At 40.2% G+C, this 72089-nt stretch overlaps 1 protein-coding gene across 3 annotated transcripts; it reads right to left on the bottom strand.

Moving 5' to 3' along the window:
- Positions 1-64522: 64522 nt before the first annotated feature.
- On the bottom strand, positions 64523-71802 carry TENT5A (terminal nucleotidyltransferase 5A). Of its 3 annotated transcripts, none has more exons than XM_071444128.1 (3): positions 71671-71802; positions 70380-70887; positions 64523-69376 (listed from the first exon to the last, which is right to left on the bottom strand). In XM_071444128.1, the coding sequence occupies exons 2-3, from the start codon at positions 70800-70802 to the stop codon at positions 68597-68599; spliced, it is 1203 nt and encodes a 400-aa protein (XP_071300229.1). In that variant the 5' UTR covers positions 70803-70887; positions 71671-71802; the 3' UTR covers positions 64523-68596. The 3 variants fall into 3 exon arrangements, with proteins under 3 accessions (XP_071300229.1, XP_071300213.1, XP_071300221.1); XM_071444112.1 differs by lacking the exon at positions 71671-71802 and adding an exon at positions 71097-71336; XM_071444120.1 differs by lacking the exon at positions 71671-71802 and adding an exon at positions 70996-71130.
- Between the last annotated feature and the right edge of the window lie 287 nt (positions 71803-72089).

The raw sequence follows: 72089 nt of genomic DNA, 5'->3' as shown, positions 1-72089 counted from the left end.
TCAGAGTTTTACCGTTTATTTTAGTTCAAAGATGACATAAAGAGTTCTATGTTGTTTAAAGACAGCACCCATGGGCTTCAGAAAGGGAGAGTTGGGGTGATTAGCTTCTATAAATTTCTGTGAAAGGAGTAACAAGAGCTATTGCATTATATTAATTAATGAAGTCCATGGCACTTGGCTCAAGATATTAGTAACTGGGTTAAATATAAGGCATCCACAGATCAGGGAAGATGATCGAATGGCTCCTTTTGCTCTTTTTCTCTATGAATCTTAAATTTTATGGTGGTATCAAGATTATTCTGAGAATGTTAAACATAATACAGCCAGTAAATCTATATCAGAATATCAAGTAAATCTTCTGATACTTCTTTCATAATATTTGACCTGCAGAACAGAAAGCCAAATGAAATGGAAAAGAGAGGATCTCTTCCCCATAATAAAATAAAGGCTAAGGCATTAGCACTATGATCAAAACACTGAAGAGTATAATGTAATAAACAGCTTTTAAAAAAAGGAACTTTTGCCTTCATGTCAATATGCAGCTGTAGCTGTAGAAAAGGTGCTTTGTTGCATTAGGGAAGTAAAAATAATTTAGAAGATTCCTAGCCTGTTTATGTAATAAGGGTATCAATAAATCCCAGTGGTCAAGGAGATACCCACCCACATCAAAGTACAGAAAGCTCTTAATATATTAATTAATCCCTATTTGAACAACAGATCTCATTATGAGTTTTCAAAAAAAACCCATAATAAGTTGTTTTGTTAGCAATAGATAACTAAGTAGGTTTCTGTGGAGCAGTAACTCTCTCCTGCCTTAACACGTTGATAGCACTTGAGATCTTTCCTGGGACAACAATTAATAGTAACTAATTACTAGTAAAACAATCTTGGCAAATATCAATCCAAGTCAGAATAAAATATGTAAAGAAGTTTAACATTTCAGGTTTTTCCTGCTCTTTTCAAGTGACCTTGGATTTTCAAGGTGCTAATGAGATCTCAGAGGAGACTGATGCAAGCTCCCCAGAAACTGTCTGTAAAAGAAATAGTGACAAAGTGGTAGATAGCCAAAAATACTTTTTCCTTATACTAGACTGTGCTCAGCTGGCTAGACAGCTTATGTGGTTTCTGGATAGCATGCCAAACAGGGGACAAAAAGTGGAGAGGATTGTTTGAATGGGATTCCTGGGGAGAGGGGTGGAAAGAGTAATATAAAAAGGGCAGGAGAAGTAGGAGCTGAAGACATTGAGGTTAAATCAAAACATGTAAAGCTGTACGAAACACAATTTCCCTAACTTTGCTTTTCAAAGAACTCCTTGTTTTTCTGAAGAGTGGCTGTGCCCACTGTCACCCCAATGCCAGGTTAGTTTTTGAATCGTAAGTCTCAAATGGCCCCGTTCTTGCTTGGCAGAGCTGCCAGACAGGGATAAAGGGGGAAGACTTGAACAGAAGAACAGGCATGTCTCTGTCCCCTCACACACACAAAGAAATAGAGCAAGACTGTAGATAGAGAACATTGGTAGGGGCCAGGTTGTGTCCTGTTAGTCACAGGGGCTGTGGGAATGATGCAGGGTCAGTAAGACATCCATACATACAGAGCCTTTTAAAGCCCTCAAGATTCTTTTACACCACAGATCTCATTTACATATGCAGCACAGTCCCCATTCAGAGAGTGTGAGTGAAACTCGAGCCAAACTGCTTTGTTTTGCTGCTTGCCTTGTACCACTGAAATTTCCCTTGCAGTAAATTACCATAGATAAACAAGAAGTGTCTTAAAAATTAGCATCTGATTGCCCTCAAATTGAGCCCTGGTTTTTACCCCAGAGAGCTCAGTTGAAGGAACAAGAAAATACAATGACAGTTTTACTAGAATACTTTACAAGAAAGATGACATAATTGAGAATCCATTCCCTTATGTAACAAGGATTGATAGAAAATTTTATAATGGAATTCTTTGAAGAGGGTCAATAAATGCAACCCTCAATATTAATTTTCCTGGTGTATTATTTACGTAGCTTTAGCTAATATAACAACCACAAATCCAGGTGAGGAAAATCAGCATTGCATCACAACAAAATATTCTTTTGTTCCTTGTGACTTAAGCATGTAGTGAATTAGAAACAAACAAAAAACCCACAAACTTTAATACCATGGGGTGGTGCACAGATAACACTACTGTGGAGGGAAAGCCTTCCAGCAGATTTAACACAGCCATGACTGCACTAGAGGAAAGTTTGGGTAAGTGAAATGTGTTACTGGACTCTGTCAGCAAAACAGAGATGTCCAGTGCCTAAAGGATCCCCTGTGATGCCCAGATGGCAGCTGACAATCAAGAAGTAACCCAGTCTCCTGTAGGTTCCTCTCTCTTCCCTGCTATCCCTATGCAGATATCTCAGGTACCTGTGGCACCCAGTGCACCATGACATACCCAGAGTGCAGGGATCCTCCCTGAATAACCATATTGGTAAAGGAAGTTCTGGATTGTGACTATGACACAAAACAGAGAATCATGTGATTTCCTTAATTAAATAAGGAAAAATATTTTATCAGCAAAATACTTCACATTAATTTTCTTAATGTATTATTTGAATGAATTACCAAATGTGTTGCCAAATTGGATGGAAAATCCAAAACCAAAAGCAAATATTTTTTACAGAAAAAATTCAAAAGGTGTTAAAAAATATGTTCTAATGTCTCCAGACCAAAGAAGAGGGAACATAATTAAAAGGGGGGAAAAAACCAAAACAAGGTGAGAAGAAAACAAGGAAATATGTATAAATCTTTAGTAACTTAGAGAAGTGGTGGCTGTAAACATCTTGAAAGCAGAATAAAGGCAGCCAGTCTTGACACAAGGACTACAGCACCAAGAACCCAATGGGACAATGAACATCCTGCAGAAGACAGAAAGACATTTTTCCTTCATTAAAACTCCCAAGACTGCAAAAATTATCTAAATTTTTCTATTTAGGTAAAAAAAAAAAGGATCTGAATTGCCTGTCCCTGTCTTCTACTAACTCTCACTGTCCACTGTCCAAGAGTCTCTACATTCTATCTGTGCAAAACTTTTCTAAATTTAAATGTGCTTGTGTTTTTTATATGTCATCTTTTGCCATGCAATATCTGGTTTCTGAATACCCCTTAATTTATACTTTCATTATAATAATTAAATACACCCAATAGTGGGCTGGAATTGCTCCTCATTACAGGAAATGATCACTGTGAAACCATCACCCTTCTATCACTGCTTTACAGCTCACACCTAAGCTCACATTTAAGAGAAGCTTCACCCTAAAAAGCCTGTGATTTCCAACAATCTCTTCTCTCCTCCCCCTGGATTTCTTGCTCTCAGATAAAAAGTAGCCCCAGATCCTGCTTAAACTGATGTATTTTAGCTCAAACCCCAGTTTTTGGATTCAGGGACTGGACAGTGACCAGATCCTACGTTTGAAATTTCCTTTCATGCCTTCTCCTCTCTACACCTGAGAGCACTCTAACGTGCCCCTGGATCTTTCACTCATGAAATTGGCTTTGGCATTTACTCTGGTTGTACTATTCAAGGAGTTGTAAAATAATTTCAAATGTGTTTCTGAATAGATATTTGCACTTTTAGGCATTCATGATTTCAAATTTCAGGTAACACTACTGACAACACCACAGCGGAAGAGTTTCTATCCCCAGGATTTGAGGCCAGAGCTCAGTAAGGGATTTGCTCCCACACATTCTTCTAGGGCATTGTTGTCTTGACAAGTCCTGACAAGTAGCCTTAACACCTTCATCACTCATCAGTTATTTCAAGTACACTGCTATGGCAATAACAATTACGTGGGTTTGCTTTGTTTTGCTTTTGCCACTCAAATATTTTTGTCTTCCTAATTTATTCCCCTTTATTCCCCTTTGCACACAGAGCCTCAGTCATTTCCCTCATACAGGCTTGGGTAAATCTCTGATAACACTGCAGCATGTCCCACCTACACTATATTGAGTTGACACTGAAATTATTTTCATAATGTCTATTTATAGACAAATCTTTTATGAAGTTTATAATAAGACAGAGTACTGCATTACAAGTCTGAGTGATATATAAGATTTTTTTTAATGTCAGATACTTGCAGGCAACCTGAGCAAGTATTGCAGTAGGTTTGCATAGATATTGAAAAATGCTCTCTGTGAAAATATACAGAGAAAAATAAGCTAATTCACTCAAAATGCATGCACAGTTTGTTAAATTTATCCTTGGTTTTGAATCAGGTATAGAAAAAGATTTTTACCTTATAAAACAGGAATCACAAATCCTATTTAACAAATTTATCTTGCCCTTTCTTGCTTCAGCTCTTTTTTTCTTCTTCTAGTTACCTGCTTATTCTTTCTGCAGTTTATCTTTTCTGTCATCTGTTTATTGGAAGCATGCATTCAAATTAAATCAGGTGGCAATGAGAAATTTTTCCCTCTTTAGAGATACACAAAAGTGAGGGACAATTTTCTAAATTCTATTGATTACATATTAATTCAGAGTTCACAGAATTTCAGAGGAAACCTCATTATTTTTTGCACTAAACAAAGTCTTTTTACACTAAACAGAGTCCCTTTGACTTAAGCACCAAAAAACCAATAAAATCTCCCATAAGTTAGGATATGCAGCTTGAACAGATAGACTGGATTAGGACCCAAAACTTGCTCTTTTAGGCAAAATATTCCATATTTATGTATTTCTGAAGTTATTATTTAAAAATAAAAATAGCATTAAACTAGAATGTACAGAATATTTTCTGTATTTGCATAAGCCAGTTCCTCATTTTCTTGCACAAAATAAAAAAAAAGTATAATTTATTTCTTTTGAGAGATTAATTTTATGTTCTTTGTTGGCCTAATAATACACCTGTCTTTTGAGAAAGCCCTCTAAATGTAAACATTCAACATGTATTGAAAATTTGCAGCTTGGTTTTACCAGTGTTGCTCAGTTTAGCTACCAGTACTCTCTTCTTTCTCCAAATTCTCAAGCAAGAGAAAGCACTGGCACCCTTTTAATTTCTTATTAAGCAACTTTAGACTCTCCTAAAACTGTGGGCTTGAGGTTTGTTTTGCAGTTTTAAATAGCTGAGGACATGCCTGCTGGCAAAATGCAATACCAGTGTTCCTGTTATCAGTGAATGCTCTTGTATAAAATACCCACTGACTTCCCATGGATAGGCTTTGAAGCATCAGAACCTCCCCATTCTTCCAGAAGAGTTTAACATCATTAACCTACACAATTTTGTTGAAAATATGAGAAAATAGACAACATTTTGGAAAAGTGGAATGAAAAAATAGTTCTCTGAAGATATGGAATGCTAACAGTTGGCTGATTAAATGGACAAAATGTACTTTAAAAATGTGTCGGGGCTTAAGAAAAATAAACCATCAATTAGCTTTGTTTAGTCTTTATACTTAAATCCTTACTGCTTTAAAAATAGTCCTATTAAACAGGATGCAGAGTTATTTAAACTTAAATACTATTAGTTCTGGGATCCAAGAGGAGGAACAGGCTCAAAACCTGTCTGGTTATTGCATGTGCTTTGACCTAAAAACTATTTCTATTTTTACTCTCAGTACAAACCTTTGGTACCCAGTATAAAAGGATTCTCACTGTTTAACCATCGAAATCTCTGGATTTCAATTTCATAGATAAGTATAAAGGGTACGTTCTTTTTTTTTATTTAGAAATTTATTGTTTTGTGGCATACTTTTAAAGCAGTTTCAGGGATTTGTTTTTGATTATTTTATTTACTATACTATTATTACCTGGTATTCCTTACCAGCCTACTTAAACTCTTCATGTTATTTTCAGTCTTTGGTCTATGCATAAATTTAAAACATTTCATAGACGAGTTTCTTAAAATCTTTCAAGAAGTTGTTCTTTGAGTACTATTCCCCACAATTAAAGGATTTTATCACCATATTAACAAAACTTTACAAATGTATCCATTATCTGTCTATGGGCAACTGGCCCACAAGAAAAACATTAGTACAAATTGTGGAGTGATTCCTAAGAAGGAATCAAGATGCTTCATGCCTGATCCAGTTTGGACAACAACAAAAGCAGCAGTGTCAGCCAAAGACAGGAATAAACAATCTGTAAATGATAGATTAAATAGCCACCTGAAGCAATAATTGGCCTCCAGGTACCACAATAGGAGAGATTCAATTTCTCAAAGTTCCTTCTTATCTTTTGGCTCATACGCAGGAACATGATGTGCAGCTGAGAACTTGGCATTGACCAAAGGAGAAAAGAGGATTTCCAGCTGGTTCCCTAAAATTCTTCCTTTCATCAAGAAGCACAGTGTGGTTAATGTCAAAAGAAGAATTCAAATGGATTAGCAGAGATCCAACTTCCTCTTGCAACAAATACATGAAGAGCATTTAGTGAACAGCACTATCTTGTTGCCCAGTAACATCTCTAGATACTAAATTTTGGACATAAACCTGAACCTAAAGGGAATAGTTAAGAGTCATGACAATGAACAAGCTTTGTAGGTGGGGAAAAATTATATTGTCAAATGTTTGCAGACATAACCACCGATCAATCAGTTAAAGATTTCCCAAAATGCAACTAAAATGGGATGTCTTCAGCTGCCCAAAGGTAAAAAAGCATTTTGAAGAATGACCATTATCTACATGGGAAGTTTTGAAAATAGAAAAATCTTTGTAATTGAAAATAAATGGTTGAATGTCTAAGCTTCAGTCAAACACAATCTTTTTAATGGTAAAAGAGCTTCAGAGGAGGGATAGCCAGCCAAACTCTGCAAGTGGAGCAGGGATCAATACCCACTCCAGTGTACATGCTTCTGCTGAATTACCATTACAGTCTGAGTGCAGTCCAGAGGAAGGAAATCAAAGAGGTAGAGAGGAAACATGCCAAGCAGGTCACCCACCACATACTTGAAATCCCTCTTAGGACTCAGTTATCACATTGTATTGAAAAGATTATGCTTGCTCATGACATCAGTGGAGAGACTGGGCTGTAAAGATGTCTATAAAATCTTTTCTTCTCATAACCATGGAAAAAGTCAAGATCGGGTGAGGGCCTGGGAGATAAATGGTGCAAATAGCTAAGAGAGTTGGCTCACATCCTCCTGAACTCTTGCCATAAACAATGTCTGAGAATGGCCAGAGGCTCCTCCAAGAGAGGAGCTGTGCATGTTCCAATGGCAGAAAACTTCAATTTCCAGAACAAGCTCTGTGTGAATTACAACAAGATCAAGCCGTCCAAACTTGCACTTTTCTGAAGATCCCAAGAGAAACAATCAAAATGCCCACATCTAATTTCACCATTATTACTGTCTCAAATCCTCAGTGAACTTAGGAGGAAACTGACTTGGCAAATCTGACAGCTGCACTCAGAATCAGCTGGGAAAGTGCACTGGGTGGCAGAGAGATAACATCATTTTTAGGCTTTACCACACCAAGGCAACCCTTGGTTGTGGTAAACCCTGATTTTCTCCTTTGCTCAGCATAGCTCACTGCCTGTCCTGTCACCTTGCAGAATCAATCAGTGGTAGCACCTAAGTGACACATGAATCTACTCTTAAACATGGGATTTGAAAATAGGAGGAATACAAGAACAGCTTAAACACTGTGTTCTCAAAATGTCCCCAGTACTTACAATTCAGATGATGGGAGAATTGTTTTTAAAAACATTCTGCATTCTCTGTGTTTAAAAAACATCAAATTGATATAAATAAAGTCTTGTTCTCATTTTATGAAAATAAAGGATTTGTTTAAAACTCCAGATACTCACCAGGAGCACTGAGAATACTAATAGCATTTGGATTTTATAATGATGAATTAACAAGTAAACAGGAAACCATAATTTTTACAGTCTCATGGGGCAGCTAAGGAATGAGAGAGTTCTGGCCCAACATACATCTCTTGCACATCTCTATGCATACTAAGTAACTACACTTTACATAAACACATATATGTTTGAGCACACACATGTGCGAAAGGAGTCAGAGAAAAAATTCCATATTAGCTTAAATAACAAATAAAAATAATTTTAATTGAACTTTTACAGTACTAGGGTATACAGTAAAAATTTAAAAATCTAAGAATTTTCCACATGAGTTTGCACAGAAAACCTTACATTTATCTTCTCTCTGCTACATGCCAACACAAAGTTTCATTCAAATATCATGCATTTATTACTCCCCCAGAGAGTCTCTGACCATTTAGTGCACAGGATGGACTGTTCTCAAAGAAAAAAAAAAACACTTAATGAAAACAGATCAAAATATTTAAACATCTAAAAATATAATCTCATGGTTTATTTACATGGTGTTATCAAAAATCTGTTCTGAATGCAGAGTAAGTTTCATAATGTCTTAATTCCATGGAGTTCATCAACATAATATGTATTTTATGGTAAAAAGTTATTAGTTAAATAAGTTTAAAAAAAATAAAATTTTTAAATAAGTTAAAAAAAGTTATTAGTTAAATAAGTTTAAAAAAATAGCAAGGTAGATGTATAGGTTACAACTCAAAGCCAAGTCATAAAATCACAAAAGACATCTTCTCTTCTTCAGCAATCCTCTGTCCTTCAACACTATTGGCCACAAAGAAGGAAGGTATTCAGCAGGGAGTAGCTGCCTTTATGATACAGCCCAAATTCATCCTCCAAGCACTGGACACCCTTGGAAATAAATGGCAGAAACGATTGGCACTCCTGCAGCTCAGAACTGTGTACCGGTGCACACAAGTGTGTGTGTAACTCCTGTAAGAGCAGCTGTGTAATGGCACCAGTCAGCAGGAGGCTTTCATCCATCGTGTTTCCAACATCCTGTTTCTCCTCCTGCCCCAGTGCCTCCTTCTTCCTTCACAATGCCATCTGCACAAGGCCCCTTGTGCCATCTGCACAAGGCCCCTTCCCCAGCAGTCTGATCTTCACCTTCTCTTTCCTGCTTGCACCCTTGGATCCAGAGCCCCAGGTCCTGGGCCCAACGCCATGGGAGCTCCCGGCCATGCTGAGAGCCAATGTGTCCCATGCCACTCAGGAAGGGACAGGCTAAGAGCTGGCAGAACGTTGGTGCTGGCAAGGGGTAGGAGCACACACATCATTGTCATGGGAAAAAAGAACTGCCAGCTGTCCCACGTCTGACCATCAGCAAACAGGTTTCCAAATGCATAACCATGGGTGTATTTACAAAGGATCAGCCACAGGAACCACCTTCAGTGCCACAAACATTCTCTGCTGTCCTTGCTCCCAAACGGGCAGGTAAAAAACTGCACATATTTCTAGAAGAGAAAAATAGACAGGATCCTTCAGGGTTTTTAAGTCTATCCAATTATTCTCCTTACCCACTATCATTCCTTCCTCTCTTGCCCCTTCCTGCCCCTCCCCCCACAAGAATAAATCTTTTACTGTGCAAAATTAAAAACAAATTAAACTTTGGAGAAGCTATAAGTCATTGAAAACAGTATTTTATAATGGAAATTGCCAGGTAATTTTACCTAGAGCCATTTCTGCTTCAGCTGCCTTTAATAACTGTGATGAGCTGGAGTAGGCATTCAGACCCTGGGGTGACAGGAGCAGTTAGGATGGACTGCATAGCTTTTGGGAAAGGCATTAATCAGGAAGTTCCAGCCATGTGGTCTGTGGAGCACTTGCCTGTCATCCACAAATAGCTGCTTGATTATGTGATGCTGAATCTCCTCATTTCCCACTGCTGGAGTGCACGAAATGTTTCCTAATATTTGTCTCAACATACACCAACTACCACAGAAAGGCATATTAGTATAATGCTTTGGATGAAGGGAAAGCTGGAGTCTTCACCAGTGGAAGAGAAGCATGTCTGCAAGACAAGCCCTCTCAGAGGATCCTGTCTATGCTATGAAGTGGTGGGCAGCCTTGCTGGACCATGAAATTCCCTGGTATTTGTAGAATATTTATAGAAGAGAAAACCTTTCCCCCATCCTTCTGCTTCTCCCCAGCTTTGCAGCCAGTGGTTTACTGAATCAGTAGGGAAACAGCAGAGTCATTCTCTGTGATCCCTAAGCCTTACTTATTTCTGTGGGAGTCCTCCCCATCAGTGTGTTGTTAACGTTATTATCTTACTGAATCCAAAACACAGCTCTGAACCAATGAAGAAGAGAATAAATTATATCCCAGCCAAAACCAGGACAACATGCATTGAGAAACCTCCTTCTATCTTTTTCAATTGCAATTAAAAAAAAAATCCTTCAGGGTCTTGCTCAACTTTATCTGAAAAACTTCTCCAAGAAAAATAATTGCACTAAAAGAAGTTCCTCCTTCACTCTGCATATTCATTGCAGTTTCAATACAGGCACTTTATTGTAAACATAGACAAGAGAGAAAGGGAAACAGAAAAGCAGAACTAGCTATGATCTCATCCACATCCATGCACTGAAGGGAACTGTACAGGGTAGAGCTGAGACAAGGGGGGCAGAAAAACAAAGAAGCAGTAACTCGTCAGGCTATCTCAAGCAGACAGCTATGCACAGACTCACCACAAATTTAGGACTTCTCAAATCAGGATGAAATTATTTGCTCTCATTTACAGCATTGTCTGCCTTTGCAGGACACCCTGCAATTTCTACACAAATAATGTTCATTTATGGGCTGGTACTCCAAGTTACAGAGAGCCTCTCTGCATTCAGAAGATCATTTTGTTTCCAAACATGGAGGAGGAGAAGGAGAACCTTCTTCCTGCGATCTTCCTCTTTAAAACATATCTGCCAGGGATGGTCAGAAGAGGAAAACAGGAAGAGAAAACAGCCATCAGTGCAAAGCGGCTGAACAAATGCAACTACAGATACTTAGATACTTGACATTGCACAAGTCAAAAAAAATCCAGAAATATCTATATACACACATTCAGAGAAATTTAATATAAAATATATATATTAATGCATTAGTATTTTAAAAACACATTTATATCTACATGTTTATGCACAAATTTCTATGGATGCATGTACATAGTAAAAATTTAGTAACAATTGCAATTTTGGATATATTGTTTCTATCACATATCTTACATGGTATCAAAATATACATAAAAATTAAACTTAAAATCAAGCTTTTGCACCTGAACTAATTCCAACATTGCAGTATTTATCAAACATTGTTTTTGGAAATAATTACTAAAGAGAATGTAAGCAAATATTTTTATCAATACACTAAAAAGGAATTTCCTACTAAGAGGATAAAAAAATTTTTATACCAGGAAGAATTCTGGTTAAAATTTGTGAGCAAGCAATTGCTATTTTTTGTTTTTATTCAATAATTCCAGAATAATGTTTTCAATAGCCTGAAAATAGATAAGAAAATTATTAACACATCTTGAACTGCAGAAAAAAACCATTAGGAATGCAAAGTCAAACATCCAAAATATGGCAACATAAAAAAACCCAAACAGATGGTTAATCAGAAATCAAAGCCTTGACATTGATGTTTCAGAGACATTACCCATTAAATTCAGAGTGAGGATTCCTCAAGCTGCAAGAAGTTTCTTATTTTCAGCTGAGAGCCCTCTTAAGTGGCAAATGGAAATCAAAAAACAAAGACATGCTATTTTGTTTTGCTTCAATAAAATCAGCATCTGCTTGCCAACTACAAACCAGAAATCCTTCATTTACATGAGTTGCATAGGAGCAGGCTTGTTTTTCCTCTCTGCATGTCAGCGAAGAGGCAGAGTCTGGAAACCAGAGGCCTATGTCAGAAACTGTGGGTTTGGCTTTGTTTCCAAGTCTCTCTTGAAACCAAAGATAACTTAAGGCTAATTGGAGTGTTTATTGGATTGCTATTGGTTAAAATCTTTATATATAATTTTTAAATTATTGTTGTTATTATTTTTAGCCAACTCTTTTTTTTTTTCTGGTTGAAAACAATGATTGAAAGATTTCTTCTGAAATACCTTTTGATGTTTCAAGGTCTGGATTCATCATCTCTAATTTCAGACACTTGCCTAAAGGACTAAGTACTCTACTTTTAGTCAGTGGATACTATCTTCCTTTTGAATAATTCTGAAATATCTTCAGTCTATTGCAGATAAAACTTTGTGTGACTATATATATAATTCCATTGTCCCATTTTGGGTGGGATGAGACTAAAAGCAAGATTGTATGGCAAGATTTCTAGCTTTTTGTATTCCAAATAAATTCAAGTTCTAACTGAAGGATGAGAAGAATAGTAATGACTGTTGGATTTTGGTGTTTCTTTGTTTGGGTTTTTTTAAAGTTTTTTGGAGTATACCCCAGGCATATATTTCTCTCAACATCTCAAAAGAGTTAGGAATGTTCTCATGTACTTCCTTCTAACCAGATCCAGGGATGATTGCTCCACCCACATAGAGCAATGGTTGCTCTACAATGTAGGCTGATGATACCTAACTTAATGTTTTATTTCAATAAGACCACCTTCAATACAAGTAGGTAATTGCAGCATTTCAAAAGGTTGTCTTGGCCCAGCAGCTTAGAGCAAACCATGGTGCCATGAGTCATATTTTATTTCAGGTCTGCATACCTGTGATGGATCCTCTAGACATTACAAGGCATAACTGAGAAAAGATTTGATTAAATTTTAAGCCATAATACATCAGAGTAGAAAAGGCTGATGGGACCCAGCTGGAGCAGCATCCAAACCAAAGGGTTCACATCTGCTCCAATGGTGTGAATGACTGCTCCAAAGAAGGATAACAAACTCAATGCTCAGTTACTGGAGCTGAGTGAAAAAGGGTGTCTGCAAACAACACCAGAAGAACAAAAAAATCTGCAAGGAAATCAAGTCATTCACTGGACCTCGCAAAAACATTTCATAAAGAAATTGGTATTTATGCCAATTTTTGCTTAAAAGTGTTTTTTAGTTTGACTGCATCCACTTTTTCAACCACTGCATGAACAAGTTTGCATTCACTCATCACATAAAACATAATTCCTAGTCCCAAAGGCAAATTCAGGAGAAACACACTGTGTATTCCTCCATATGCAGTCATTCCCTGTAAGCCTGATCTGGCAGTCTCCAAGGCTACAGCTCACTGGTGGTCCTTTTGCCCATTCCACAGGTCTGGACCATAGAACCATAAAGATTGCAAAACACCTCTAAGATCACCAAGTCCAATTGTCAACCCAGCACCGCCACCACCATGTTCACCACTAAACATGTCCTCAAGTGCCCTAGCCACATGTGTTTTGAACACTTCTATGAATGGTGAGTCCACCATTTCCCTGGGCAGTCTGTTCCAATGCTTTAGATTTCTTTTGGTGAAGACATTAATTTAGTTTCCCTAAAATCTAATCTAAGCCTCCCTTGGTGCAAGTTGAGGCCATTTAATCTCATTCTGTCACTTGTTACCTGGAAGCAGAGGCTCACCTCCCCCTTGTAACAACCTCCTTTCAGGCAGCTGTAGTGATAAGGTCTTCCCTGAGCCTCCTTTTCTCCAGCATAAACAACACAGTCTCCTCAGCTGCTCCTCATAAGGCTCGTGCTCCAAGAACAGATGGCACTGTGCTGTCCATACCTCTCATGGAAAGGTAGAAGCATAATGACAAGGAGCAGCTCTGTGGAAGGAGCCGGGGAAGAGATGCAACAAGGAGATGTGGGTGCAGAAGCAACGTGAGAGTGTGGGTGGGCAGCCCAGCCAGGGCTCCCCAACACACCAATACACTCTGGAGAGAGGGAAGACCCCCAGATGAACTCTCATAGCACAGACTGAGCACTTAGGGCTGCTCTCTGGTGCCCTCACTGTCATGACCTTCTCACATGTTTTTCTCCAGAGTCCTTGGGATCTTACAGAGCATTTGCAATTTTTCTTTTTCTTTTTCCCTGTCTCCTTGCAGCACCTCATCCTAACCTCCTGCCCTTACTTCCTCCCTTAGGTCTGTCACTCTAGCTATACCCGCAGAGGGATCTTTCCCCTCTTCTTATGAGCCTATATGCATCCTCTTGGGATTTCCATTTTCTTCTCAACAAGACAGACCATATGCAAAACAATCTATTAAGTGCTGTCACCAGACCAGCTGTTTCCAAGTTTTCTTCCTATGCTGTAAACTTACAACAGTGTCCCACATGCAATACATTTAGGCTCTGTGCATCCCTACTTCAGAAGGGGACCGTTCTCAGACAAATGTTCCTTTAAGATGATCCCATAAGTTAACAGTAACAATTAAAAAGCCAACCAAATTAAAAAAAAATCCACTCAGATTTCTTTCCATATGCTAGTTAAAAGAAGTATTTATTTGCTGTGTGTGCCTATACCGGATTTTGTAGTCATTGCATGCATGTTTTGTATATCATCTCAGCTTTCTGCTATAGATTTGTAACAGCTTGTCCTGGGAGATGACTTACTCAATGGCTCCAGCCATGAGTTATACATGCCTACCCAATCACCAGGATTAGAATTGTCTGGGGACATTGCAGAACCCACATCACAGGTTAGACGTGTCTGCCTACAAGACTTGGGCACAGCAATACACTGGCCTCAGCGTGGCAGAATGATCTGTATCAAATCTCAGCACTCTTTGCCTACTCCTTCCCCTTACAGAATTTTTCATGCTTCTCTGTACGGGAATATCCAAATTCCATACAAAGCCATCACTGCCTACTTGAGTTTTCAAAAGGACCCATCAGTAGGTGTTGCAAGCAAATACAAAGCAAGATGGATGCTTGACATCCTCAGATTTATAGCTATACCATTTTTGCATAGAAGCAATGGCAGAAGCAAAAGGAGAAATTATTCCAACCTTAATTCCAGTACAGCCCTCCTATAGCAAGCTTAATCAACTATAGCTAATTAAAAACACTAATCTACTCCACTCAACTAACCTAACTGGCTAAAATAAAAAAGGCATGTGGTGGCAATGTTCATTAAAAAGGAAACCTTTTAAATTTAAAAAAATGAAATATTAGAACAAATTACTGATACAAACAGCAGTGTTTGAAACTACCCATTTCCAGATCTGTTTCAGTGGTTCTATGGAAACAAGTAGAAAACATGGACCTGGTTAGTCATTATGATCGTAAAACATTTCCAGTTGTTTGTTATTGTTAATGTCATGTCTAGAAGTTTAAAAAGGTTCAACCAGTGGCTGAAATTGGAGTGAAACTTTAAAACAATTTGACTTTTTAAATCAGAATGTTAAGACTGGGTTTGCTCTTCGTGAGAGAGAGACAGAGACTCTGAGAAGTAGTAACTGAAGAAATAAAACAAAGTATAAAACCATACCACTTTCTATGTGAGAAGACATAAGGGAGCTTCCCTATTTTGGTCACTTCCCCTTCCCTCTTTCTCACCAACAGACACACATATGCACAGTATACATACACCCCCAGACAGCTCCTGAGCCTGTAATCCTTTGCTGAAAATCTTTCTTGCTGCTTTAATGAGCTGAATTCTCTTTGGAATGAAAGAGATTAAATAACAATTCCAGCACAACAGAACAGTCAAGCCTGAGGCAGAAATGAATGGCCAGTGCGGGATTATGGTAAATAAATAAATAAACAGGGATGTAGAAGCAGTGTCAAATCAAAAGTTTCATCAAAATATAGTTCTTGCATGTCCCTGTTTCCAGCTGGCCATTAAATTAGTTGGGTCCTGCTTGGGCTCAGAGATCTCTTAGAGACTGCCCCGTGAGGTCCGGAATAAAAGGCTAACAAAAGAGGAAATTTCACAAGAAAAAGCCTGATCACAGAAGTCTTTGCTTTATTCACACACAAAAGAAGACAACAGAAAATGATCAAAGACCAAAGTATTTAGGGAACAGATTGAAATAGAAGAGTACTAAAATTGAATTAACACTATAGCTTATTTAAATTTTTAGTGTTTGGGAAGCACTATATTGCCTAGCACTATACAGCACAGAGGAATTAAGGAACAGTTGGTCTGTTTAATCAGGATTACATGAACTTTTCATTTCTATGTTTTATAATTCTTTAGTTCATGACTGGGACCATTTGTTTCTTTTGCAGTGCCATTAGGGAAGGTGCTGCAGCATTACAAATAACAATAATGAGATCATGACTCCCACTAATCTGATCAGGGCTATCAAATCTAGTTCCCCAGCACAGAATGTAACCATACTGCAGAATTTGGACCATACCACAACTCCACCAAAAACAAACACCATCCACCCTATAATAAGCTTAAAGCCTTTCACATACAAAATAAGAAACCTCAAGAAAAGCAATTATGTCACAGAAAGGGGAAAGATTCCTACAATAGCAGGCAATTACTTTGGTGAAAATGTCTAGAGATTGAGAGGGTGCCTAGAGCTGCATCATTACAGCTGCAGCACTTAGGCTGATGTTTTCAGACTGCTTCTACCAGAAAAAGATGATGGGCTGGCTGGGAGACCACCAGCAGAACCAGAGACCCCAGCAATTGCAAGCACCAGAAAGCGCTCAAAACCAGAACAAAACAAAACTAAACAAAATAAAGCAAAAAAAACCCAAGCAATAACTTTTGTCAATTTGATAGAAAAAATTTTAACCATTAGTTTAACATTGAGTACATGAGAAAGACATATTACTGATTCATCTGAGACTAAAAATGAAGCAAACAAAGAAAATATCCAGAAGTCAACATAAGGAATAAGCAAAACAGAGCAGGAAGGATGGCCCTTGTAGATGGCTACTGGATAACAAGTGTCAGTGTTTGCCAGCAAATAACATGAGCTAATGCAAAATCTACATACATGCCTCCCCTGAGGGTGTGAATAAATCCAAACACCTGAAGTCTTAAATGCATTATGGAGTTGGTTGTGGAAAATTGCATTAAATGTTCATAGAATTCCCTCCATGTTGAGGACAACCACCTAATGTTACTGGTCCTATATGACTATTATTCATACTTTAAAGGCCATATAAATCATTTGGTGGGGCCATATAAATGGTTTGGTGGGGCAGAAATTCAATTAATCTTACACTTCCCTAGATTCAGTGAATCTGAATCCCTTCTGAATCTAAATAACTCCTGAGAAGTGAGAAACACTGCTTTAATCTGTAATTTAGGAAAAAACAAAAAAAAAATCAAGAATTTCCACTTACAATTTCCAGAAGTTTCATTTTGATTCAAACAAACAAACAAACAAACAAAAAACCAAAGCCAAGCAAACAAAAAAGCCCACAACCTTGAAGAGCATATAAACATATTCAAGAGTCCAGGCCTCACAATGTCCTTGGTCTAACCAAAAAATAAAAATCAGGATACATATCCTTTTATCTGCAATGAACTCATAAGAGATGAACAGTATGATTTGAAACTTTTAGTTATTTGCAAGAAGTCTGTATCCAGATCCTTCAGATGCATCTGAAAACAGTTTAAAATTTCTGGTATGTACCACCAAGAATGCTGCCCATGAAAATATATTTCTTCTTTATCAGTACTGATAATGATTCAGCCTAACAAGTGATGCAGTTTGGGAAGTCACAGTTAAAAAAAAAAAAAAAAAACAAACCAAAATGAAGCAAAACCCCACAAAATAAAACCAAAGTTAACTGGCAAGTTCCTGGAGGAGAAAAAGAGAAAAAAATATTCAGAGAAAAAAATATTCATTTGAATATTCTGAATATTTGAATATTCAGAATATTCAAAACTCCTCTGATTCCAAAATGCAGGCTGCTAAATCTATGGAGGAAGACCAAAGAGTAAAAGCAAAGTGGGAAAAACAGCATGACGCCAAGTAAATGAAAGCCCTACTACGAAAATGCTTATGGTGGACAGAATAAAAGTTGCATGAATGACACACAATTGTATCATGGAGTTATACATGTTGCAGTTACATTTAGGGAAAAGTTTTCTAATTAAAAGCACAGTGAAGTAATGGAATAGAATGCACAGTCTAGATGTTAAAAGGTTACATCTATAAGTGTAAACATCTGTTAACTTGTTTAAAAGCCAACTTAATTAAATTAGCACAAATCCCTCTGTGGCATTTCACTGAGTTTTAAACTAAAATCATAGATTCCTTGGACTGGAAGAGCTCTCAAGAGGTCTAGTCCATTCCCTGTCCACAGGCAGGATCAGCTCATCTCACATCATCCCTGACAGATGTTTATCTATCCTGTTTTTAAAAGACCACCAAGGATGGAGAGTTTATAAAATCTTTAGACAAACCCTTTACTATGAGACTTTTGTTAATCTACACAGCACAATATTACACAGCCATAGCAAACTAGGGGCATTCACAGTCAGACACCAAAGTGATAAAAAGCAATATATTAAACCATGATGATTACTTTCAATCATGTGAACATATATCATCTCTTAACAAATTATTGTGCATCAGCTGACAGATGGTAATGAGTCAAGTACACTACACCACCTATCATAAATGTGAAATGAAATAAAATGTGAAGTTAAGCTTTTTACTTCTATTTGCCAGGGCCTAGAACCATGCATGTGATTAATTACTCTTCCTCAATTGGCAGAGAGTTTAGTCAGGATAAATCTATATTTCCTCTATGTTCATATGTTATTTACATAAGTTAATTTAAATATTGTTGTTTGAGAAGAACATTATTCTAGTTAGAGTGTTACACTTTCCTTTTCCTGCCTATTTACATGATTAAGTCTGGGGAATCTAACTAGGCTTTGATAAAGATACAGAAGAAATACACCCAACCAAAAATAGCAAATAACACTCCTTGACTTTTCCAAAAATACTTCCTACATTTTTGACACAATCACCAGTACCAGCAAATTAACATCTGCTCTTTCCTCTGCATATAGCAGAGAAAAAGTTGTGCTGGAGAATTATGGAACCTTAGAATAGCCCAGGTGGAAAAGGAACTTAAAAGATTCCTTCATCAACCTTCTATGGAAAAGTGTGCCTAGATGAAATTATCTAGTACTGCTCAACAGAATACTGAAAATCTCTGGCAAAGGGGGCCCTACCACATCTCTGGGGAAGTTGTTCCAGAGGCTGCTCTCACTGTAAAAAATTCCTGTTGTACATGAAAGCACTCTCCCCTGCAGGCATCTTTCTCTGGAATTTGAATGCAGGTCACTTTGCAGCTGCATTAGTGCAGCACAACAGGAGTGCTGCTACCATGCATTGTTTTGGCTACAGAATAACATAAAAAGCATTTTAAATATTTGTTGTGTTGAGCTAAGGCTCTTGCCCCCTCTTGCCTCTTCAGCTGACAGCTGTGCACAATTCTAATGCCTACACTTCCCTCTGCTCAACCTTTTTGGGTGAGAATATAAGCATAAAGGACATTTTTCATCACATTGAAGTGCATTGAAGTGTACTGCCAAAGGCAACTTCAGAGACAATCCTGGAAAGTGAAGTTGTCCTAGAAAGTCGATATTCCTTTGATTGATTTAAAGGTATCACAAAAAGTCATTAATTCCTCTCCCTTAAAAAAAGGACTTATGATATCTTTTGCTTCTTCACACTATCAAAAAAAAAAAAAAAAAATTCTTACAAAATAATGATCAGTAATGATACTGATTTCTTAGACAGAAAGACACCTGACACATACTGCATTAGTTGGTGCTGAACTTCTATAACTCCAAGGAATCAGTAAAGAAATAGTCTTATTTTCCTCCAGAAGACTAAGAGTTATAAAATTAATATTTTACAAATACTTCCATTTTTCAAGTCTTTTAACATTCCACTTTCACCAGGCCATAAATTCTAAAAATTAGGATAATAAATCTACTGTGCAAAAGAACAGGGTGAAAAAGTACTAGAATATTTTACACTTTTTGAAATTGTTACTAAAAATTTTTTAAGAAACTTCCAGAACATTAAAATTCAGTTCTCAAATTAAAAAATATCAGCTTATAATTTCAGAATTTAAAAAGTTACATTAAAATAGAAAAATGGTTTTTATGTTGTAAATGTCTTTTAATTCAGATCACACATTTTGAGGGATAGGATAGAGAGACTGTTTTTTTACAGAAACACCTTAGGCAATTGCACTGGATGTTCATCAGTGCTAACAATAACATTCAAATCCATATAATAGGAACTTTGCCAGAGTTTGGTGGGGGATATTTTCCTTTATTAAATAATTTGTATCTGACAGCAGTTGAATACTGAATCTTTGACAGAAAAAAAAATCCCAAACATCTATCTGGGTCCATTAATTGAATACAAAACACAGCCTTGGTTTTTCAGAACTGAAGTGAATTTGAAATTTTTGAGCACTAGAGCAAAACATATTAGCATTAATGAGCCGTGCATTTGTAATGTTCATGAGGTAACACACAAAGACTAATGTGGTGAAATTTTAAGCTGCAGATAAGTGTTCCCAAGTCACTCATTATCTGAACATCTGGATACACATCTCATAATCAACTGAAAATCTGTTTTAACAATCTGTCACTGAGTTGCACATTTGTGATTTTTTCTGAAGACTGGAAATCATCAGAATGAATCCAATCAATAATCCCCAGAAATGCAGAAGCTGGATATTTCAGCAGGCCAGCAGCAGGAGGAACTACCAGGTAGAAGACCAAAGAAATGCAGAAAGGGCCAGTTTAAAGTCAGGTAGATGGGAGATTTACTTTTGGGCTTGTGAGTCATTAAGCAGGCAACATACACCTTTTAATTGTCACCACCTAGTTTTAACACAGAAACACATTTCTGGATTCTCATTCCAAACAAACTATAAAACATCAATCCCTTGTACTCATGTAAAGTATCTTACAAATGTATCCCAAGCAAGTTAGTATAGTTCACTTTATGTTAAAGAATGTGTTTTATGAAGATTGCATTTTTCTCATTATGCCACATGAAAATGTGAGAGGTTTAGTAATTCATTTGAACTGACTTAAATGATTTATGCATCCTGCTTTATGGCTGTTCAAGAGCAGTAAAAGAATACAATACATTCCAATAGGAGGTGTACATTAAATTGAGAAGGTTTTATTGTCATTGCTCCCCACAAGCCTGGCCATTTTATGTAAGCTTCTGTAAGACAAAATCACTGCTCCCCAGTCCTCACACAAATGATTTTTTGGCTAGGTTACACTTTGGTGGGAGTTAACATCTCACTCCAAGTCTGAACTTGATTCTCTATGTATTTACTGTGGGATTACATGGAATAGTTATTACATTGACCTCCCTGCTTGCTATGTTGACCAGAAATTCTGGCCCTTTGCCTTTTATCATCTCTCCCATAATAAAGACATTCCAGAAAATCATATCAGACTGTGGATCTTGTGAAGAGCAACTAATTTGATAGACCCTTATTTGAACATAAACTGGTGTTGTCACGTCTTCAGTAGTTTTCATTTTTACATAACCTGTGTCAATAAGCAGCCTTAAAACAGAATTTCTAAAGAAATACTAATTTTGCACTAATTAAAATATTAAAGATTTCACTTTTAGACATATCTGATGGCAAAAAAAGCCCAATAATTCTAGAAAAAAATCAACAGAACAACCCTTTTTCTTTTTTTTCTTCTTTTTTTTTTTTTACAGCCATAAAGGCTTTCTGGCTTTCCTCAATGGAATAAAGACACTTGTCCCCTGAAAAGCCACTCACTCCTCTGAGTTATTATTAGGGCAGGCTATTCATTTACTGCTCCTTTATGTGTGGATAATCAGTGTTATATACCCAAAATTGCATGTATTCCCATTTTTTCCAGTTCACAGAAAGGTCCAAGCCTCCACTTCATTCACAGTCATCCGTTATTCCCCTTCCATATGACAGCACACAAGCAGGAGAGGGGGAAGTAAAATTAGCCTAAACCCTGCTGTTTTTTATGAGAATTACTGGGGATGTTTGCACTTTCAAACAGGCTCACTACTTTTTCAGTCAGTAGGTCACAGTTCTAATGCAGATTATTCATTTGAGCTATCTCCACAAGAACGAAGAGGTTGTTCTTTATACAGAGGTTTTGTGTTGCTTCACAGAGAATTTCCTTCTGTGCCACAATCTCCTTGAGCTCCCTTTGCTATCAACAGCTTTTCAGACTAGTGAAGCAAAAAAAGAAATTTAGGAGCCAGAACACCAGGTTCCTAACATTAGCTTACCACTCTTCTTTCCCCATTTCCCAAGATGCTTAAGAATAAAACAAAATTATATTTCTTGGACCCAAAAGAAATGAATGATCAGAGTACTTTAAAAGAATCTCCTGGGAAACATCTGTAAAATAATAGGAAAACAATTGCCTTTCTCCATTTTCATTTTTTTTCCTTTTAAAGGAAAATCTTCTTTTTTGAAGACATAAACATGACTAAAAAAAACTTTCAGTTGCTTCACTTTATCTGAGACATCTGCATCTGGTGAAGTACATTCTGGTTGACAGAGCAAAGAAATGCATATGCTTTTGGTTGTAAGAGTAAGGCATATTGGCAAAAATCTTGTTATCCTGCTGTATCAAAAAATACAAATGAAAGCTACAAACATGCATATCTTTAAGCAAAAACAAAAACAAACAAACAAACAAACACAAGAAAAACCACACACACAAAAAAAAAGAAAACTCCACACAAACACAAAAGCTTCCTGAAATTGTACTGCTTCCTTTCAATTTAAGTGCTAGGATGATTTTTCTTCCATAAATTACCTTGATCAAATTTGTGACATAAAATGATGTCTACAATGTCCCTTGATAAGGAGGTAGGCAGAGTTATTGCTCACTTGGTGAGTTATTCCCTCACCTGTAAACCTCATTCAATGCTCTCTAACCACTCTAGTGAGCAAGTCCCTGAACTGCTGTTCCCAGATCATCCTCCTCATAGTGCTTATGTGACAAAACATGACATGCTTGCACCTCTATGGCCTTTTGTCATTTCCCTTCAGGATAAAGTCCTGAGTTTCAGACCTGGCCACCCTTGTCTCCCTCTTCCTTTTCCAGCCATGACAAATAGATTTGAACTAAACATTGAATTAAACATGAAAAATATATTAAAAAAAAAAAAAAAGAAAAAAAAAGAAAGTATTTCCTAATTAGAAGAAACAGTGATTTGTAGAACATTTTGAACTTTCACTTTAAGTCTACTAGCCTTTGTTTGCTTTTCCCCAGGCCTCCCTGAGAAGCAGTGAAGTAATGCTTTTGTAGCCTATTTTTGGCCCAAATCCTATTCCCAGGCACCAAAACAGATCGGCCTAGAGGCAAGCTCAGAACACTTAGGATTTAGAAAGTTTCTTCATTCCCTTTGTTTTAAATTTGACTGGATCAAAATTCAGCTTCTATTTTATTCTTTGGTATCAGCAAGTACTTCTGTGACTGTCTTTATCCAGCCCTTAAAATTCTAAATTTTTGGGTGTCATCTGCAAATTTTGCTGCTTCACTACTACTCAAACCAGTTACTAAGATGTTGAGCACTGTATTTCCCAGAACACAGTCCTGAAATATTCCAATAAAACTATGTATGAATTTTTCATACTTTTCCAGCTTTTAAAATATTTTTATCCTTGTAAGGGCATTATCTCTTGTATTGCATGAACTTAGACTCCTTAATTTTTGGTAGTTTGTCGACAGCATTAAGAAAACCACATAAGATGTATTAGCCAAGTCTCCTTTGTATTTTCATGACTTCTGCTATAAGTTCTTTAAAGAAGTCCAAGCATTTGAATGTTCTGCTTACAAATACTATTTTTTGCCTTTTACTAGTAGCCTGCTCACAGAAAGAGAGAACATTCAGCAACATTAATTGAACCCAGACCTTTCTTTGCCAAAAATTAAATATCTTTTGACTTAATCAGTTTAGTCAGAGTTGTAAGAAAAGAGCAGTTTAATTTGTGTTAATGAAATAAAAGGCACAAGATGTTGGCAGCTGGTCCATGTAGGGTACTTGACTGAATGAGCAACTCTCATGCTGCAGTCACTTTCATTTGGTCTTCATTTTGTATTTCCAGTCCCATGTCAATACAAAGATATAAAAGCTCATTCACACCTTTGATTGCTGCCCATGGCTTCTTATAAAAAAAGTCTCAAAGATGTAAAATGAGTATGTGATTGACCTAATGACAAATAAAAGAAAAGGCACCACTGAAAGAATTTTTCAAGAAAGAAGAATAAATGGAAATCAGCTTTTCTTGGTTTCCTTGATGACAATGACATTTAAATGCAGTTATCAGGAGGCTAACAAAGTTTGGAAACAAATCTCAATCAAAATAAAAGGTGAATACAAGTAAAGTGGGAGTCAGAGACTGAAAAATGATCATGTAAGAATCCCCCTCATTGCATGACTGGAAGCCTGAATAGCCCTAAATAAGCTGTTCATCCCATATGCAATCCATAATATTTTGTTGTTCTGATTTTTTTAAAAAGTCTCAACTGGAATTTATTTTATGAAAAAGATTATTTACATATAAATAAAAAGAATGCACTTGCAAAAAAAGGGGTCACAGTTCTATGTAAGTCCCCAAAAAGAAGACTGATGTGGCTTTATGTCCCAGAAGGAGGAGTTTGTGTTTCTTCTAAGAGGTCATCACACCAGTTGTTTTCTGCACCAGTCAAAGCATGAAATGTAAACTTGGATGACCTACTTTTGAATAGTTACTCATCCTGGAATGTGTTCCTTAGTAGCCTTCCTTTTTCCTAGTAAAAGCCAGTGAAATATATTAAATACAAATCACTGGCATGATAATTAGTCTGTTTCCTCAGAACATTTCTGCTACTTGCATTCTGCAGCAGAAAATTTGGCACTTTCTTCCTCACTCCATATCACTAGTTGCCTTTATTTGCTTCAGGTATACAAGCAGTGTAACTTACCACTTTGGCTGTATCTCCCAGAGAGAAGAAATCCTGGAACAGCTCCTTTAATACTCTTCAGCATTATTTTTCAGTAAAAAGAAAATACAATATTTGAAAGTGGAAAATTCAAATAACTTTATGATTCCCAGCATTTTACTTCTACCCCAAATGGAAAATAATTCCCAGTGCTGATCTAAACTCAGGATACTCTCAACTTTTGGAGATGATAGCAGCAAAGGGTGTTATTCACTTTCCTCAGCCATATTAAACCCCAGTCATCTGTCCTAACTGCAGCACCTCTGCATTTAATGGTCAGCAGGGAGGTCTGCTGTCAGCTAAGGGCTCACAGAGACCAGATCAGCCTGACTGCCCTGCTCTGCTGTGGGATATGGTGAGGTTGCAATATCAATAAGGGGGCTCTCTTTCATCCCACCACAACCCCACCTTCCTGAGTTTCTTCCTACACCCGGAATCCAATTCTTCATCCCCTCAAGGTGTCACGGATCTTCTCTGCCACCTTTGCTCAGCTCAGGTGTTTTTAGCTGGCTTTACTCTCAGTGATTACAAAACTTTGGATTTTGGTAGTTCCAGCCTTTTGGTATTCCAGTTCTGTGTCCCAGTCCTGGTTTTTTCTGCTTCCCTGCACATATGTTACAGGTTATGAAAGCTCTAATAAGGTCAAAACTCAATATAATATCATTGAAAGGAGTGATAATAGGTTTTCTTTCTGTCTTCCTTTTTTATCAGCCTGCCTTAGAAGTTGCTAGTTGTACATTAACTGCTTGTTACATGAAGCAGAAATGAAACATCAGGCAGTAGAATTAATGCAGTATTCTTTTAACTGAGCAATTCTACACAACCAATCTGCCCACTGAATTCAAATGACAGAAGAGTATGTATTTATTGAGGAGGGTACATATAGATGCTTGTGTAGATGTCTGAAAAAGATAAGCCTTTCTTCAAATTACATGTTACTGTTACAGGGACTAAAAGCAACCATGAATAGTGGCTTTCCAGGAGTATGGAGGAAATGAAAAATATACCTGCAAGAGTTTGTGTAGAATACAGTTTTACCAGTGTCAAGTTTCAGTAAAACTTAATGATGCAGAAACTGTAAACTGTCTACTGAAGACAAGAAAGTCAGAAGATCTCATATATCCATCAGTAGCTAAATTCATGAAATTATTATATTGGAAATCAGCTGAAATTATAAGCAACTATAGATATGAAATTGCTTTGAAATTAAAGGGGGAAGCCACCCCAAAAAATCATTTAAGTTGCCTTCTGTTTGCTCTCTTTTGCGTCTGTCAAATTCCAATAGTCCCATAGTCCAGATTCTGTGTAGCAAAAGCTGACCAAGGTCAAATAAGAAGATTCTGCTCAGTGTGGTAATTCTATAATGCATTCAAGAGAAATTCTACTGAGAAATAGTTCTGGGAAATGATAATTTATACTTTTTAAGAAATTGCTTATAGGTTACAAGTACTATGTACATTTTAAAGTTCCCACAATGGGTAGAAAATTCTAGTTTCCAATTAATGTTGCTAGGATACCAAAGTTAAGTCATGTGTGCCAGCAATTACTGCACAATTATTTTCAAATGTGATGATGATCTAGATTTATTTATTTTTTGTATAATTGATGCCCTACACACCTCAGAGGAAGCACTTTCTGATATAGAATGTCATAAATGCAAAGCATAGTTCATCCTATAAATATGCTCCAAGCATTAAGTATTGCATTCATATTTATGGAGTTACTGTAGTTTTGTGTTCTCAAGCCATAAGATTCTTATACATGTACAGCTACAGAAACCAGCCCTACACATAAAGTAAAATTTTTAGTATCAATAAAATCATAATTTCAATATTTGAAGTCATGACCAAAACACATTCAATCAGTCAAGTTTCCTAACGTACAACAAAAGAGTGTCACAGCAAGAGAAAATTTTGAAGGCAGAAAACCAAAACTTTTCCAGCACTATAAATTAAATAAAGGAAATCTCATTCATGGAAAGATGTGACTATAAGTGGCAAACACTGACAAGCCTCAGACATTATTGTTGTTTGCACAGAAGACATGTTTGACATCAGGCAATACAGAATACAAGTTTCCTTGCTATTGCTGCTGTTGCATTTTTGTCTGCCTTGATTTTATTGCCATTCAGTCTCCTCTGGACTTCATTCCTTCATGCTGACTTTCAGACTATTTAATATTACTGATTTCCATAGCTTTTAATTGTTAGATGTGAAACAGAAGATATCATTCAAAGAGAAAGGACAACATTCACCCTCAGCTTACCATCAGGAGCTCATTGCATTATACAATATTGGTCTTATCAAGGAAAGGAAAAATAAACAGTAGAAGAGTAGCAAAAGAGCTTGTTGCTACTACTATAGAGTCCAAGTAAATGGAAAATATACAGTGTAAGAGAGAAATGCTTTGTGGTTAAGATAAGCTTGCACCATATTTCATTATTTGTTAGTGGCAGCCAAAAGTTAGGGGTTATCCAAAGTTATTCAAGCCTGAGTAAGTTAACCAAGCTGTTAACAAGGCACTATGTAGCATTTAAAAAAAAATTAAAAAAAAAAAAAAAGGCAGGGGGGGAGCAGAGGGGAGAAGGAGGAGGAGGGGAGGAGGAAGGAAACCTCTTATTTGTGTAAATTCATTAATTGGACTAAACTCATTCATTGTTCCGCTAGATTTTGCTAATATCTTCAGGGCCTCTGCTAGAGAACAGTGGCAGACAGTATCTTGCCCTGCAGGTCTAGCACAACCAGAAAAAACAAGGGGTTAAGCAGCCTGAGAGGCCAAAGAGCTGGGGACTGCAGGGTGCACCAATTCAGCACATCTCTGCAAGAGCATCTGCCAGCAAGAATACTTCCAGGGGCACAACAGCAAGAAGCAAACTCCTTCAGATGCACTGGCAGCACTCCCTCACCACTGAGCCCACGTTGGCACAGATCAATGTAGAGCAATTTCACTGTCTTGTGACAAATTATGTCAAGGCCTTTTATTTTGCTAATGAGTTCTGTATGTCTGTTTTAGTAACTTTAACTGCTGTTCTGAAATGGAAATTTTGTTTCTCAATTGCTGTTAATTTTTACTTGGAACATCTCCGCCAGAACTTTTGATCCAGGTGGAAAGAGGCAACCACTCTAAAGGCTGACCTCAATCTATCAGGAAACCAGCTTATTTTTAGACTGTGATTGTTAGCTGTGCAAATGATATGGCAAGTTGAGCTTGCAGTTTCCCAAAGAATCAATCAGCAAATCATGCACTAGCAAAGTAGCATAATGTTAAGGCATCCCCTTGGAAACAAGATGACTACCAAACTAAAAGGCAAAGAAACAAACACATGTACAGAAAAAAAAATCTTGTGCATGCTCTCATCCAGCTTTAAAACAGAGAAATAATTCATAAGTCTAGGCATTAAGAAAAATAGTCACCTGTAGCAAGCAACAGCCCTGTGAGGTAAAATGCTTAGGTAATATCAAAGCAGTACAACAGCAGGCAGCACAAATTACTCCAATGAAGTCATTATGTAAGAGATCCAGGGGCAAAATGCCACCTCCAGTACATCTCTAAACTCTGTTATAAAGAACACGACTCCTGTGCTTGGGTTATGGCTACTAAACCTCGCTTACTCAGAGGTCACACACGACCACAGTCCCCACTTCCTCCTGCTGCTGCTGTGAGCCCTCAGTAAACTGCAAGGTGAACCACAAATAAAACGTGCTGCTTGTCATGTCTCAAAAGCAGAAAGCCTGGAACATAAGGTTTAGCTGCATTGACTCTTCAAGAGTAATACAATTCCTTTCCTCACACCCGAATTTTTCCTGGGAAAACACGTTAAGTGTTTAAATATGAGGGAACTCCCCATGTCAGCACACAGGGCTCACAGTTGTGGATGACCTCTGATGGTTTCTTCTCCAGGGGCACGGTACATGAGCTACCAAAGCACTACACCTTCTCTCATCACCCAGATGAGGTTTATCCTTCAGGTCACTGTCTAGGAAAGTGCCAGAGAAGAGAGAGCAGCAGGATACTGTAAAGGTCCAATTCTGCATCAGTCTCTGATAAAGCTATGGTGCCAGTACAATTGTCCTCCTGAGCCGCCGAGATTTTTGTTCCTTAAAGAGCAGCAATCACCTACAGAGAATAAATAAATGGAAAGAAACACATATCATCAAGTCTCCTAGATCTTTGTATTTGCACACATTTTCTTGCCCCCTGATGGGCAAGGATTCTCTCAAGATACTTGCTTCCTACCACAGGGGTGAAACACAGTGTCTGTTAGGACAATCAAGCAGCATTCTTCTTTCAAGGAAGGAAGCTGCACTACCATCCCCAAATCACAGTGTGCTGTCCAAGTAGCATAGCAAAAGTTTCATCTTTGTTGCTTGTTTCCCCTACTTTTTGCACTTGTGATCTGGATGGGGCAATCAGTTTCCCACAACATCACCAGGCTATTCATTAGACAATTTAAATACAGGCTGGTGCAGCAGACAATGCAGGAGCTGTGCAACCAGTACCAGTGTTTATAGCACCTGAGTCATGGGCTAAAATAAGTTTCAAGGAAGGAAGCCACAAAGGCTTTATGATAAATGCCATACACAGACACACGTTTAAAAAAAAATAAAAATATCCTGTTCAGCTAAGTTGAACAGTGAGTTGGCACCAACCTGATCCTGAACTAGTGGTACTTGTTCCACAACAGGATGGTGTCTCAAGGACAAATCTTTCCTGATGTCAGTGGAAAGAGAGACAAATGCAGAAAAGTTCTCTGCCTCTGCTTTCTCCTGTTCATTCTTAAGCATTCAAAAGCTGTTGAAAAAAAAAACTCCTCTGATTTTCAAGTCTGCACTACCTAAACTTAATTTTTTTTCTCCACACCTGGTTTATGGAATGACCTCAGAACCCTATGGGGCCAGAGCACAGCTTAGGCTCACCCAGCTGCATAAGCTCTGTTACTAAGGAAAATGGATGCTACAATCTCAAAGAGTAAAAAGAAATTATAATAGCAAACTACAACACAACCCAAAGTCTGAGAGGTATCCTTATTAACAGCATGAGTTCAGCTCCATAGGTGCTTACAGTCTGCAGTTTTGTGGTCCATAGCTCACAGTTCTTCCTGTTGCTTTGAGCTCTATCCTACATGTGCTGAAGTCTATAATGAATAAAGGATGTATCTCAGCTTTTGCTTTCACCACTGTCTTCATAAATTTACTGCATGGAACCACATGTCCTGCTAAAGCCTGGAACACCCTTTACAGAAGAATATAAAGTAGAAATTATGCAATGGGAAAGTAAAAATAATGATGAATGATACAGCTCTCTTCCAACATCTATATCCACCTAAAGCAAGGGAATATTTCTGCTTCTGACTGTACTGTCTTAGGGATAAAGACCTTATATGGAGGTTCTGGCTCTGTTACAGTCTATACCCTGAGACCATTTTACCCCCAGTGCACTCTATTCACTCCCCAGCTGAGCCTGAGTGCAAACTCATGCTCCTGTAACACATACACCAGGAGAGCATGCCCCCAGCTTGAGGGCAGATAGGCTCATCTGACTGTCTGTGTTCAGGAAAATTCTTTTATTGAAAGGAAGTTGTCCCATTAGTTCATTATCTTGGTAAATGTATCCACTGTTCCCACCCGCCAATTTCAGACTATGAGGCCAGACTGCTCCATTCATTGTCAGACAGAGAAAGCAATGAGGAAAATTATATCAAATAAGAAAGTTGGGATTCACAAAACATGTTAAAAAAAACCCAAACAAGCAACAGCCCAGTAGAACTGGGTAATAAAGAGTATCATGCTTGGTCACTCTGCTTCTCTGAAAACTAATTATTTGCTTTACATGTGTAACTTGTTGGTAATTTAAATTTTTCTAAATTGTAATATCATTCTGACATTGGCAGATGTCAAGTCACGTTGTTAGGCTCTCATAGAAAGGATTAAAATCTAGTCATACTTGTTGAGCTGTATACAAAACCATCCCATTGCATGAAGTAATTCAGGTGTGAATTGGAAAAGGCACAGAATTAACCTGTACCAGAAAGCTTTTCTCAAGGAAGTTCACAAAGATGTCATAGCTTTGCTGGATTTCCAAGACTACAGAGATATGCCCCTGCCACAGTAACAATTCTTTCTGCTTTACAGGGATGTTATTTATAATCAAGGACCATTATTCAGTTACACTTTTTTTTCCAATTCTTGCTACCAAAATTTTATTTCTTTTCCTCAGTAAAATCTGCATAGGCGTGACAATGTTGCATTTCATCTTTAGTAGTGAAAGTACATTGGTTGAAACTCCTGGAAACATTGCAAGGAGAAAGCAGTAGTAAGTCAGAGCAACTGAAGTAACATAAAGGTTTGTAGAAAGAATGCATATTTTTCTAATCACAGCAAGATCCTTTTAAATAACAAGAAGATACTCTCACCATAAATTGCCATATGCTATTTTCAAACTGCCTGTATGTTTTCTCTGACTGTGCCAGGATTTATGTAGGTAGCAGAAATATCACAAAGGTTTACCGTATCTTGGATTGGAGAACACTCAAGCAGTACAGTAATTACTTTAATTTTTCTTACCCATAGATTCACTGCTTGCATCACATCCCTGGGTTTCTGCTTTCATACTTCATACCTAAATGTTGCTACAGCTTAGTCAGAAACTAAATGATCTGTACATATTGCTGACAAACCAGTGTGGATTCTAGGAAATACGCAAGTCAGCTTGTGTGTCCTCGCTCATGGATTATGCCTGCATGGCCTAGGGCACTTTTGCAGAATTTTTATTGTCTCAGCAAACAAAAACAAAGATAAAACGACAGTCTTCCTAAGGAATAAACAACAGCTTTGCTACCAGCACCTTTCAGCTCAGAGTTCCAGAAAAGCCTGTAAAGTCCTTGAACAAAACATCAGCCTCAAAGAGCATGGAAATTCATCCAGCTTGGTAAAAAAATTTCTTGAACAAAACAAAACACAAAGCCTTCCTCCAATATAACCAAAGCTCTTGGTGTTAAATATACATGTATATTTTACCTTTTTTTTTTTCCCCAGCCTTAGTAAGCAAACCTTCACTACTGACAAATACAGAATTAGATGTGCCTGAAACAGCACCTGCATTTACTGGAAGCAATGAATACCAGAGGCATCACATAAAAGTTGTCATCTTATACTGAAGGGATCTTCTCTGACCACTTTTGGAAAGCTAAACATGTCCCAAGAGGCAATATTCAGACAAGCTAAAATACCAGTTCTTATTGCAGTACTTGAAACATGTTCCCTCGTCTGTGCAAAAGCACACGGGATCTCGTTGCTGTCTGAAGGATATTCACAAATGTTTTGACATGGAGAGCACTACCTATACATCCTGGAGGAAAACTTCAGATATTCAACAGCATCTGAACTCCTTGGAGCCAAAATCAGGCCCATATAAATTTTTATCCACCTTCAGCTTGGGTTATCCCAGTTGATACAAAACCATGATCAAGGGAGGTAGAGATGACAAACAAGTGGTAGGAGCCTTCATCCAGTCATGGAATGGAAACACTGGCTTCAAGTTCTGCTAGCCTGTAGAGATTCAGGCTCATAACACATCTTTTTCAACAGACCTTCCCAGCTATGCTTTTGATGGCTGATGTATTTTCTGATCCTTTTTTTAAGCAATCAGCCAGAGCTTAGCCCTGGACTTGAGGGTCACTCCACCAGAAGGCTGCAGTGTGGTAAGCTCTGCTTCATAGTGGTTACAGTGCCCACTGGAAAAGGGTAAACCCAAACTCTGCTTCCTCCCTAAACTTTTGAGGCTTTTGGCTTTGGTTTTACTTGTCTTATGGAAAATGCATATCTAATCCTAGAAACAAAACCTTTCAAAAGCTGTATGTCCTGGCTGAGCTGCCTAGCCAAGGGAGTTCAGGGGACTTCTAGAGAAGCAAAATCTTCACAGACACCTGCCTGTGAACTCTACTCAATAGAATTAGTGAGGATTAAGGAGCACTGCCCTCCTGAGTGAATCTCCAGACCCAACTGTTACATTCCCCATCCATCTGCCTACAACACCTTAAATAGAAAGTCTGAACCTCCTCCAAAGACCTCCACTGAGCACAGCCACTGGGGGGTTTACTCTGAGGATTTTTTGTTTGCCTATACTGTTAAAATTACAACTGCTGAGAAGGAATGCCTTTTCTCTTCTGCCAGATCAAACTAGATTCAAACTACAAAAATTTCCCTCTTGCAAAAAAAAGATGTGTCACCAGATACAGGCTTTGCCAAATGAAAATGCACTGAACTCCAGCCCCTGCTGCAATCTACAGAGTGAGGGTCTAGACATGCAGCCAGCATGAATGGCAGCTCAAGAAAGCATCATCAGATGGTGCATTCACTGTTACACCCCAGCCTTAACGGGGTGTTATACGAACACAAGGACACAACTCCTTGTTTGCAGTGCAAAGCCACCAGAAACCCCAAGGCGGTTTCACCTCTGAAAAAACAAACCCCACTGTAGGTATCAAAATCTGAAACTGGCTTCACCTAATCAGATATTTGGCATTACTGGAATCTGGCAGATGTCAAGTATATCATTGTTTCCAGAGTAATTCTCTAGGAAGGATATGCTCCTAATTTTCTCATTTCCAGCAGCGCAGATAATAGTTGCTGGTACCAGCAGAATCCATAAATTTGCTCCAAGACCTGTTTCATTCTTTATTAATATTGACACTTTCTTTCCAAGGATTTAAGACTTCAAATCTGGTGAGTTTATAAGTGAAGGGATCAAGAAATCCATGGATAAAAACAAATCCCCTAAAATCTTGCCAAATGTACTGCGGAATTCCCTAAATGCTTACTTGAGAAAAAGAGATTCATTTAATTTTTCCTCACTAAGAGTCAAAACAAACGAAATGATAATACTTGAAGATATTAAAAAAACAGTTGAAAAATAAATAAAAAAGATCTGTTTGAGGTTAGTATTACCAATGAAAATCCTAGCATGCTAATCAATTTGATATTTAAATTACATAAGGTCAATCATCTCACAGCAACCTTCTTGACAAAATAACTATTCTATAGACTGGTGTGTAAATAGGAGCTAATAAGTAACTGCATGTTCAGATTACAATAAATGGTTAGGCCTAATAATAAAAAAATGAAATAACAGATGAGTCCAAGTCGTTAAAAAATAGTCTTCAAATATAGTATCAGAATCAAATATAGAATCAGAATTTCATGTACATGTTTATTATCATCTGGAATATTATTTTTTTGAAAATTGAAAAAAGAATGGCTCTAATTTTTTGTCTCTAACTTATGATTAAGGAATGAATCCAGATATTTCTATTGGAAGAATAACTCTAAACTAAAATCTATTGTCTTTTGTACAAACTTCTGTTGACATATATAATATTCTAAACATACAATGTTTAGAATTTTAGATACAGTTCATTAATAAAAAGCAAACTGATTACAGAGATTCCCCCATCTATCAGACCCTCTAAGTTAACCTCAGTAGAATTTCCCTAAGATTTTAATAAGGTTTGAAGCCCTGTAATAGTAAAGACCAGCAGTCCCATTGTGACTTGGTTCTGCTTCAAAGCAGAAACAGTTTTACTAAATTACTCTTAGTAGGCATTTAATTACATTTTGATGAAAGGCCAGTTACAAGAGCATAAGAAATGGTATGCATTACCTGTCTGCCTTAACTCAAAGACCCTCTTTATAGTGAGAGCTGCAAACAGAACTCAAATTTACACTGCATTTTAAGATACTGACCTACACATTTATGCAGACATGCAGAGACTAAAACAAGCTCTAGGTAAGAATAATGGGGGAGAAAAGAAAAATATGATCCAGTACCTTCACAGATTTCTAAGATTGAGTCCTTCTTGGCCGAAGTGCCCACATATTCTAACTTGAACAAACACTGTCCTTTTACTATGATATGCTTCAAAATAAAAGTTTCCATGAAAAGCTCCAGCATCAAGTCACACAGGTGGCTGACACTGAGATCTGCTCACACCTGGCACTGCCAGAGGTAGATTCCTTCTGGTACTGAAGCTTGGCTCTTGCATAACGTTTCAGGGGAGGTTGGGAAGGATAGGGCTTGGAAAAGAACTCCTGGTTTCAGCCCACAGCAGCCAAATTGGGCAGGAACCCAGTTTCTCTCCAAATCATAATTAATTTTTCACTGCCTGTCTCTGTCCCAGTGTTAATATCAAACCTTTCACATCTTAATAGCACATGGTTTACATCTATTGATCAGAAGAAAACCACACAAAACTTATCAACCCTCCTCCTCTTCTGCCTCCATCCCAGCTGTAATCAGCCCTGGAATTGATCCTGACAGTAATTGACTGGGACAAATTTTTTGAGCTTTCTGCCCCTTACTGAAACCAGCCCTAGATCATGTCCATGGGATATGGCCACAACTTTCACTGTCTGCAATGTCATTGTCCATGAACATTACAGTCACACTGACAATGTTTGAACAGGCCACAGAGTCCCAGAACTAAGAGTCATACAGATGTATAGATTTATCCACCTCCAAATCAATCTGTCCCCAAAGGTTTGCACCTTGCACTTGCTGTATTGCTTCCAGAAATAAGCACAAAATCAACATTACAGTTTTAGCTGGCCACAGTTGCAGAAAAAAAACCCAAACAGCTTTATTTGGGCAGTCAGTGCCTGATGGCCAAGTGTGACAGCCAGCAACACCAGTAGGAATGCAGCTGCAGGTTCATAAGGCACATTCAGCATGCCTGCCATAGCTTCAAAGTTAAAAACAGCAATGAGCAGCTCAGATCTCCTGTTGAACATGCCAATGCTTGACTTTCTTAACAGTCATAAAGATGTTGGGGTCTCACTTCACAGAATCATAGAATCATTGTTGGGCAAGACCTCTTGACCTAAGATCAAGCCCAACCATTAACCCAGCACTGCCAAGTCCTCCACTAACACATGGCCCCAGGAGCCACACCTATGTGGTTTTTAAACACCTCCAGGGATGGTGACTCCTCCACTTCCCTGGGCAGTCTGTTCCAATACTTCAAAATCCTTTCAGTGAAGGGATTTTTCCTAATATCCAATCTAAATTTCCCTGGTGCAACTTGAGGCCACCTCCTCTTGTTCTATCTCTTGCTGCCTGGGAGAAGAAACAAACCTCCACCTGGCTACAGCCTCCTTTCAGGGGGAGTTGTACAGAGTGATAAACTCCCCCCAGGCCTCCTTTTCTCCAGGTCAAACAACCCCAGTTCCATCAGACACTCCTCCTAAGACTTGTGCTCCAGAGCACTCAACAATTATGCTGCCCTTCTCTGGACAGGCTCCAACACCTCTTTCTTGTCTTTCTTGTGGTATGGCTCCCAGAGCTGGACACAGCACTCATGGGCACATCCTCAGCACTGGACAATCCCTTTCCTGGTCCTTCTGGCCACAATGTTTCAGATGCAAGCCAGGATGTCTTTGGCTTTCTTGGCCACCTGGGCACACTGCTGTATCAGAAGGTCTAATTTGTACCTTTTACATGGGATCTGGATATGATCCCAGCCAGCAAAACAAGAAAGCATTACAAAACACACAGAGATATTCTTTCAAGTTTTCCCTGCAGTTTCCTTAGGGAGGAGGGAGGAGGCTGGGGGGAGAAAGTCGCTGTGCAAATGAACAAAAGACAAGTGAAGCAATTTGCCCCTGAGGGAAAACACTCCACTCCAGTGAGCAGTAGACACAGCCCATGGCAAGAGGTGCTCCTACAGTACAACCCACTGACCCACAACGAAGGCTGTGAACAGCAAGAGCTTGGCAGGGCCAGCTTGTTCATTGAAAATGCTTTCTTCCAAGTCAGAGTTCCTTGCATTTTAACAAGGGATAAAATAGGAAAGTCATAACACTTATTATTTAAAATACTACTAAAAAAAGAGGCTTGTTCATATGCTTTCAGAAACAGATATAATGTTTAAACCTATCCAACCCATGTATGAAATTTACCAAATATGAAAGTTCAGATTTTCCTCTTATCTTTTTCTCTGTGGTGCAACTTTTGATTTGTCTTATGTTTAAAATTCTGTTTGGGTTATTTTTGCAAAGGCACTCAATCTATCCATGGAGGATGGAGGAAGGCAGCAGATGGCAGATGCAGGAACCCTCTGTGACCTTGCCTTTTGTGAAAGACATGGATAGACAACAAACTGACCTCTGTGAAAGCTATATCATAGAATATCCTGATTTGAAAGGGACTCAGAAGGATCAACAAAGTCCAGGTCCTAGCCCTGCACAGGACAGCCCCAAGAATCACACCATGTGCCTAAATATTAGACAGGGAGATGGTGCAGGAAAAATCAAGGGAGATAACTTGTGTATTTTGTCCTCTCTTCCAGGACCTACTGCAAGATCCTTTATGGCTTGAACATAGTCTTTCCCCTCATTTTCCACTAAGCTCTCACAGTGACACTATTCAAATTAAGCTTCCCAGGGGATTTACATAACAAATTTTAAGACATCAAAGTGCCCATCAAGGCAGGGAATAAAAAGGCAGCCTGGCAATTAGGGTGATTAATTTAAGGCTACATGTTTATGCTAAATAACTACTTTAAGATGCTATGATTCAATTTGATTTGAATTGCTTCTTGGTGAACTTGTAACCTTTCACTCCACCCTGTCCCTCTTGGTCCTGCTTTTACTGAAGTCACATGGATCTCTGCCATAACATATATGAACTGCCAGCAGTGGTGTAGAAAAAGCAGTACAGAAGTCTCGTGTGATGGAAGAATTTGGCATCCTTTTCAAGGAGAAAAAGAATAATCACCAGCTTGGCATTTGAGTTTCTATAAGCAATTCCCCTCCCCCCACCCCCCCACTTCTTCAATCTTGGAGCAAATACAAAAAAGCAAAAATAATCTTGATTTAAATAGTACTGCTTATAGAATCCTAGCTTTTGCTGTAAGGAGTGTCACAGATCTGGAATAATAGGCTTGTAAAACTTAGGAAAGAAGTTCACTGGCAGTGAAAACTAATATAGCCTCTATCCATACTTGGTCTGCTGCCTCTTAGCCAGTGCAGTGTTAGTAATCACTCATTTACAAATACTGTCAGAATTTTCATTTAAGGTTACAGAAATCAACTAAAAGAGCACTAAAAGATCTCAGAATTGCATTATGTGGGTTCAGCTTGTATATCTAATAATACATTTTTTAAGACACCCCTCCCCTTCCCTACTTTTCTTGTAATAGCTTCCTTTAGGATTCAATATGGAAGTCAGGAAAAGGAAAATCAATTGCATCAAGCTAAGTTCTAACTCCCACTCTAGATATTCATTTTTTCTTCTCTGCATTTGACTGCCAATAGATTAAGAAATATCAAGGAATTAAAATGCACAGAGATGAGAAAATCTTTTCCCAGAGGAGAAAAAAATATTATATGTAAAATAGTATCTCCATACACAAAGAAAATGAGAATTTCCCAGCTTTCTCAACAGTTCATACATACCAATCTAGTGAAAAATAAGAATGTAATCCATGTGCAAAAGTATCTAACCACTAGAGATTTAACATGAGATAAAAAGACAACAAAATAATAAATAGTACTTTGTAGTTGCTTCACTGAAATTATTTTAATGTAAAATTGAAGTAAAAGTATCATTTAACACCTACTGTCTCTGAGCACAGAGACAGGGGCTTGGTTTGAAAGAATCCACTTACAAAACAATTTTAAATGTTGCTTTTAAGAGAGTAAGACTGACTCAGTCTTCCCTGTCTCACAAAGTCCTCACTGCACCTTACTTGCTTGGCAAATATAAATAAATAATGTTATTTTTGAAAGACTGAAGAAAGCTTGAGAAAGGAACTGTGTGGCTTGATAACTAAACCAAAGCACAAAATTTCAATATCTAAACACCACTAAGTCACACGCAGAGGAAAGAGTAGAGAAAATCTATGACTTTGGTGTGACCAGCAACAAGATTAATTTCAAGAAACTCAGTCAGCAGGAAAACACACATATGACTGAAGTTTATGTGTTAAGAACATACCTGGGGCAGAAAAAGTGTCAAAGGAAATATTATTGAACAGCATTCACTATTGAGTATTAATAATCTCACTTTATCTATAATAAACCCAGTTCCACATGATGCCAGCTGCATGAAAACCTTGAAGTGATAGCCAACTGGATCACTGCACAACTTTCAGGTATCTAAAACTTATCTCTGCCTCCAAATAGTCATGAAGCTGAAATTTAACATGTGACTATTCTTTTAGACTCAGATGTCCCAGCAGGTTCATTTCCTCTCAGCTTTTCAGCCATCCCATTAGGTTACATCTTGACATACCCTCAGCCAGGACAGTGAATTCTCATTGTCTGTTCCAGCCTCCTGGATTAGACGTGCCCATATACCAGCTCACATGGGAACTGCCCTGAATTCTTTACTGGGTCAAACCTTCCCAAAGCTTAGTATTCCTCCATTTACAGAAGCATCTCTAGATTGCACAATGTTGTTTTGCAACCTGCACTCCACAGATTTCATCTGATACTGTTGCTGACCTCTCAAGAGAGACCCAACAGAAACTTTGCAAACTTGCTGGTCTTTATCTTTCTAGAACCCCTGAATTATCAAAACCTCTGGAAGCAGCACCACCTGTGATAAACAGAAAACCTTTCTCCCAGCACAGCAATCTGGTTCAACAGAAGGGGAAACACATAAAAGAAGAGAGGGGAGGGAAAAAAAAAGGCAAAAAACCAAGAAAAAAAGCAACAACCAAAGTCATCGATCTAACACACTGAATACACTGGGGACTTGGACTGGACTTGGTGAATGCTCCTCACCTCCATAGACTATGAAACTGAGAGGCAAAAGCTTTCACGCATACATCTTTCTGTTGGCACCTTAAAGAAAACCAGTATTGACTTTTTTTGTCATGGTATGAAATGCAGATCCATAATACTTGAGAATTCATTTTTCAGCACACTATCTAATAATCCAAATGGCAGAAGTTAGCACTGAGAATTAGGAAAAAGTTTGAGCTCTGCAACTGGAAACTGGGTAAAATAATACATCCTTACCACAGATGTTATTATTACTTAGCAATTAATGGATAGAACACAAAAATTTTGGGCACAGTTTACTTAACACAATCCATTTTTTCTTCTGAATACCTCAGTCCAGCTCTTTCATCTGCTTAGGCACAAAACAACCTTGCAGATCACATGAACAGCCAGAAAAATATTTTCCAGACATAAAACTAATGGCACTGGTTGCATTTTGGTGTAACAGGTAGAGCCGAGACAGAGAGTGCCAGTGCCTCAGAGCAGCTTCCGTTCTAAATTAATCCCCAGGAGCTCCTAAATTGCTTGATATTTCAAGAGAGCTATAAGGGTAATTCATCCTTTCCAAGTGCTGCTGACTCCAAGGCTGTAGCTACTCTCAGCAGGATGGCATTTATTTTTCATCAAACAGGAACTGCATTTTCAGTTATAGTTTTACCAACCACCGGAACACTTAGAGTCTGATCCTGTGAAGGGGTGATCGATTTCTGCAAGGTGAGAGACCAACCCTGAGGAAACCAAGCAGGATCTCTACTAGGGCTTGAAGTTTTACTTGTGATCGTGCATGGCTTTTACCAGCCAGATCATCCATTTTGATGGCTGTACTGCATAAACGTCTTTGCATTGCTGAGCAGGGATTCTTATTGAGCCCCAGATCCTGCAGCCAAAGTCTCATCAGGAATTTATTCTAGCAACCAAAAGCTATCATTATTATTTCATAGACAATCTGGATCAGCAAATATATATACTCCTCCCTAGAGAAATTTAAGAACACTGACTGGAAAAGAGGACAGATTTTTTCCTCATTCCTTAGCTTCTTGCCCACCAGAGGTGTTCTTTTCACCATATTGGTAGTTTTCCAATCACTGATCTGTTCAATACATTTAAAAAAAATTATTTTTCTTTTTATTTTTCCTGAAACAGTCACTTCAGCAGAATTTCAATTGCTTACAGAATTATTTTCTTCATGTGGTTATTTTTTACCTATCACTGCTTTCCTCAAGTTGTTCAGCTGAAAAGACAATTTGTATTTTTCCATGGCCTGCAAGAGCACACACCTCAAAATTTTACAGACTCTGTAGGTCTTCTGCACTGACCTTGAGCTGTTGTCCCCCACACACCTGAAGAAAAACCTCTACCTTCACTCCATGCCAACACAAACCTTTACTGGCAGCTCCACTTCAACTTACTCACGTCTTCCCCTTTCTTAGACTATTTATACTTCTCTGCCTGCATGTGAATTACATGGTCAGTATACAGAGCTCAGTAGTTAATTCACCTCACATCATGACAAGCTGCAGAAAGGCTTTTAATGCTCACACCTTTGCACCTGTAGTTATGTAGACTATATATACATACATCTATATATATATAAATATATAAATATAGCTCCCTAAATGGACACAGCATTAGCAACCAAAACACACAAGACAGGCTCTTTTTGCAGAAAGTCTTATAAGAACAAACTTTAACCCCAGAGATCCAGGAAGCAGGTGGGGAGGACATAAGAGTAAGGAGGAAGCTAGGTGATGGGAGTAGACTGTAATTAGCTGGTTTGAGGGTGTTATCACTAAATTTAAAGGGCTAGCACAAGACACACCATGTTGTAGGAATGCCTCTGAAAGAGAGTCAGTTTATATTATTAGGTTATTATGAACTAAAAAAGAAAGAAATGGCAGTCAGAGGAAAGAAAAGTGCAAAACTATTTCTGAATGTCATTACACATCCTAAGAATGGGTAGTACTGATTCTCAGGGTTTACAAGAATGAACGGGAGACAAAACAGTATATTCTGTATGTTGATTTGTTTAAGCTTAGCTTCATTATGATCTTATTTCTTTTCTATTATTTATACAATAGTTATGTTTAGACAATTGAATATGACTTACACTCTGGGGAAGCATGTGTGGCACTTCTCAATGGTGCCACTTCTCCCTCCTGCTTTTGATGAGAAGTCTTTCTCTATAGGTGTGTTTTGAAAATCTCTGTTTAGGACAGACAACTGGTCACGTGTAGCTGGGCAGGGACTTTCAAGCCTGTTTAGTATAAGTCTTTCCTATCCCAAGCAAATCCCAGCATGTAAAGAACATAGTTAAAACACAGACCTTTGAACAGTTTGTGAATCTACACTGAGGTCACAACCGAGTGCTATTTTTGAATACCTTCTATTTGGACTCAGGATGGCATTCCTATTGAGGATCTTGCTTAAAAGCCACTCTGGGTCCTGAGTAACTCAAAGACAAAGGCACAGGAGTGCCTGGTATACAGGGAGTTTTCAGTCTGCATCTTAAACAAATCAGCCTCTATGAATCATTTTGCCAAGTGTCATTCTCCTCCAGGTAACTCATAAAGGTGTTAGGTGGAAAAACTTCTGATATTCCTTCCCATTTTTGATGTGAATGCAAAAGAGGAAGGAAGTCATGGTCTGGCACACCTGACACAATTGCTGGCCATCAGAAAAAATGGGAGATTTCAGAGGTGGCCTTTACAAAGAGCTCTATATTCTGCATGAGTGACCTGACCTCGACCTACAGCAGTGCTCCCAGAACAACATCCTGCACTGCTTGTTGCTCACTGACCTCTGTTCTGCTCCCACCTGCACACCACAGATGAGCTCACCCTTGCAGACAGCTTTACTGGCAGAGCCAGCAGAGCAGTCCAAGGGTGAGGAGAGAGGAGGCCTGCAGAGGTGGCACTGTAAGGATGGACTTCATACTCCTCCTGTTCCCATGCAATAACTTCCCATCCTATCCGTGCTGATCAACTCTATCATGAGGGCTTTTCCTCAAGACAGTTTTTTTCAAAGCAGGCATGGGCCTCTCATTCTCATGATTCTCTTTCTTTTGCTTATGATTCAAAGAATAGTGATTTGCAATCACAAGAGGACAGAAGAAAAAGCCACTTCTGGCCCAGAGCCATTCCCACTCAAACATTGTTACTGACATCCTCCAGATATCTGGCTGAAGCATTCTAATTCAATATAAAGAGCTATTGGCTTTATGTTTAATTTTAGCTTTCTCATTTAGCTTCTATGCCACAAAAGTGCCTTTTTCAATTTTAAATCAGGTAGAAAATCACCATCTTGACTCCAGCATAGAGGGTGAAATATCAGTATCCACCTAAGTAATTTTTAATGAATTGAGTCTTTTGTCCAACAACAGATGAACTTGTCTCTTTGGCAGAGTAATACAATCTAATCAGTTCTTATTTTTGGAATAATTTCAAAAACTGTCTCTCTGCATTTGTGAGATTTAACTTATCCTTCTATGTGCTATTTTTCTTTCTTAAAATAAACTTTAAGCCCTATTTTTACCTTCATTTCTAATTTCTGCTTGGGGTGGAGAGAAGATGTTCTTACTCTGAAAGGCCTAGAATTAAATTAGAAACCCTTGCCAACATGTAGTTTTATTTGCATTTACCTTGCAGAAATATAAATAATGTATTTCTTGTCCTGATTTGAATTACTCAGACCCTGAGATATTCAGTCTGGGGGTTCTACTCTGATATACATATTTTTTTATTAGGTGGATCCTACTATCCTTTTACCATGTAGACCTTACGAGAAGTAGAAAACAGACATTGGTGTTGAAACATTTTTTCAAGAAACATCTAATGTGCATGTTTGATTTATGCAGGTTTTTAATCTGGAAACCTTGGGCTCCCTCTTTTCATTATATATAAAATAATGAATACAAATAAATACATGTTTTGTGTATTAAAATAAAAAGGTCATAAAAGTCTTTTTAAAAAAATAAAATATATTTTGAGTCTGTCTATTCTCATGAACCTTCTCAGATTTTCTGTCACATCACAGTTCATGACAAATTTCTTTGTCTCCTTTGCATGATATGGAGCTATTTCTGTTTCTGTTCACCCACTGCCAGAGTCTGACCTCAGTAACATTGGTGTTATTCCAGTGTAAATCCAGAGTGGCCCCCAGTGTCTGGATGAAAGCCTGATACTCTTGGTTCCATCCAGATAAAACAGTAGTAATGCTTGCTGGCAGAAGGCAGCATTTTTGGGGATTTGACAAGACTGTGACCAGACTTCAGACTGAGAGCAAACATGTATATCCATCTGTTGTCAAGGCAATCTGCAGTCCCAGGGTCTGTTGGGTTTGGCTGTGGAGGGTCTGCTCTTGGTCCCCTGGGCAGGATTCACTGGCCATGTTCTCAGGATCCTGCACTCCAGCTTTCTTTCCCACTGCTGTCTGCTGCTGTGGGACCAGCCCCAGCCCCAGTGCACTATGTAAGAACTCTCTGGACCAGCTTCTTCCTCTTTGGCACAGGCCCTGTCCTACCCTTAGGCAATCATCACTTCTGAGCAGTGTTCTTCTGTGGGTTCATGAGGCAGGCTGTGCCCTCCAGAAGAAGGGGACTTTTTCAGGATATTGCAACACATCCCAGCATAAATTTACAAACCCCCATTCAATATATTTAGTTATCTTAGTCACACCACAGAGACAACAGAAAGTGTAAGAAACATTTTTTTTAAAAATCAACCCATGTAATATATGTATTATATACATTGAACAACACAGACATTAACTCCAGACTATATCTTTGAGCTTTCTGATTCACTGATGGCACTATACCATCAACATCTACAGAGGCCAAGAGAAACAGAAACAGTTGTGCTCTGACTAAGCCTCTCACTCTTCCAGGAAGGAACTACTGCTGGAGAAGTACATCTTGTTGAGTTTCGTCATGAAGAGCTGGAACCTTCAACAAAAGCCAGTGGACCATACCTGAACTTGAGTCAACATCAACGGGCTGGAGCAATGAAAATCTGGCAATATCATTCAACCTTTCTACTGTAGCAAAATGTTATTTCCTATAAGCAAAAGATAATGATGTTTTCTCTGCTTGACACATCCACAGACACACAGATTTATCTCATTTATTGTGGCCTTCCCTCTTCTGGTATTTCCCTACTATACTGTTTGTATTCCACAAGTCTTTTAAAACATCTTCCTTTACTCATCTCACTGTACTGACTTATTTGTTAAACCTCACTTCTGCTCTGTTTCCATTTCAGTTTGGCTGTATACAGAGCCTGGTTCTGCCTCCAGGGTCCTCGGAAAATTTGCATTTCCTAGATTGCCTAGAGCCTTAGTTTTAACTGAAGTCTGTATAAAACTGTAATTTTCCCTTATGTTTGTTGATCAGGCAATAAGGGGACTTCTAACTAGGGAAGAAATTGGAGCTACTTGTGTTTCTAATATATCTATGCCAAATAAAATCAATATTAGAATAATTATATTTCCATAACCTAAGAACTTCCTGAATCTGTGGGCTGGTGGAGGAAATCCAAGGCCACTGCATGCAAGTATGACATGACTGTCTTTTCTATTTTTGTGCATGCCAGCCTAGTGAAGAATAGTAGCTGACAGGCACTGGCTGTGCTGGCACCCTCAGAGGGTGGTATTTTTTTACCATGCTCAGTGGGGCCATTACTCAGCTGGGAATTGCACCTGATACACTTAAAAAAAAAAAAGTAGAAAATATGGAAAGAAAAGACACTTTTTCACTTTTTAAAATGCTTGTTCTAGTTACAAATCAACATAATGCAGAGTGGTGTCTGCACACACACACTGCAGATAGGAGTGCAGAGCACAGCTCCTGGAGCTGTTCAGCTGCACCCCAGAGCTGTGCTTGTGGAATACAAACAGTACTGCACCACATGCCCACTCTCACAATGCCCATCTCCCCTGGGCCTCTTCTCCCAGAGCTTGGGCAGGCAGACACAGCTTCTGTCCCCCAGCATAGATACACCTGCAGCCTGCCAGAGGAGCCTGACAAGGGCTGATTCAAGCAGTGCAGGGGGAGGAAGGATTACCTACCCATGGAGTGGCTGCAGTCTGGCAGACTGACAAAAGCTGAGAGCTTGGTTGGGGTGCTGGAGCAAGAACTACACTCACTCGTAAGACAGGACTCATGTGGGGGTTGGTTTTGAGGTTTGGGATTGGTCATTAACCTGTCATTATTGTTTTCTTAAATATAATCCAATGTGTATGACCTGGACGAAAGACCTTTAACTAGGGTTTTTAGGAGGCCAAGTGGAACGTAAGTCAGAAGTGGAGAGTCAGAATTTTAATCTTGAGGAGAAAGCTGCCGGCACAGAGCAGGAAGACCACACAATGTAATGGAGATTGAACATGCAAAGGTTTGCATCCATCTACTACCTTCATTGAGCAGTGACATTGTCACTGGGGAGTGGTACACCCAAGGTATTCAACTTGCTAATGTTCTCAGCACCATGGATTTTCCATCAGCTACTACAAGGGGAAAGGGTTTAGGATCAAGGAATATCTTCAGTTTCTTCATCTATTTCTCCTCATCACCTTTGTCTGCCAAAATGGTCAAGTTGCTTTTTGTGGCCTGGGTGTGACACCCAAGTTGTGACTGAGTCTGTCTTGAGTCTGACAGGATCAGCTACCTCCAACTCATACAATTAGACCTCAAAAGGTTGGAGGAGAAAAGTCCAGAGAGTATGATTATTTTCCCCAAGACACTGTGCAGTTTGTAAAGTGCATGATTGGATTTTTTTCACAGTATGCAGCAGCCAGCTCATTGATCTTTCAGAAAGGTAAGTCAAACTAGCAGAGAAGACATCAGAAGGAGAGTCACTGACCATGATGGTGCCAGAATGTGCAGGTTAACATGTTGAATCATAGGTCTTGCTGGTATGAAGACTTCTGAAAAGAAACCCAAAGTTTCTATTGTCTATTTCCAAGTGAGAAAGTGTCTATTTCCAGAGGTGAGAACACAATGAAACTTTCCTTAAATGAAACCCTCTTCCCACACTATGTCTCTCACCCAGCACACCTCTTAAAATCTCACCTAAAAATAGGAGTTTTGGAAATGTCTCTAGGAGGGCATGTGGTACCTTTCTACTTTTTAGTTAGACTATTCAACACATCCACCGTTCCCTGAGCTCTCCAGTGTGGGGATGTATTTCTCTGGTCTTCTAGGGACAAGGTAGGTACAACTGGTCTTTTTTGGCCTTCCAGGCTAACAGTAACAGCCATCACTGCAGGTTTTGCTGCTCAGTGTTGTGCTGCTAACTTGGATCTATGGCAAGCTCCACCTTGAAAATAACCTGCAATGTGCCTCCAGAAGTTTTGCATAAACAGAAATAGTTCTTCTTATTCATTTCTTCCAATACATTGATGACTTTTCTGTGAGTGTGTAACCAGATCTGCATGAAATGATTGTAATAGCAGCCTGTAGTAATGGGGGGAAAACCGGTTTTTATTCCCTTGCATAAAATGTCAAAACATGGATCAGACTGGCTGAACATCCAGAAATTCTTTCCATTGGATCACCAGATTTGCCAGTCATTCTAAGATGTCTTTTTCCAAAAATGAAGATGACTTACAAAATTGTCTAGCTTGAGTAAAGAGATACTGTTTCCAAAAGGAGGGGTAAGTTTATTTTGGAGTTTTATATTATCTGTTTTTAAAGTCTTATATTTAGGGATTGCTTTTCTTTCCAAAATAGTCAAAGATGATTTATGTCATAGTAAAAGGCCCCAAAAATGGTATTTGTTTATTTAAATGGCACATTATCTTATTCTTAGCATTTATTATAATCCTTTTAGAGTCCATTAGATGTTGTCTAAGTTGCTGATCACGTAAAATTCCAAAACATTTAAACAGAGACCAGCAACAGTGCAAAGATTATTAAACAAAATATGACTGGTCAGCTTTATGGGCAGAATTAAATGCTCATTTGGATATTTATTTTTTCTTATGTGGGGACAAGGAGAAAAGGAAAAAAGAGTTGATTACCCTTGTAGAGGGAAACTGGTGAAATTTTAACTTTCATGGTAAAAAGCTCTTTAGCAATGAAACTGAATGTGAGAAAAACAAGTGAGGTACAGTCTTCAAAGACTTATCTATACTTTTCTGTATAGGAATTTTGTGTGTGCACGTAGCAATCAGAATGAAAACTGAAAGGTATGAATTGCTAACTCAATTTAATGATGCATACAGCAGCTACAGATGGTGGTGACAAAATTTTGTCAGATTTCTGTGCTCTGTATGCACAATCAGCAGAGCTTCAGGAAAAAGCAAAAGAACATTTGGGGAGTCTGTGCTCTGCCTGCTTACAAAATGTGAAGCTTAAACAATTAGAGATGTGGTCAGTGGGAATAAAAGTTGCTGCATATATATGTATAGGCATGTATGCATGCATGTATATGCAACATATGCAGAGACATGCTGCACTGAATAAGCAAGAAATATTTTCCATCTGGAGAAGTCATCAATGAAAACTGTGTGCTGGAACAGTCATAAAACAGTAGATCTGACATTATTTTTCCTACCTTTGTCACTAGAGTTTCTCAATGTGTTCTTCTTTGGCAACGCCTTTTAGTGTCGAGACACCCAAACTGCAAAGCCCTCAGCTTCTTGAAGTTACTGACTCTCAGATGAAGGCAGAGTCCATCTGAGAGCATCTGCTGTGCTGAATGCAACCAAATATCTCAGCCTGAACATGAAGGAAAACAGCACTGCTCCTGAGCAGTCACCAAACCCTCAGACCAGTTCTGGTTAAACCAAAATTGTTCTTCAACTTCACTGCACACATTGTATTTAATATTTACCAGGATCACACCAATGCTTAAAACCAGAACTTTTATACAGCAGCACCTCTGTACTGCATCCTTCACTGTTTTGCTTAAGAGCAACAAATGGTTCCACCCAGCCTGGCTGCCACTGCTTTTGCAGAAGTTCAGTTCCCATGGTGGCAGTGCAGTGCACACACTCCAGTTCCACCCTTGTGAGAGATTGCATCTCTGCAGCAAGACACTGAGAAGCTGAACTGCTTTTGGCCTGAGACTCCTGCTGCTAGGGACAGTACCCCCTGTCACCGTGGGCTGCACCAGATAGCCCCTGAAACCTGCCAGACTTCAAAGCTGCAGAGAGCAAGGCTGGACCAGACAGGCAGCCTAGCAAGTGGGAAGAAGCATCATTTCTTGGCCAGCCTAGCCAGAGGCTCCAGGCAGCAAGAGAAGACAAGGCTGAGCTACTGTAGTGGGACAAGAGGAGCTGGAGAAGAAGACAACCACATGACAGAAGCACAGGAGTAACCACATTCAAGAATCTCACACTCACAGATCGACTGGAGTAGGGAAAGTGCTGGGTTATTTTTTGTAGGCAGTAACAAACTTTCTCTTTAACAGGAAAGTTAGTGCATATAGTCTATATAGTATATAGTGTATCATATAGGCCACGATTTTCCCTGGTTAACTGCTTCCCCAGATGCAATTTCCAGACCAAAGATAAAAAGTCAAGCCCATGAATACAGCAGTAGCTGCTTTTATTCAGTACTTCCCAAGAAAACCAGGTGGATGCTTCAACAGAGCTGGTTTTTAGTCAGAAGATAGGTTTACAAAGGAAAGGTTTACCTTGACTGACCTTAGACTAAAGATATAAAACACTTCTCCCTGTCCTTCAACTTTGTAGTGGTGGATTTCTCTATGGGGAAACAAGCCAAGATCCAGGTGTTGACTTCTATGGAGAATGATTTCAGATTTCAGGACACTGCTTTATGTGTAGAGACCATCTAACCTGAGTACTTCAAATAAATTTATGTTGCTAAGATTTAGTATGAGCAACTTTTCCATGGGAAAGGTGATATTTCAATTGGCAATTTCCAATTTCAAATAAAATACCACAGCTGGAAAAATATACATACTGGAATTCACAAAATTCCCATGAAAACAAGAGAGGAAGTCTTCTCCTAGTTTGAAGTTGTATGTGGAAAAGACATTAAATACTGTCATAATCTGAATTGAAGCCCGATATCTTTTATCCTGTCATTAATGTGGAAAAATCAGTGACTTCACGGGTAAAAAATAATGTCTATATGAGTAGTCTTCAGCTTTTTATTTCAGTTTCTCAGAATGTGGAACTTAAGGTACTGCAGTGGAGTACATGGCTGGAAAATTCAGTCTCAAAAAAAAATTCAGCTACCGATTAAAGGCACTATCCTAGAGAAACATATAAAATCTGATTGCATTTTTTTTTCCTTTCTTCATAGTAGGATTTTAAGTTCATTCAGATCACAAGGAAAGAGAAATAACACAGAGCTTTTTTTCTTCATGGTTAAGATTTAACTAAATCATAAATTTAGATAAACCCTAGCTAAAGATCCAGATTTTGAGATGGCAAGTTAGTCCAAACATTCTCATATCCATCCATGAGGCAGACGATGGTCAGTATCTCACTGAATAAATCACCAGGAGAAAGTCTACAGAATCACATGGTGCTTTGATTTTATTTCCTTACAGTCTCAGAAGAAATGTCAAATGTTCTGACCTTACATGAGGGAGTATGTGCTTTATATTGCATGAACACTGTGAGCAAGAGGAGGAGTTCAACCAGCAATCCTATCCAGGATAGGTAGGTAGAGTAGAACAGTCAAAACCAGTTGAGTCCAGCAGGTTTTTGGGTGAAATATTCAAATCCTGAGGATTTTTCCAACTCCTGCTTAGCAAAAGTGTAGAAATTAAATGTATTTTTTCTCAGGGGGCTAGAGGAGCACAAAGATATTGTGACAACTAAAGGGAAACAATTGTGCACCAAACATACTGAGATCTGGAAGTACCTCAGTATGTTTGGTGCACAATTGTGCAGTAAATTGTGTACAATTGTGCACCAAATTTGCACATAACCATGCAAACATCAGTCACAAATTGCTTTTTTTTTTTTTTTAATCTTAGAAGAAACTGTGGGCATCTTGGAGGAGCTGAGATTCCCAGGATTACTACAAGTAAACCTGCCCTGGAATGCTGGACACCCATCACTGTTGGTGAGGAAGCAGAGGAAGCTGAGAGCAGTGTGCTGTGACCACAATGGATTTTGGTTCAATTGCAGAACAAGAAACAGTTTTAAGTCTCATTCAAAACAATGGCAAATCATTGGTCAGATTTTCTATTCTTATTAAGTTCTCTTTCTGTTGTGAAAATTATAGATTGCTTTTAGTGATATTCTATTTTCTCATCAACATGCTACTTGTTATTTCTGGGCAATTCTATAATCATGTATGATTCAATTTACAGAATCAAATAGAGGCCTCTGTGCAAGTTTAAGTTTTGTGCTTATTATCTTTCAAATTTCTGACTACTTTTATTTACAGGTTTTAATGATGCTCAGTTTTTCACATTTTCTTATGTAATGCCACCTGCTGCCATTATCAGTTTTCCATGAAGACCTCAGGATTATATCATACTCTCCAGTACACTCAGCTGTCTAAAGGAAATTTTCAGCTCAGTTTTCACTGTGAAGAAAAGAATTTGCTGGACAGCACATGAAGTTCCAGATGTGACAAAGTCTGGCTCTCAGGCTCCCTGATGTGAAGTACAGCAAAGTGTTAATAGTTTTTACTGAGTAGTCAGCTTGAAAAGGAATAGGGGATTTAAGACATCCTTTATTGGTAGAAACTCCAGACAAGTGGGCAACTCTCAAAGGTTTTTTGTGAGGGTTTTTGGTGTCTCATGACCTATTGAGTTTTGCATTTGTATTACCATGAGCAAACTTCTGTGGTTCTCATTACAATTTATGTATAACCTGCACTGTTTGCAGCCAAGGCCTGAAGATGAGAACAAATCTCTGAGGAGTTAAAAGTAGCAAGAAGGTAATCTGATCCCAGAGGCAAACAGGAGGAGAGTGACTGGGAACAGGGCCGCTTCAGGTAAAATCTGCACTGTCACCCATTAACCATGCCAAAGAAATGGGGACACTGGAAACAGTCTCCATCAAACCTTTCCTAAAAAGGGACAAGACTACAGATGCCATGTGATCAGAACAGGCTCTCAAAGTTAGATTTGTATCAATAAAAACCTGTCTATTCTTTCTTCCTCTTTTCTACTGTCCCTGCTAAAGCCAGCATCATGTGCAGAGAATGCCCAGATCTAGAAAAGAGATTTTATGAGAGTAAGATGCCCTTCCAACAGTTTCCGTGCTTTAGTCCTGTTCTGTGGGGTCATGGGACTCCACAGACCTGTTATCGTTCAATAGGTAGTTGGTTATTTGGTTCTTGGGGTCAATGTCTGTGTGTGGAGCGACGGGTCAAATGTGCATTTTGCATATCAGAAATGAACTAATTCTGCTCCATGATGCTTTCAAACTTCCCTCAAGCATCTAAGGAGGAGGCAAACAAAATCCCTTGCATGTCTGGGGCTGCCAATGTAGCTGGAAGTTAAAATGCAATGTGAAAAGCATGTCACAGATAAGCCTCTGCAACACATCATAAACTGCACCCACTCCTCAGTGGACCTTGTTCTTCTTGGGCTTGTAATATCTTTTCTTTAATTACAGTCCTTTTACATCAAGAGATCCCCTAATCACAGAACAACACGGCAGAACTGGGGGAAAGAACCAAAAACCAAAAAACCTCAAATTCTGTTTGGAGCAACAGTAGCCACCCAACACAAATGGGAGAGGAACATTAAACTGCCAGGCACACCAAAACCAACAGGTCACACTATGCAGGACATAGCAAAGAACTGGAGGAATGGGGCTTGTTATTCAGATCTGCTGGGCAGCATGGGAAAAATGAGAAAATAATAAAAAATCATTTCAAGGCAGAAAAACAACAAAAAGTGCAAACTGTAGGAAAGGGGAAGAGGAATGGGAATTTATTGCACCATTTTGGAGGAGCTAATGGTCTAGATCTGGGATGTATCTAAGGAACTACTCTTTAAAATAAAGGTGTACAGGACAATACATGCAAAGCAATGTAGAGCACATTGCGAAGCAATTTCAATAGCAGGATGCAATGCAGACAGCAAATCTTCTGTATCCATAACTGTATGCATGAAGCAATTCTGCAGGATTGAGCTCTGATATGCCAATTCTCACACTGGCATAGTTCAAAAGAACAAAAACCCAGACAAGAGTCACCACGATGTTATCAGTCCAAGCCTCACACCTGCAGTGTTCTTTCCCAGAACTTGTCTCTCTTGCCCAATCCTCAGCTCTTAGATTTTGCATCATCTCTTGGTGTTCTCCTGGAGAAGAGGGAGCACAGGGTGAGAGGTGCTGCAGTCCTGCCCAGGTGCACAGCCAGGCTGGCAGGCAGCTGCACACTGAGAGCCACACAGCAGGGGTGGCAGGAAACAAAAATTCTGCAATCACACCTGATGTCACTTCTCCCATTACTTTTTCTCACTGCCTTAAGCAAAAAGCCTTTACCTTAAACCAGCCTCTTCCAGATTCAGTGTTGAGACAGCCCATGGGCTCCAGAAGTGCTGCAATTCCATGGGGCAAACAGACCTGCTGGCTTGAAGTTCTCACTCTGCTGATCCTTTCTTTTTGCATCTGCTGCACAAACCTTTTAAACAGAAATATTTCCACTCCTCACCTCCTGGGCAGGTCTTGATGAGATATACTGAGCCCTTCCCCTCCCTGTACCCATCCTCAGCACCCCTCGCTTCCTGCTAGGCTGAGATATGAAATGCTAATTTTCTGACAGCTTTGGAACATGGTGGATCTCTGTCATGTTTTGACTAACCCTGGTCAGCAACTCAGCCCCATGTAGGTGCTCACTCATTTTCCTTAGCTGGATTAGGGAGAAAATCCAAAGGGTAAAAATGAGAAAACTCATGAGTTGAGATAAAGGCAGTTTAACAGGGAAAGTAAAAGCCATGCACTCAAGAAAAGCAAACCCAGGAACTGATTTCCATCAGAAGGCAGGTGTTCAACCATCCCAAGGAAAGCAGGGCTCCATCACACGTAACAGGGATCTGGGCAGACTAAAGTTGTCACTCTGAACATTTTCCCCCTTCCTTGTTGCCCCAGCTTTATATGCTGAGCACAACACCACATGGTATAGAATTCTCCTTGGTCAGTTGAGGTCAGATATTCTGGCTGTGTTGCCTCCCAAACTTCTTGTGCACCCCCAGAGTCCTCTCTGGTAATGTGGGATGAGAAGCAGAAAAGGCCTTGCTGTGCAAGCACTGCTCAGCAATAATAAAAACATCCCTGAGCTATCAATACTGTTTTCAGCAGAAGTCAAAAACATAGCGTATTGCCTACTCTGAAGAAAATTATCTCAGCCAAAGCCAGCACAATCTCCTTCTGCCTAGCCCTGGCAGTGCAGTGTGGGACATTTGCTTACAGCTGCCAGCCAGGGGGGCAGACGATTCTAAGGGCAAAAGAGCTAACATGAACCAATTTTCTACCATTCAGCTTGAAGGGCTTGCTATAAAAAAATATGTTAGATATTTGTTTGCTCTTGCTGTGAGAGCTCGATCAGGAAGAGTTTAAGAACAGCTGATCCTGCCTTTGGGCAAGGGGACATTGCAGAACATCCTTGCTGGCTCTTTCCACCCCATAGGAATCTCATGTTCTTCAACAAGTGCAAGGTGCAGCACCTGGGTCAGGGCAACCCCCAGTATCAATACAAGCTGGAGGGTGGACAGATCAGGAGCAGCCCTGCCAAGAAAGCCTTGGGAGTGCTGGTGGATGAAAATCTGGACATGAGCCAGAAACGTGCACTTGCAGCCCAGAGAGCTAATTTTGTCCTGGGCTGCATCAGAAGCAGAGTGGGGAGCAGAGTGAGGGAGGGGATTCTGCCCCTCTGCTCTGCTCCGCTCTGGGGAAATTCCATCTGGAGTCTCTGGAGTCCCCAGCACAGGAAGAACATTGACCTGCTGGAGCAGGTTCAGAGGATGGCCACCAAGGTGATTAGAGGGCACCTCTCCTATGAGGAAAGGCTGAGAGAATTGGGATTGTTCAGCCTGGAGAAGAGAAGGCTTTAGGGTGACCTAATTGCAGCCTTCCAATTCCTGAAGGGAGCCTATAAGAAAGATGGAGATAAATATTTTATAAAGGCATGTAGTGATAGGACAAGGGGGAACAGCTTCAAACTAAGGGTAGGTTTAGAGTAGATTTTGGGAAGAAATTCTTTATTGTGAGGGTGGTGAGGCACTGGAACAGGTTGCCCAGAGAAGCTGTGGATGCCCCATGCCTGGAAGTGTATAAGACCAGGTTGGATGGAGCATTGAGCCACCTGATCAAGTGAAAAAAGTCCCCACCTGTGGCAGGGGGCTTGCAATGAGATGATCTTTCAGGTCCCTTCCAACACAGGCCAGTCCCTGCTTCTTTGACTCTATGATTTTCTCTGCTAAGGGGATCACATGGACTGACAGTTTTAGAGTTGCACACCAGGCACCCCCAGGTGTAGAAACAGATTATTTAAAGGCCTTTTGCTGCTCTACCTCCCCAGCACCCTGCTGCTCTCCAGTGGATTGCCAACAAGTGGCTGTGAGCCCTGGGAGGAGCTGAGCTATCCAATGGTCGTGCCAGCCATTTGTAGGCACTTTCAGGGTTTGGTGGATTTCTGCACACTCCCCAGACCACATGGCTCATCAGTGGGAAAAAAACCTGGTCCACAGCAGGTCTGCAGCATCATGAGGGAGGGGGCCAAAATCTTTGCCACTTCTTTGGTAATGCTTCCACAGACACAATGATTTCTTGCTAGGAAGCTAAAAATCCTGATGTGGTCTTTGTGACAGCAGACATCCTTTTGTGGATTATTGCCAAAACTCAGAGGCCTGAAAAGCAAGCTGGGAAGTGTCTGCTGGGGAAAGAAATCCCCCCTGCCTTCCATGAGAAGTTAATAAATGTCAGAGAAAAAATCTGAAGACATAATAATAGCTGTGAGGATTAACTTTCTCTTACAGCAGCAGTGCCACATTATTTATTGAAGTATATTTTTCCTCTTTGAGGTTTGTTTGAGGGTTTTTCTCTTAAAAATAGATAACCAAAGGTTTATGAATGAAAGACACATTGGGGAAAAAAATCAACTTGACACATAAAACTAAATTTCAGTGTCAAAACTCTAGGTTTAGCAGAGAAGGAAGAAAAGCATTTCATGCAGGCATCCAGCTGCAAAAAGGAAGGCCACTGGAGATTAATGAGGAAATAAATGGAAATAATATATGAGGACTAAATAAGGTGGAACTTTAGGCCATAAGAGATTCATGAGGAACATACACTTGCTCTAGCTTTGCCACCAGATACATGAACTGAATTGTGTTTTATGGTTTTCAAGGTAAATTGAAAGTGACTGAACAGCAAAGAAACTTTACAGAGGGTTTTCACTCATAGTCCTCCTGGGACTCATCCCCTCAGAGGTGGGAAGGCTATATATGCTAACTCTGCAGTTTTTGGGGATGAGCAGAGGAAGTCTCTCTACAGAAAGCTTTGTTAGCACATGCTTCCTTCTTTTGAGCATGAGACAACCAGTGAAAAGCCTTGGTTTTTCACAGAAGTCACTGAACTGCGGTTGAATAGACCTTAGTTAAGTTGATCTTTAAATCATATAATTAAAAGCAGAAACAAAAGTCTTAAAAGGCATAATCCAATCTTTATATTCTTACTGCCACATGTGTGCATGCATATAGAAATGTCAGAAAAATTTGCTATTTCAAAATAAATTTTGCCCACAACTTGAAATAAATACTTAGCCTACAAAATGTCATAAGAATTAATATAATTATAGTTTGGAAATCACATTTCTTATTTCTACAATGACTTTTTTTAAATAGCATAAAAAGCATATTTTAAAATAATAAAATAAATTACAATAAAATTATCTGTTCTGTTTAAGATGTAATAAAATGTCTCAAATGAAGCTAAGACAGGCAATATGAATTAATTATCTTCAAATCCCTTGTTTCAGTACCAATTTTCCGCATCTTCTTTCCCTTCTATTAATTTTCATTTCAATGCTAACCCAAGCTATTTTCTGTCCCCATTTGCCTTCTGAGGTTTCATCCCAGAGCCAAAAATTGCTGTCCTGATTGAGCTTTCAATTTACTCACCATCTCCACTCCTGACATGGGTCAGCCACAACCAGGGCTGCTCTCAATGGTATCTGAGACCCTCAGCTCTGCATCATGGCAGCCCACCACCATTTCCCTTGGTCTCTTTCCCTACATGCCAGGGGGTGCTCTTTTTTTTATTTCAAGTCCCTAACAGGGTGAAAAAAGATGGGAGGATGTGTGTTTGAATTGCTCTGGTCACTATATCCAAAATCATGGCAGCATGAGAGAAGCATGACCTGCCATGGGGGCAGCTGCTGGAGTGCTGTGTGGGCCACATATGACACTGGAAGTGTCTTCTATGTTCAGCATAAGAAAAGAGCCCAGGCAGGCTTGCCTGAAAACCCTGGCCAGCTCGGGTCCCATTATAAGCAGTGTAGGACATCCCATATCCTGGATTCCCCTCAAGTAACACATTGTTTCTTCCTACAGCTCCATCAAAATCCAGCTCTTCATTGTAAGAAAATTGGCATAATCCAGATCTATTGAAAAAGGATTTCATGAGTCACTTTTCCACTGGTTCACGTCCAGCAAATTAGCTGTGCACTGTGGCTACTGCACAGGTCAAGGCCAGCTGCATGGTGACCCTTTACCTGACCACACTCATTCCAAGCTCTTCTTGCCAGCATCCTGCAAGGGCTCAGAAACTGAGGATGGATTCTGCCCACAAAGCTCTGGGGTGATGAGAAGAACAAAATAGTAAGTTGTACTTTCTATTGCAAGCCTCCTTCAAATTCAAGGGAACGGGGCAGAAGGCCTTCACCATCCTCTGTGATTTTTTCTCTCATCTGTCAAAGAAGAGAGTACAAATGACATTAGCCTCCTACTACATTGAGAGTCTGAGCCATGAGCTGTCCCTGGTCTTTGGGAAAGTCAGCTTGGACCAGTAAGAGAAGGACATTCTCTCTTGTGGACTGGCCATACCTCTCATTAGTGAAGCAGCTGCTTCCCAAAAAGTCAGTGGGATTTTTGGTTAGATTTGCCAATTTTTGCTTTTACTATGTTTAGGAAAAGCTGGATCCAAAATTGTTGGTGTAAAATAAGTAAGTCTTATCCTAACCTTTCCAAACAATAATGTTTCTGTCTGTTGCACAACTAAAATGAGCAAAATTTGAAATACTTTTTCAAAAAAAAGATTATCCTTTTGGTCTTTCTTGGCATGGTATTTAAATTATACCTAACAAATTGATTTGTTTAGAAATCCATATGCCTTTCAGAAAGTAAATACAGTTCATATTTGAATAAGTTCCTATATTTAATGCCAAGCTTTCATGGAAAATGACCATTAATGTTTATCAGAACATTAGAGGCATGAACCAAACTTTTGGTAATGCATGGCATTAAGCTTTGGGGTGGAAGAGGTGGATTATATATTTAGAAATAGCTCCTATTAGGCAGCTCCTATTAGGCAGCTACTATAAGAGCTGCATGGAGGAGATAGCCCAGAGGATACCACTTCTCCCAACTGGCAGCATGACACAGTGCAGGAGCCTGTCAGGGGGGCAGGACAGGGAGTTCCAGCCCTAAGTCTGAATTTCTTGCCTTTTGTGGGTTTAAGCCATATGTGGACTCACCTAATTTGTGATGGATGTTTTACAGCTGAAATACAAACCCTGAAAACAGGGAATGAGGATGAAAACACAGACTATGCCATGACCACAGTCCAAGGCTCTGGTGGGAGCTGCCATAGTCACAGACTTACAGCTGAGTTTCAAATATTTTATTGAATTACAGAAAGGACTGCTATTAGGTTCCCTTCCCTTCAGCTCATTATATACAATGGTCTTCCATAACTAAACTTTCTTTCTAGCAACTTTTGCCCATAAACAGCTTAACACTTTAAAATTTTCCAAACACTGCAATTTGATATATTTAGGAAGCAATATGCATTCAGAGAAACTGTGGGTCCCAGGATAATGATTCTCTTCAATCAGTTTAAGCCTGGGACATTGTATATTTATGACAGTGAGTATTATGGGGATGTGGATTCACCAGCTGACTGATGCAGGCAGCCCTGCAAAATGATCAATCTTTGCTTGTTAAGGAAATTCCTGTACCCTCATGCATTTTTGTCTGGTGGCCAGGCTAAAAGAAAAAAAAATTGTATCACCTGTATAGAAATAAAAAGCAATAAGCTCAATCAAGACATCCACTCATTTGGAGGAAGCTCCATTTCAAGAGATTCCAATTGTGGGCTCAGCTTCTTCAGCAGGTTTGCTGATTGTGGCTCTGCAGTCATTTAATGTCCCTGCACACTACTCCACAGTGTTTTCATTTCACCTCCTGAAGTAATTGAAATTCAAGATGGAGGGAAGAGAAATGCACCTGTGTCTGCATTGACTATAGAACTGATTTCAGGTCTCTGACAAAAAGGTATCACATCGAGTATACAGCCTTTTAAGAGAACAACTGAGTTCAGTTATTCATGAAGGCAAACTGAGATTATGACATGACAGACTTAGCAGGTGAACAAATTTACAGAATTCCATAATATTTCATGAAAATTGCTTCTTTGGGAACAATTTTTGCAGGTTATATTCCATTTCTTAAAAAAGCAAGAGCCTGCCTTAAGCAAATGAGTTGACTGACTGTGGGACAGCTAAAAAATAAGCTCATTGAAATTTCCACACAGAGAAGGTCTAAGGGACAGGACTTGCACAGGGGTGTTTGCACAGTGCCTGGTACAATGGGTCCTAACCTGGTCATGCCCTTTGATTGTTACTGCAGAGCAAATAGTCAACAACAAAGACGTAGCAAGTAGTGCTCAGGTCAAGCTCAGCTACCAAATCTGCATTGTATGTTCCTCACATGCCTCCTCAAGCACTGAGGCAGCTGCTACCTCTGCATACAAAGACTGGCTAAAGCCAAAGGAAAGTCTGTTGACCCCACAGCTTCTGCTTATGTGTCTGATGCATTGGCTGGAATTTCATCAGATGCTTCCTGTCACTGATGGATGTTCCCCCTGCTGTGTGAGGTCATTCTGTGATGATGAAAACTCTTTATCCTACAGGGAAGACTATAATGAAAATGTCTTGACACCAAAGATGGAGCTTTTAGCTGTGAAAAATATCTGCTGGGCACCTTTCTGCTGTAGAGAATGCCCTCTGAGCAGTCAAAGAGCAGAGTTGAAAGAGCACTTCCATGTGCATTGGTCAATCACATGCACCCATGACAACTAAAATGCAAGTGATGCAACAGGTGATCTGTGGCAAACACGTCTACCCACAAAACTCCACAAAACAAATGTATCATGTTCAGCATTGAGCCCATACTGTATGTGCATTTCTCAGAAATACTGACAGTAGTTCCTACCAGAATTGGAAGCTGTTTTTTATCTCTTAGTAGATTACCTTTGGGATGGCCATCAGTGCAGCTCTGCAGAGTCTCTGCTGCCAAATGCATTGTCTTCATAAGAGCAACAGCAATAGCCTGATCCAAGGTAGATGCTGTAATCATCAGATACAAATATTCTTCCTGGGCACAGCAAATGGCACATGGCAAGCTGTGTCTGTAAGATCCTGGTGACACAAATCCGGGGCTGTCTGTGTTTAGGCTTGGGGAAAAACTGATTAGTTTCAAGTTCTTGGAACTTCTATGACTAAATAACTTTATGAAGCATCGCATATATAAAGAGCTATGATGGCTGCAACAAAGGAGAGGCTGCTTCCAAACCATCTAGCACACAGCACAAATGCCTCTGTGTGACCCCACAGGGGTCCATGACTTCAGCAAAACCAGGCAGGAATGGTTTTACCAGACTAGAAAATACAGCCTTAAATATTTGACATTATTGGTGACAGAGGGTTGGGAAGAAATGAAAAGCATGTTGGAAAGCTCCATCTACAGAAGATGCACTATTCAATTTTATAGTTCCATAAAAAATGCAAAAGAACTGTTCACAGCTGGTTAGAAGGAAGCCCAAACTCTTGGTTTCACTTCCGCCACTGGCTGACATTTATAGGGTTTTACTTATAAACAGCACTTACATAAATCAGTCAAGTCATAGTTTACACCCCTCTTGCAAAGCAGACCCCAGTCATGTATTTGTTGCTTCCCAAACAACAAAGACTGAGGTGAGGAACAAGATATGCAAACCCTTCTTCAGTGGGTAATTTAACCCAAATCCAAGTGCTTGGTTTGCAAAGTGTATAAACAGCCTGCTGAAACCCAAACAATACAGTCAAGGAAGTATTTTATACAGAGAAAGAGCTTCTCTTACTAGTTTGCATGCTGACATTTTAATAAGTGCCCTGTAGTGCCTTTTCCCCCTGATTTAACCATAATTGTTGTTTTAATAAATTTTGAACTAATTTAACTGTTATTCTGCACTTCTTGAGAAGTTCAAGTAACTGTATAAGGCTGTATGAATAATTCCCCTGTCATGAAGAACTGCTAGTGGACAGCTTAGCTTCAAATATTTCTGAAGAGCATTTCAGAAGATAGCCAGGAGACGTGGTTGCACAGAGATATTCCACTCCTCTTTCTGAACCTCACCTAATGACCCATCTAGCACCGACCTTCCATCAGCGGCTCTCAAACACTAGAGACCAGCAGAATTACTGACAGTCTGAAGAGAAGCATGTGGTGCTGGTCCCTCCTTCTTCTGCAAGAATCAGGATGAGAAGGCAGCAGAAAAGTAATAGAGAACAGCAATGCAGAAGTGAAACTGTGAGAAGCTACTCAAGGACAAAAGATTAAAAAGCAAAAGGACCATGGCTTTATCCTTTCCTCAAAGCATTAGCTAAATTAAGATTGGTTGTGATTACAGAAAGATTTCCTTGCAATTACTGTTCCACATCAGAATGTACTGCAGGAACTCCACAGATGTCTTGGATTGAGGAAATAAGCCAAGAAAGGGAGTCATGGTTAAAACAACGGCCATGCAGTTACTGCAGACGTGAATCCTCTTCAAGCACACATTCCCTAAGGAACACGTTCCCTGAGAGAAAACTATCGCAGAGCCATGTACATCTCCCCCAGGAATGCCTGTCTTCCTGCTCCAGGCACCCCTCACCACCTTTGTTCACACTGCAGAGAGGTGACCACATACACACAGATGAGGATGAGCTGGACGTCCCCAAAGTACTTTCATTGTCTACTGTCTTTAGCTGTGATTTGAGAGGGGACACTGTTCTATAGCCCCCAAGGGAGGAACTCCAGAGAAGAGGCCCTGTTTAGTTTAGATACAAGAGAGTTCCATTTTTTAAAACTGCTGGCTGTTCTGGATGTCTCCATTTTCAAGAACAAAATTTAACTAAGGAGAGTTGCTCACTCATAAAACATTTTCACCCCCAAGTCCAACAGAAGGAAAAGTATGTTTAAGAACAATATCCTCTTAAAAACCAGCAATTTATGCCCTCAAAGCCATTATGGGAGTCTAAGGAATGTTTTCACCATGGGGAATATCCATGTGTGCTCAATATTTAGGTGTGTATTTAGGACATAGCTGTTTTTCCCAAACAATGTAAAAGAGAAAACTTTCTGGCAAGTACTGTCATTGCTCATCCTGGTGCAACAGCCACATGAAATAGTGAAATTTTGCATCCACAAAACACACTCTCTGGACAGCATAAGGCTATGTAAGTATGTAGGAGATGAGTCTGTTTGTAGCTTATCAGGCTTTTGAACAATGAATATTTCTTCCTAATGTACAGATTTCGATTTTGCGCTCTTGGTCCTTGTGCAGACTAGAGCGCCATTGCAGATATCCTGACACACATCTATTGATACTCAGGGCATTGCTGCAAAACTACACCAGCTCCAATGCAACAGCATATAGCTGTGCTTTATCTAAGTTCATACAGCCACATGCACTGAGTTTTACTAAAAACACATAAATAAAAGGGAGGAGGTTGATTGATGGCAGCTTCAGGAAGGCATGACTAGATCCACACAAACACTTGGGAATAAGGTGCATGCAACTCCTACAAAACTCTCTGCAGAGGTTTCAGAGATGAGCAAATGCCCTTAAGTTGCACCAGGGGAGGTTTAGGTAGGATATTAGGAAGAAATTCCTTCACCAAAAAAGTTGTTAAGCATTGGAACATGCTGCCCTAGGAAGCATGGCGGAGTCACGGTCTCTGGAGGTATTTAAAGATAAGCAGATGTAGTACTTAGGGACATGATGTAGTGGTGGACTTGGTGGTGATGGGTAAATGGTTGGACTTGATGATCTTAAAGGTCTTTCCAACCTAAATAATTCTATAAAAACTAGAAACTCAGTTTCATTCCTGAGTAAAGAGGTTCGTGCGTAATTTTTTTATGGCAATAAAATAAATATGTGCTGCTGCAGCCAAGGAAAACCGCAGACTGTAACTTATCTTGATAAGTGACAGCTTCTCTGATCTGACTTATTTTAGCAGGGTGAGCAGAAGTTAAAGACTTGAGCTATTTCTCCTCTTCTACTGTAATCTATCAGTGTGTCCTCCAGCTTTCCAAGGTGTTGTTGTTCAGGTGATTTCCACTGTCCCACTTTGCTTTTACCCTCCCTCCTCTTCAGTACCGACTGCTTCCTCCCTCCAGAAAATCACAACATCCTAAAGTGAGCATTCAGTTTGCTGTGTCTGCATCACACTCCTCCTCAGTTTGGGAAAGAGGACTCACAACACTCCACTCAGCTGGCTCTCCAAAAAATCCCCCCAGATTTAAGCAGAGAAATGGGAATTAACTCCCTCCAAGTGTAAGAGCATCTATCTGGGCTTTGACTTTGATATACAAGCAAAGGCTTTTCGATTTAGATGATTTCCAATCTCCCCAGTTTTCATCTGTGTCTTTGGGTAGCTGCCTTTGTCAAACTGCCTGAAATACTCCCAAACTGAGCAAGTTAACAGGAAGAAAGGGTAGGCCATGTGCCTCTTCCTTTTCTGGCAGTAACATGGGAGGAAAGATGATGCTGTATGGACAGGGATGCTGAGTGCATCCCCCCCTCCTGGCCAGGCTGATTTCAAAAGAGGTACTGTGCAGAAGGCACCTGGCATTCAGCAAGGGGGCTGCTTCTGTGCCTGGAAAAATGAGAAATCCCACCAACTTGTTTGGTTGGTTTTTTTGTAGAGGAATACAGGTTCACTCGTCATTACAATAAGCAAATTCACACTCCCACTGAGCCAGTTTGAGACTTCCAAAACCAGCACAGTATATGAATGAGCCTAGTAAGAGCTACATACTGCAGACTCTTAGCCACTATTTTTCAAATTTAGGTCAGTCTGAGGCACCATGACTGAAAAATTATTGCCACGAGCATTGTAAATTAATATTTTATATCCCCTTGAAGTGATTTTTGAGGAAATTAGCCTTCATTACTGAGGCATCTCTCCTGTAAACACAGAAAACAGAAAATACCTCTGCTGACAAAGGCAGCATTGTAGGGCAGGGAAGAAGAGTAAACATTGAATCTGCAGGAAGAAGTGGACTGATTCAGCAGCTGAATCAATCAGGCATGTGCATTCCTTCTCCCCAGCAGTGCCCCAAGCTTCAGGACCTGCAGCACCCCACCCCACAGCTAGCACCACCTCTACACCCAGGCAGCAGCACACCATTGCCCCACAGACCAACCAAAATGGCAAGGTGGAGATGTCAGCCCCTATCAGATATGCCCCAAGGACACCAGGACCCCCCACTCCTGCCAGCTGGGTGGTTTGTGGTGCACTGATCACAGCCACAGCCACGAATGCCCGGTCCCGTGACCTTCACTGGGAGGGCAGTGAGGGCGTGGGGTTCCCATGGCGCTGTTTCCTTTTTGTGTTTCGGACCATTTGCACGGCCCAACCGGTGCTGGAGTGCGTATTTTTGGCAGTGGCTGGGGAGGTTCCTCTGCAGCTGAGTACAGCCAGCCAAACTCAGCTGGCACGAGGCAGGGCTTTTCAAAATGTTCTGTGCTCCAATCGGAAAGCAGCCGAATGATGCTCTTCTCAGAAAAGGGCTGCCCTTGTCCTCTTTTAATGAAAGCGAACTTGGTATTCAGTAGGAGCAAGCCAGAGCTATTTCAGACATGGAAGACAGCAGACACAAATCAATAGAAAAAAATAACTTCTTTTTATTTACAAAAAAATCCAAATATTGGATGCTGTAAACAAAATTCACAATCTGTTCCCTCTAGAGTCTGTTTTCCATCAGCTCTTTTTCTGTCTGTGACAAAGCCTATAGTCAAAATGTTCCAAAAGAGCAATCCAAGGAGCAGTTTGCTGCAACAGGATGCCTTGCAGAAGGCAACAGTTGTAAGGAAATTTGAGGGAAAGCAAATCTGCACAGACTCCTACAGACTGCAGGAGCCTGCAGTGCCTTTAGCCAAGATGTCTTGAAATTTGCAGGCCATTTTTTTTTTACTATTTATTTTGTTAGCAAACCACTATTACAACAGCAAAACAGTACACAGATTTTCTTTCTTGCAAGGGAAATTTTCTGCATAAAGAAAACCATACAAAAGAATATATTCAAATAGGAGCTGAATATGCAAATACAATTTTTCCTTTTCTGTGCAGTTTCATCCAACACACTTCATTTTCACAATTAAAAAAAAGCGCCTTTTTTGAACCGGTAGGAGCTTCTGATGTGACACAAACCAAGCATTTAGTAAGAGCTGTTTAGAGGATTTGTGTGAAGGCCTTTGTGCAAGATAAAAAATACTTTAAGTGCAATACGAGAAACTAGAAAAATATCATCTTTTTGGTCTTCTAATTGCCCTTCTATTTTTAGGAGAAATGTTCTTGCATTTGAGAGGACAGCTACATCTAAGAAAAAAAAAAGAAGAAAAATCCCATTTAAAAGCTCTTGGTTGTTTCACCATCGTTACATTTAACCAAGTTTAGCGCCCTGTTGGTTAGCAGGAAATTCAGTGGTGACACAAACAGTTTTACTGTAATCAGGTCAATGTCTTTAATCAGTTCAGCTCTTTAAAAGGGACACTGTCTTCTGTAGCACAAGCTCTAACTTTACGGCTGATTGGATGGGACAGATCAAGTCTACAAAGCAAGAACACGGTTATTAACTTTAAAAGTACCAGTGTGCTGAAGAGGAAGGGAAAAATAGTTAAAAAGAAGTCAGACTTTATGGAGGGAAAGGTGTGCAAACCACAGAAATAAACCAGCTTTGAAAAGGGGTTCTTATTTTACTCTTGGCCTGAACTCATGCCTTCTTCCCACCTCTAACACCAGGCACATTTTAAGCCGCCAGTCACAAATAAAACTAAGCTCCACCAGTTCCACCACTTCATCATTAACATATGCAAAACAGATCTGGAATACCTATATAATATATATAAAAACATATTATATATGTATCAAAATGCAAATGCCAAAAGGTGCAGTTTAGCTCAGAGCCCGGCTGTATGCACTACAAGGTAACTAGCTGCTGTCAATCAAAAAAAAACCCAACCCACAATTAGATTTTAGCTGAGAGGAAGTAATTCAAAACTTTCTTTCAAGCAATGGCAAAAAAAAGGGCCCGTCAAAGGAAAACCAGCACTGTATCATGTATTATCAGCATTCTGTGGTTGTGGCACAGCTATAGATTCTCAAACCCTTTTAAAGAGAGGATGAGTCATTTATTTGCCACAAATAGTTGTGGGAGAGAAGACATACCACATTACCAGCTGATCCTATTTCCCCAGCCCTCCCCTCGCTTCTGCTAGCAAGCCAGGAGCAGGAGGTACGGGGAGCCAGGAGCACCCAGCCCGGAGCCTCCGGGGCCAGAGGGAACCTCGCTGGGACCAGAAGCCAGCACCAAAGGAAGGGAAGGTGGGGACAAGGTCTGCACGTCAATGCTAGCAATGGCAATGGACCAGCTTTTGAGTTTCCTGAAGGACTCGCAAGGAAGGTGCTTCAGTAAACAAATCGGGTTCCTATTAAAGTGCCTGCAGAGTGAAAAGTACAAAGCGCGACAAAAATAGATGTACCTTACTCACTCCATAGGGAAAATACACTGCCAGGACACGAGTCCTCTCCCTCTCTCTGCCCCTGACTCCAGCGCCAGACCGTGCCTGTGACCAGGCAGGGCACAGACGGATTTCCTTCAAAAGCCTGAACTCCCTTTTTTTTAAACCCCCCACAGAAAGAAAAAGCAAACTATGAGAGTCAAGTGTCACTTAGTCATTAGGTTTTCAAAGCACAGCAAAGAATTTAACACCTTCAGAGATGGCACTGAAGTGAAAACAGCAGCGGAGGAGGTTGGTTTTTTTCCCCCCTGCTGGTCTTTCGGGAGAGGAAATGAAAGTGAATAGCTATTGTTCCAATGTAAAGTGATTCCATTTAAATAAAGTACAGTACTAAAATTGTAAATGCAGTGTGACAACCAGATCAAAGATGTTTAATATTTGCATAAAAATATATATATATAATATATATATAAAATATAATTTTCAGCAATCGTGCAACACTCTTAAAAAGGGTTCATTTCACATTTACTAAATTCTAGTGGTCCTGGAATGCATAATGCATTCTATTAAAAATACTCCTTTAAATATTAACAATTAGTGTTCAAATTACCAACTAATACAATATTCTTTAGCTGTCAGGGGTTTTAAATAAACCTATCTTTGATCCACGTTCCACTGAAATTACACATCATGGAGGTATGCAGTCACAATATTAGTGGGTTAAATGTCAAAATGGCATTACAGTACAAAACAGTTAAAAAAAATCAGCTAGTCATATGTTTCTCCATCTGTGGAATTATTATGGCTCACAAGCAACCCACTGAATTACTGTAATCCTTGTTCTTGCAACCAAAGACATTATGTGAATCCCACCTTAATCCTGACTGGTTCATTTACTCCAAATTTCTCAGGTGTGGGTTAAAATTTCACTGCAAGGTGCCCACTGTCCTATGACATCCTGTTGCAAACTGGAAAACAAGTAGTACTTTATTTAAACATTCCTTAATTGCTACATTTTCCTAGACCACATTAATATATATTGTGTGTGTATATATATAGATATACACCAATGACATATACATATATACACACACAAACATATATACACACATACACACACAGACCTAGGATAATAGCACACCGACAAAACATTAACTCTATACAGGTATTTGCCAAGAAAAAAAATAGGGCATTTCCTCCACCACTTATTCACAAGCTTATGGGTTGGTTTGCTTTTTTTTTATCCTTGTGTCCCTGATAAAACAAAATGCATGGTTAAACCACAAAACTATATATTTTTTCTCACTTCAAATTTTATGAAGGCATCAGGCACTTTTGATTACTATTGGTGTGTACAAATATAGGAACATCTCCTTTTACATATATATATATTTATATATATATACTCTACTGTATCTTCTTTGCTTGGATAACTTTTTTGTGAAATCTTTGGTCCTTAAGTATATACTTCTTGCCACAGCTGGTTTTCCAGCATTCTCACATTTTTAAAATGTGAGGCATGCACACAGCTGGAAATAATGGACTTTGTCATCGTACATGTTTCTGCTTCTCTAACTGTACCAATCCACTACTGTTCATTTGGAGCAAGCTGTTTCTGGTAAAGCATTCTAGTCAAGCAAGCTATACATTCTACATGGTCAATCCATAGACGGCACTTGCTGCAAGCCCCAAATGCAGTAATTCCAATATACAACTTTATTCAGCTTATCTCTGCTTTATGCCTCTAACTTTTAACTCCTGAATATATATAGAACTGTTTTTTGTGAAGTTTTTTCTTTTGTTGTTTTTTTTTTTTTGTTTTGTTTCTTTCATATTCTCCCTTTTGCAGATCCCATTCTAGAGTAAGAATAAAAATAGAAGAAAATAAGGCTTTCCCACCTTCTCTATGCCAAAGCTATGGGAGCAGATATTGCCAACCCATATTGTCATCAAGCATATTCCTCCCTCACTTATTTCAGGGGAAGCTGGTTGCTTTCAATGACAGGCCTCTTGTGCTCTGGGGTAGGATCCAATTATTTTGGGGTTCTTTCTTGATCATGCTCCCATTAATAATTAGAAGAATCACAAGCTTGTCCCAAGCTTGATAACTAGAGCAGATCATCATTGCACAAAACACCCCATTTCAGAGGGACCCGTCGCCCCTTCCTACATCTTAGAAAAAGTTCTCTCCACGGGGTCTACTAACTTCAGGTCTTAATTACAGGGCAGCCAAGTAGAGTATGTGTGCTGCTGGCAAGGGAACACCGTCTGAACCTGGGCAATATAGTAATTGCTGAAGTTGGCATCTGCTACGTATGGGGCTGGCTGGTAATAGCAGGTGACATTGGCCACGTTGGGGATGATATTTTGCTCGGCTAGGACCCGGATGGCCAGCATGGTGATCAGATTCAGAGTCTGTCTCCTCTCATGTCCCATCAGGCACACTGTGCTCTCATTCACCACACCGTGCAGGGTCATGAGATAGTCATACTTGCGGTCTTCTAATCCCACAAAGTGGTTCTGCAAGTAGGACTCCAGCTTTCTCTGCTGTTCGCCAATGTCTGAGAAGTCAATGAAAAACCTCGAACACATGTATCTCTGCAGGGATTTAATTTCAGATTCAGAGGCTGCCCTAAAGCCCCTTACCAAAAGGTTGCAGTACTTCAGAAGACCACCTCCTCTGATTTCTTCTGGGTTTCTGGTGGCAATTATCTTGTTGCAGAGGTGATCAAAGGCTTCCTGGAAATCCCCATAAACGCTCTCGCCAATGATAGTTGGGTGAAAAGTTTCAGTCATTGGATTCTCTGAGCACTCATAAAAAAGCAGCAGGGAGTCCAGCTTGATTTGAAAGGAATCGACACTGAATTCAAACTGCCGCCTCAGAGAGTCCACAAATTTCAGCTCCACGTTTTTGCCACTGTTGTTGGACAGGGAGATAAGACTCCATCGGTCTGAATCATTGCATACTTTTACCATTTTCTGTACATAAGCCTCCTATAATCAGAAAGACAAAATGAGCAAATCAAGACAAAGATCCAAGAAATTTCTCCTTCACTGCGTCTTCACCCCTCACAAGCTGCCCCCCCCCCCCCCCCCCGACATTTGCATTTTATGAAAGATTTCATGGAGCCTGCAGACACAAACCACAGAGTAAGTGCTTAATGTGAGAGCTCAAAATGCTGTCACTGCAAGGGTATGACAGGGGAGGGACAGTGTTCTGCTGGGACTGTGTCATGCAAGGGAAGCATACAGCAACACTACCTTGTTCAGTCACTTCTAAACACATCTACAGACTAAGTCCATGGCGCATCTGCCAAATATGCCTGCACCCATATGCAGAAGGTCACTCCTACAATCTAAAAAGAAATCTGATTTATTGGTTTTCACTTCTCTCTCTACTTCCCAAAGAACAAGTTAGCAAATGTTCATTCCCCTCAATCCTACCAGTGCAGGTTCCATAAGTAAGTCCTGTATTAAAAAAAAATTAATCCCTCTAAAAATCTGGAAGGATTTGGATTCAGCCTAATCAACTCAAGCGAAGTGTCTTCTAGAGGAGGGGATATGCCTCCCCACTGGGGCACTTAGCACAGCTGGAAGCATGCCTTGCAGACGGGGTTTCCTTCTTGCAGATGTTAAATCCATCTACGCTCCCCGTGCACCCGGGAACCGGGGCCGGCACACCGAGCTGCCGCCGAGCCGGGCTGGGAGAGAGGTGTGCAGCGCCTGGCACACGCCCCAGGTAAAACAGCGCTCCCAGCAAATCAACCGGGAGGGAGAACAGCTAATTAATCCTGAAGAGCCCCGGGCAGGGCGCTTCACTGTAAACTCCTCCTCGGTTTTAAGCGTGGGGTGAATAAATCGCTCGGGGTTCCCGTGGGTCGCGGAGGTGTGGGGGGAGCTGCTGCACCACTCCATCCCCAGGGGGAAGGCGCCCGCGCCCCGCAGGCAGGCGCTCACACCTGCCCGCTCCGGGCGTCTGGGCAGAGGTCAGGTTTACCTTGAGTGTGAGAGGCGTGATCTTCTCCTTATTCACCCCCTCGGGTAAGAAATCCAAGAGGCAGTCCAAGACCACGTCCTTCACAGTCTGAAATTCGGCTTCTCCTTTGAGGTCGGCGCAGAAGATGAGGTCCAAGTCCTTGTAGCCCAGGCCGCTGTCCTGGTGGAGGACGTGGCTGGCGGCCGAGCCGTTCAGCCGCACGTCCCGCAGGCCGATGCCCTTCTCTTCCAGCCGGCTCCGCACCACCTTGACGATCTGCCGAGGCTGCATGGCCAGCGTGGGGAAGTTACCGCGGCCGTGGATGGGGATGGTTTCGCTGAGGATGCGGTCCAGACGCTGCACTTGCTCCCAGCTCAGCACGTTGCAGTGCGCGCTCTCGCCGCCGTCCGCGGAACTCCCGCCGGCCTTCTCATCGTCTGCCATGGTGAGCGGCCGCCGCCTCCCCGGGCTGGATCCAGGCACCGCTCCGGCTCCCCGCCGGCCCCCCGGGGCCTCTCTCTCTCCGCGCCTGGCAAAAGAGGAGGAAAAGCCAGCGGTCAGCAGCTGCGTGCACCGGCGCCCGAGCTCCGCTCCCCTGCGGCCGTCCCTTTCAGTGTGGGGAAGCGGGGGGACACACCTACTGATCAGATTTAAAAATAAATAAATAAAATGGGGGGTGGGGGGAGAAAAAGCCCCCCGGAGCCAGGTGGTGCTGCACGATAAGGGAAGGCGCCCGACCTGCAGCGCCGCTGCTTGCGCCGCTCTCCGCGCTCCCGCCGGGGCAGAGGCCGCCCCGCACCGCCCAAGAGGCCGCCCCGCTCGCTGCCGCCGCAGGCTGCCGCCGTCTCCGGAGCTTTCGTAGTTCTGGCCGGGAAAGGTCCTCAGTAGTTTTTATACGGGGTTTCTCCGCGCTTCCGGGGCTCCGAGTCACGGCGCCCGCGTCCCGCCCCCTCTATCTGCATGGCCGGCCTCGGCGGTGCCCCCGGCCCGCCCACACCCGCGCACCCGCGGGCCGCCCTCCCGCCCGCCCCTCCGCAGCGCCCAGCGCGGCCGTCCCGCACCGTCCCGGGCTGGGGGAGCTGCGCAGCGCAGCGCAGCCTCCCCGCACGGCTCCGGGCAGGCAACAAGTGCAGCAGCGCTCCCTGCCCCGAACGGGGCGCGGCCCCTCCCGCTCCTGCCCTGCCTCGATGCGCGCCCAGGGGCACCCAGCTCTGCGCTGCCATTCATTCCCGGGTTTTTTTCCCCTGCCTTTTTACCCCCCGCCCGCCCCCCCGACATTCTCGGTCATCCCAGGCTCAGCCAAACTTCATACCAGAGCGACGGAATTTGGCAAGAGCCCCTCTCCAAGCAGATGCCGAGGATCCCGGGCCGTGTGGTTTGCGCTGCTCGGCTCCTGACCGAGATTTCCAGAGCCGCCTGCGGCAGCGCAGCGGCATCACGCCGTGCCTGCCCGGTCCCGGCCCGGCCCCTTCCCCCGTGCCCGCCCGCCCTCCTCGCCGGCGACGGGAGGAAAAAGACATCTCGAAGACCACGGTGCCTTCCAGAGGAGCATCCTGCTTATAGAGAACAACTTGGGTAACCGCGGAGCCGTAAAAATGACGTGGAAGACAAGCATATTATATAAACATGCCCATATATTTTATTTGCATTTTCTTTTAAATAACGATGAATGCATCTGCTTGTTTTTCACCTGTTACGTACATACACGAACATATAGTTATTATTTAAAAT

Source organism: Agelaius tricolor, unplaced genomic scaffold, assembly GCF_023055355.1.
Source record: "Agelaius tricolor isolate 1412-34295 unplaced genomic scaffold, bAgeTri1.0.p SCAF_1, whole genome shotgun sequence".
In the NCBI taxonomy this organism is placed as follows: domain Eukaryota; kingdom Metazoa; phylum Chordata; class Aves; order Passeriformes; family Icteridae; genus Agelaius; species Agelaius tricolor.
This window is presented reverse-complemented; position numbering and strand designations above follow the sequence as displayed.

Bases quoted from the DNA above. Each gene is read 5' to 3' on its own strand.
- TENT5A (XM_071444128.1), bottom strand. From the start codon at position 70,802: ATGGCAGACGATGAGAAGGCCGGCGGGAGTTCCGCGGACGGCGGCGAG. The intron at 69,377-70,379 runs GTAAACCTGACC...TTCTGATTATAG, and splicing joins TCACGCCTCTCACACTCAAG to GAGGCTTATGTACAGAAAAT.